Raw genomic sequence first — 72,089 nt, forward strand, 5'->3', positions numbered from 1 at the left:
GGGCATGGCGAGCTAGGCGTCCGAGAGAGCTAGCAAGCTAGGGCAGTTCGTGGTGGTCGAGGGGAGCTCTGGCAGTGCACGTCGAAGGTTTTTCCTCCATCCCTTTACTATTTACTTTCATTTATCTTATTTGAGTTGTATGGAACAGATTAATTTCATGCCTTGTTGTTTAGAATATTTGAACTCCACCATGAACTAGTCTTATTTAGTGGGAGTTCTTTATGGATATTTAAGTTTTATTTTAATGGATGGTTGTTTTTGTATGATGTTATTTATTTTGTTTATGATGTTTAATGCCTTAAGGTTGTAGGAGCTATGAGAGTAGCCATTCCTTAGGAGATTGCTTAGTGTTCAAGAGAATGACTAAGTAGCATATCCTTAGTGTTCGAGAGAAACTAGGGAGGATCCGTATAAACAAGGGGTTCTAGATAATAACTAGGCCTAATCCAACCTTAGACATAAGGCTAGGATTTCAATCGACTAAAAGGAGTAATGCTCGATAGAGAGGTTAGATGCTAGTGTTGCCGATAAGTGGTAATGCCATGACAAATTCTGTTATCTGAATCAATAGGATCTTTGCACTTGATATCGCCAATATGTTTTCCATGGCATCCTGAACCTGTTAAGTCCCTCGACTAGAGATAGCGTAGGGCACCCTTAGTAAACTCTGTCGGGCAAGTAAGACATAGAAGTAACACCATCCTGAGAAGTAGACTTAAGTTTTCTAAGTAACTCCTATCATTCATTCCCGTAGTAGCTTGTTGTGTGAGGATTGTTAAGTCATTTCAAGTCCAGTATTTACATTTTATTTTTCCTTTACATTTTCATTTGATTGTACTAAACACAATTTAATTTACCACGACATTTCCATTTACTTCCATATTCCATTACACCATCATTCCACTCCCACCAACATCCATTTCACTTTTCCACAGTATTCTCATTTATATATACCATCACTAACTATACTTAAGTGAAATAGTAAATTGCTTTGACTGACCTTATAAATTTCCTCCAATCCCTGTGGATACGATACTCACTCACACTGTATTACTTGTTTGATTGTGTATACTTGCACATATTTCACTACCATATTTAGTAGTCACAATTCGCGGACAAGTTTTTGGCGTCGTTGCCGGGGATTGGCAACTGGAAGTTGATTAGTTTTTTCATAGAATTTTATTTTACTTGTTCATTTTTTGCATAGTTTACTTGTTATTTTCTTTGTGTTATTCAGGTTTTTATTTTACGTACTCAATGTGCTCAAGCAAACATGTATCATATCTGAAATCAAGGAATTGGTCAAGAGGAAGATCAAAATGTCGAGGCAATTCTGAATGTTGGGAATGCAACTAGGCCTCGTACTATTCGAGATCATTTAAACCTTATTCTGAATGACCTAAATCCTGGAATTATGGCACCCAAGATTTAGGCAGCCCACTTTGAGCTCAAATTGGTTATGTTCGACGTGTTGGACTTGATTGGACAGTTTGGTGGTGCTCCTCATGAGGATGCAAGATAACATGTTCGGGCATTTTTGGAGGTCTATGACTCCTTTAGACAACAAGGTGTGCATGAAGATGTGCTGAAATTGGAATTATTTCCATATTCTTTGAAAGATCACGTCGGGCATGGCTTAATGGAGTACCTTCTGGCTCGATAAGGTCTTGGGTAGACTTGTGTAAAAAAACTTTGTTATGGCATAATCCACTGAATATGAACAACCATCTTAGGAATGTCATAGCATATTTTCAACAAGTTGATAAAGAGTCTATGTATGAGTGTTGGGACCGATACAAAAGTTTGCTTCTCAAGTACACTAATCATGGATTCCATGATTTGACTCAAGTTAAGATGTTCTACAATGGAGTCAATACACCCATGAGGATGATGCTAGATGCCTCGACAAATGGGACATTGCTTGATAAATCACCTGCAGAGGCATTTGAGATTCTGGATAGGATTGCCAACAATGATTATCAGTTTTCATCTTTAAGGCTTAGAGCCGAGCGAAAAGTGTCTGGGACATTTGAGTTAGATACTACAGATTTCGTGTCTGCCCAACTTTCTGCCATGACCAATATGTTGAAGAATTTGAAACAATCAAGTGAGGTGAAAGAAGTGAAGACAACCAACTCGGTATGTCAATTATGTCATGGAAATCACCATGAGAGTGAGTGTCCGACCAATCCAGAGTCCATCAACTATATAGAGAACTACAATCGAGGCAACAACAACCCCTATTCTAACACCTACAATCTTAGATGGTGTTAGCATCCAAACTTCTCTTAGGGAAATCAAGGAACCAGCAATGCTAGTCAGCCCACTAGGCAACAGAACTTCAGTGACTCCCAGGGTTTTCAAACGAATATGCCATGGCATAATTCTAACAAGGGAGTTCCATCTTCATCCAACACAAGCTCTTTAGAGGGCACAATTCAAGATTTTATAGCAACCACAAAGACCATGTTGCAAGACCATGCTACCTCAATAAAAAATTAATGAGTTTTACTTTAGAGCCAAAACTCATCTTTGAGGGCCTTGGAGGGTCAGGTTGGCCAAATTGCCACGGCATTACATTTTTTCCCACAGGGAAGTCTACCTAGTGATACTGAAGTCACTAAGGCTCAAGATATGGAACATTTTGGTACATTCACCTTAAGGACTAGCATCAAAATCTACAAAGATGTTAAGTTTGGGGGGAGACACTCGGAGAGCCCGGTCATGAGATTGTACACGAAGATCTAAATGTGCAAGAAGATTCATATTCACTGGAAAACAATGATGAGTGTTCGAAGAGTGCAGCCAATGAATACAAGAAAATTTTTGCCACGACAAAAGAAAATACCCCATCGGTAGGGGTTGATGACCAAAGGAAAGCTGAGAATTATGCGCAACAAATTTTATGCACTTATAATTACTTGAAGCTTGATGAAGAAAACGAAGAGGAGTTCGAGGATATTCCAAAGGAGATTAGTCAGTCTAACTTACTCATAGCTAGTTTAGGTACAAAATTTAAACTTTTGGATTTTATTGAATTTACTCACCCTAAACCCCAAGTGATTGTTCATCTGTCTAGGATAGAAATTATAAAAGAATTAAGGAATGAAAGGGAGATCAAGGAAAAATTCCCTAATGAGAAATTATTATTTGCCGCGGCATTTTCAATTTTCTCGTTAGTATTGTTTTGCTTCCTTACTTTAATAGCCTAGGAAAGAACAAGGTCATACACGATAGTGGCTACTGTCATAGGGATGACCTCGACCTTTTCAACGAATTTGCTGCTCAAATGATTACAAGTTGCCACAGTAAGAAAAAGCGAAAAGAGATCTCATTCCACTACCATCCAGCTTCATGGAGAGAGCACTTTGAATGAGATATGACTATTGCAAAGGTCCTACAATTCAGATGTGGACGACATAAAATGCTAGGGAAAAATATTTTAAAGGTGGAACTATTATATGTGTGGGGCATTTTGGTCTACACTAGTACTCCGATCGAACGAGACAAAACTTACATAACAATTTGAAATGTTTCAGAAAGCACAAACTCTCAAACATGTGGACAAGGGTAAAGCCCCTACAATAGTTGCACCCACTTAGAAAGAATACTTAATTTGTGTTGGCACAAATGATGACATTGTTGATGATGTCCACCCATCTGCATATATGCCACAGTAAATTGCAACGCTTCTGGCCAAGCGGACCCAAGATCAAGTGGGTAATCTAACCAACAACCTGATGACCTTCTTTGCTTATATCAAGCGAAAGGATGAGGATGAGGATGTGGAAATAGGCTTCATGGACCTCCTTCCGCATGTAGCTCTTGATCTTCCAGTCTTCACATATACACTTTTACGAACATCTACAAATGCCATGACATCAGCAGATGCTCAACATACTAGATAATGAGGATGAACGAGGAGATGTTGAACCAATCTGCATAGTGCCTACAACTGAGCGACAAGTGACTAAGCCCTAACTACCAACTCTAACAGCACCATCGCAGCTCACGAAGCCACACAATGCAACACAATCGAAATTGTCGTAGCAATTCCCTTTGCACAAGAGTCGACGTCCTTTGAAGAAGGTGTCTGAATGTGAGGAACCTCATTCACCTCAATCTCGAAAGACCTTAAGACCCCTTACTACACCACCATCAAATTCTAAACATTCCAACCCCACCCCCATTGTGTAAGTACGTGCGTCGTACAACAGACATAGCACCACCACCATAAATAGTCAAGGTACCTTGCATAGCATGTAGTCTAGTTTTACCTTAGTTTTTATTTATCATTGAGGACAATACTTCTCTCAAGTTTGGGGGTGGTAGGGTTCTCAATTCATTGCATGATAGTATTAGTATAATGAATATGCCATGACATTAGTAAAAGTTCGAGTTAGTTTTTTTGAGTAAATTAATTATGCCCAATGATGATGAACTCTTTATGGCTAGAATTGAATGTACATGACTGTTGAGGATGATAAAAACAACTCTAGGACTTATTTCTTTGAAACCTTTGGATACCGATTGTATGTTTTCCATGCTTAAGGAACTTAGAAATATTTTATAACAGAACTCTTGCATGCCTTGGCATAAAAATTTGATAATGAATGATGAAAACCCCGCATAAAAATGAATAAAATTACGAATAAATTATTTGGTATATCTGTAGAGGGAAACTCCACTATACCATGGCATTGCCTATAAACTGCATTTAAATAAATGGCAGCCATGGCATATGAGTAAATGAAAGTAGTCATGAGATGACTCTACCTGACTAGTTTGGGGGTGGAAGGTATGCTCCCTTTGACCTAGAGTGTGGGATGGTAGGTGTGATGGGCGAACTCCCTCGTAGTAGTGTTAAAAAAGAAGAAGAAAAAACAATGCGGGAGTAAACTTTTAAATGTCGTGGTAAAACAAAAGAGCTTGCTTAGAAATTTTCTAGATTTGTTAAGCATGGACTTGATACAATCACACGCACACACTCACACACAGGATCTTGTCCTAGGAGACAGTACTTGATTTCTCAAACTAGTCTAGCATGTTGAAGCCAAATGTTCTGAGGGCTGAAATTATATCCCATATAACTATCTTGAACCTGAACTTGCCATGGTATTTTTATTTTGCTTAATACTATCCATTGCTTGAGGACAAGCAATAACTTAAGTTTGGGGGTGTGATAACTCCATAAGGAGTCTATATTTAGGGCCTTTTCACTTAAGTTATTGAGCTCGTATAGGATCATATAGATGCATTTAGGAGCATATAGTTGAATGTAGTGAAAATATATTTTGTCATGGTATTTTATTTTGTAAACGGTGATGCGTTATAGGGAAGGTGTTTTGTTTGATGATTTGCAGGATTTGGGAGCAAGGATAAGCAAAAGGGAATTGTCGTGACATGACGAGACTGCTAATTAGAATACAAATGCCAAATCGAATGACATTTTGGAAGCGGAAAATGAAAGATGATATTTTCAAGAGCCAGTTGTCCTTGGTTTCACGTGCCCTCAACCACCAGTCACCCGATAGGAAACATCTGCCACCTGGGTCATCTGATTCTATCGGGACCACGTCCAGCTACAAGCTGATCCTATCTGGTCCACGTCTAGCTACCCAGGAGGGGACCACTGTTGCATCTGCCTCACCCCTCACATGAAAGAAACTAGCTTGGAGTATCCTAAGAATTTGAACACAAAACCCTAGGTTTATTCACCACTATAAATAGGAGAGGAAACCACAAGATTAAAAGACTTGATTTTGGAGAAAAGTGAAGAGTCGACTAAAAGAAAAAGGTTCCTCTTTTTTGTGTCAATCGTTTTTACCGTGGAATTCCTCCATTAGCAAGCTTAAGGGGTGGTGAGCTAGGCGTCCAAGAGGAGCTAGCGAGCTAGGACAGTTCGTGATGGCCAAGGGGAGCTCCAGCAGCGCGCGTCGAAGACTTTTCCTCCATCCCTTTGTTGTTTACTTTCATTTATCTTATTTGGGTTGTATGGAACGGATTTATTTCATGCCTTATTGCTTGGAATATTTGAACCCCACCATGAACTTGTTTTATTAGGTGGGAGTTCTTTATGGATATTTAAGTTTTATTTTAATGGATGATTGTTTTTGTATATTGTTATTTGTTTTGTTTATGATGTTTAATGCCTTAAGGTTGTAAGAGCTATGAGAGTAGCCATTCCTTGGGAGATTTCTTAGTGTTTGAGAGAATGACTACGTAGCATATCCTTAGTGTTCGAGAGAAACTAGGGAGGATCCACATAAGCAAGGAGTTTTAGATAGTAACTAGGCCTAATCAAACCTTAGACATAAGGCTAGGATTTCAATCGACTAAAAGGAGTAGTGCTCGATCGATAGGTTAGATGCTAGTGTCACCGTTAAGTGGTATTACCGTGACATATTTTGTTATCTGAACCAATAGGATCTCTGCACTTGCTAACGCCAATAGGTTTTCCATGGTATTTTGAACCTGTCGAGCCTCTCGACTAGAGATAGCATAGGGCATCCTTAGTAAACTCTGTCCGACAAGTAAGGCATAAAAGTAAGACCATCCTGAGATGTAGACTTAAGTTTTCTAAGTGAATCCTACCATTCATCACCATAGTAACTTGTTGTGTGAGGCTTGTCAAGTCATTTTATTTAAGTCCAATATTTACATTTTTTCCTTTACATTTTCATTTGATTGCACTAAACACAATTTAATTTACCAAAACATTTCCATTTGCTACAATATTCCATTACACCATTATTCCATTCCCACCAACATCCATTTCATTTTTCCACATCATTCTCATTTGTATATACCATCACTAACTATACTTAGGTGAAATAGTAAATTGCTTTGACTGAACTTATAAATTTCCTCCAATCCCTGTGGATACGATACTCACTCATCATTTATTACTTGTTTGATTGTGTATACTTGCACATATTTCACGACCATATTTAGTAGTCACAATTCGCAGATAATTTGCTCGAGTATCACCTTCTTGAGACAATGCCACGAAAAACACTCACTTTCTTCCTTTAGTTGGATGTGCTCTACTATCCAATTTTCACCTCTACCAATAATCTTCACAAGTTTGCTTTTGAAGGATTGGACTTTCGGAGGTCTGGAATAAATTCTATCCACATGGAGGCTCTCGAAGTAAAATAGAGTTGTATACTCTTCTATTGTTGGCGTCAAATCTTGTCTATTGAATGTGAAATAGTTGTATGTTCCAGAATTGAACCAGAGCTTTAAGAACTGTTCATGTATCTTTACATAGAGGAGATAGGTTATGTCTCCATATTTCTTGTGGAATTTCTCCTTGGTAGCTACTCTCCAGCTCTCCCAAATCTATATCAGCTCTTGTAGATCATTCTACTTAAAAATGACATTGATATCTATGGACATCTGTGATACATGATCATCAGGTAAACTATTTCCTTTTACTTTTTGTGTTTCTTCAGAGCAACCTCAGATAACCATATTAGGTTCTTCCTTGTTATGAAAACTCTTTTCCATCTTAATGATCGCTCTTCGACTCTTATCAACACCTTTCTTTTATTTATGGTGATCATGCAATGCCAAAAAATAAACAATCAAACATAGAAAATGAGTCAGTATAAAAGAATTCAAATATCAAGCAAATATTATTAAAAGGTAATTGCAACACCTTCCCACATGCTTTTTTCCCTTATTAGGTTAAATCCTACCCAAAACACGATTTCTGGCCCCATGCTTTATTCGAAAATAAACCTAACCACATGTTTTTCTAGTTCACATAATTTATTCAGAAAGAAAAATAATACGAATAAAGATGATAGGCATAGTGTTGTTTCTTCTTTCTGTACACTTATTCGGGTACCTAACAACGGACAAAGTTTCGGCATGAATTTTAGTAGGGCGAGTTAATAGGGCTCACTATATACGGTATTGGGTTCTAAGAAAAAAGGTACTCAAAATATCCATATTGGTGCCTCCTTAGGTTGCCAAACCCTCATCCTGGCCCATTACAGGCTCGTGCAGATCGAGTTCAATTCGAGAGGATACATTCCCTTGTGTCCATGCGGAGAAACAATTTATTTCACGTAGACATAAGGTATATGAACCCCAAAGGTTACTTTCTAAAACTCATGCAGTGAAACAAATCAACTCATGTAGGCTAAGTTTTCACCTTAACTTAAAAGGAACAAAGCTCTTAAGTGAACTTATGGTATGTAAATGCACGTGTTGTGTATGAGGAGAAACTCACAAACCTTTAAAAACACGAAAAAAGACAACACTTTCATAAGTTCCAAAAATCTTTCCAAACCTGAAGACCACTAAAATCAAAGATCAATTAGTTAAAAATAGAATAATGCATGATATGTTAAAACTCAAAATAAACAAAAGGATCATAAATTAAATAAAATTTAAGTTTGTAATTCCCAATAATAAAAGCATTGTATAATCATTTACGGCCTGACTCTCTAAGTCCCCAGCGGAGTCACCAAGCTATCATAACGTCTCCCTCGAGGATTCGTTAGACTTAAAAAATTTATTCGGGGAAGGCGATGAAATATAATTTTGAAACAAATTGATTTTGGAGTCGCCACCAACCTTTAAGTTAGGTAGGTTGAAAACCTAAAATATCATTTTAATGAGTTCAAAAAAATCATTAAAACGAAAAATTGGTATGCGTTTTGCCAAAAATTCATTTTAAGAGTTGGGAGTCGATTACATGTGAGAAAGGGTGAGCACCCCCACAACGCCCAATTTTGGTACCTAAACAATCCTTCTATTTATTCGAATTTATTTAAAAATGTCTATTTTCAAAAAAAAACTAAAACAATGTTGCTTTTGTAAATAGGGAAATAAAAATTTGCTGACAAATAATAAATGCAGTGGGTAAAAAAATTAAAGAACCCAAAATATATTTTTATAGAATAAAGCTATTTATTTAACCCCAAAAAAAATATATTATTTTTATAAGAGAAATCACATTATTTTGTATGAACAATCATTGAAAATGAACTTCATTTATAGTTAGGAGACTTTTTAATGGATTCCCCTCACAAAATGATGTATCTTTAATTTTATAGATGACATAGTTTAAAAGAGAATAGTATTATATTAACTTTTTAGAAATGTTCAGATAAAAGAATGTCTTTTTGTGCGAGCAATCCTCGGAAATACACTTCCTTTGTAGTTAGGAGACTTTTCCATAGATTCCCCTCACAAAAAGACATTACCTCACATTTTCCTTATATCAAAGATAAAAATAAAATTAAATAAAATAAAATAAAATTTGAATGAGATAAAAAATTTTAAAAAAAGTAAAACAAAGAAAACTATCGAATAAAAAAATTTTGTGCGAAAAATCTTCGAAAGACACTTTCCCTTGTAGTTGGGAGATGTCTTCATAGATCTCCCCCAAAACAAAAGTTTCTTATTTGCATATACAAAAAATGATGACTTATATAAAAAATAAAGTTTGAATAATAATATAGATGTGTGATAAAAAGGTAGCGCTAATAAAGATAACTAAGTTCGATTTCGAATCTAAAATACAAGTCAAACATCGATAGCCTACTAGCATAAACGAGGGAGCAACAGACAATATTAAAATACCAACCAAGTAAGAGGATAAATAAATAAGGTTGGAACGTAAATAATAAAAAGTATAGGCATTAAATGTAAATATACCACATGCAAAATCAATGACTAAAATAAAATGAAGTGTAAGTTAATATACTTAAATGCAAATATAGAAAATAAAATGCTGGAAATTAAAAAATGACTGAAATAAAATGCAAGAAAATTAAAGGGCGGAAAAATAAAGTACTGGAATTTAAAGTGCTAGAAAATAAACAAAATAAAAAAAAGAAATAAATTGCATAAATTTAAAAGTTAGAGGGTTGTTTTTAACCGTTTAACCCGGACCATAAATAATGTGGATCATCCCCCAGCGCGGGTCACCACAAGGTCATTGAATATTCGAATGTTAGAAAGTTAGCGGGTTAGTTTGTGCAATAAATTAAAATGTTAGTAAGTTAGTAATAACAATAAAAATCAAAAGTTAGTAATGTTAGTATGAACAATAAAATAAAAGTTAGAATATTAATTCGAACGATAAAATAAATGTTAGAATGTTAGTAGATTAGTGACTAAATTAAAAAAACAAAAATAAAATGCAGAAATCGAAATAAATGAACAGGAAATGTAACAAAGTAGTAACTAAATTGCAAAAAATTAAAAATAAGGTGCCAAAATTAACAAAATAAAAAAGTGCATGGATATGGTGATAAGAATGTAAAAACATGGCATAAGGGGAGGGGTATACGTGATTTCACCATTTATTCAGCTTATATATACTTCATTTTAACCATTTTGGGTAAAAAAGCCTAGCCCCTTTAGATATCATTCTCTCTTTTCCTCTCTACTTCTTTCACCGGCCTAAACTTACCCAAGGGCAAAAACCCAATCGGCCACCATACATCTGTGGCCAAACCAGTTCCGATGAACCCCTTGGACTCCCATCCTCTCTACCCTAACCAAGAGCGAACCCAAAAAACCCCCACAAGGAAACGAAACCCTTTTATTTTCCCTTGACCGAAACTAAACAAAACCCTCCACCACCATTCCCGGTGGCCTTTACTCTTCGACCGCCACCACCGATGGCCGACTGACACCGAACTCAACCTAAAAGTCTAAGGGTGTGTTTGGTTCATAGAATGTAAGATTACTAGTGAGAATAAAAGATTACCAGGGAATAGGATTACTGGAATGTTGTATTTTGTGTTTGGTTGGTTTAGCAGGAATGTAAGATTAACGTGTTTGGTTAAAGGAATAAACGATTATTGGAATATATATTTGACCAAATTGTCCTTATTATATATTTGTTTTTTAACAAGTTGAAAAATATTTATATACTTTCTTTAAAAAAATTAAATTCATAAAATTTTATAATTTTTTTACAAAATTAAAATATAAAAGGTTTAATGAAAGAGTAAACTTTTATTTTAACCACTTCATATAAAATTTTAATTATAGATTTTTTTGTAAATATAAAATAGTTTAAGGATAAATTTGTAATTTAACCTTCGTAGAATTTTTATTATTCAATGATAAAAGAATGATATTTTTGAAAATAAAAATTAAGGGCATTTTAGTCTAAAACGCTGGTAATCCAACAATACCTAAGGGAATGGAGGTAATGGCATTCCCGGTAATATACCCAAAAAAATCCACTATTGGTAATAAAACATTACCGGGAATGACATTCCCGGCCAACCAAACGGGGGAATATGGATTCCATTCCCATGGGAATCCACATTCCCCAAACCAGACAACCCCTAAAAGCTTCCACCTTTCCTTGTTTTTTAGCAAATCTACAAAAAAAACAAAATAAGACCCCCTACATGACTAACTACCTGGTTTCCCAGCAGTTTACGACCCTAAAGGTTACATCTTTTTCGATGGGGGCCCTTATTCCGATGAGGAAAACCCACGCTAAGATAAAAACTCTAGCTTTATTAGGCTTTTAGTTGCTTTTTTCGAATGGTAAAAAATAGCACGAAAAAAAAGGAAAATACCTTGGCTGGTTCTTATTTTGAATCTGAATTTTTTTTATTTGTATTGATTTTTCCGAAAGGTTTTTCCGTGATCTTTACACTATTTGGTGGGGTTTTTATAATCCCATTCGGTTTACATGAAAAGGGAAAGGAAATAAACTTCTTTTTGCTTTTTTGTTGTATGGCCGAGAGAGGAAAGGGGTGAAAGGAGCCACCTTTCCCCGTTGATTTGTTCTTCATGCTCATCCGAGGGTCGAGACATGTCGAGGTAGCCACCTGACAACCATATAGGAGCGACTTTTCTGTTGATACTGTCGGGATATGGTGGACGCGCATGCGTGGGCGGATCGAGCTTTTCCTCACAAGCGGTAGTGCTGGTCATTAGGGATGAGAACCCTAATTTTTGGTATGATGTGATTTGGTTCGTTAGATCTAAAGTAGATTCAATGGCTGAGATGAGGCGGCGGCTGACTCTAAGGTTTAGAAATTCTATTTTTTTTTCTTTTCTCACGTGGGCCTCTGCATCCATTGGGCCTTAGTTGGATTTAATTGTGGTCTGATTTGTATTTGTGTTTAGCATTTGTAATGGACCTAAAAAACAAAACAAAACAAGTTTATATTTAGTTTAATTATAATTAATATCTATATATATAGTTATACTCCATGTGTACATATGAAACAAAACAAACTAAAATCCAAACCCGGATAAAATATAGTGTCTACACCGGTGTTTGCTATTGGAAAACTGGCGAAGGGGATGGGTTTTGTTGCTTTGGATTATGGCCATGGCTACCCTTTTCGTTTGGAAATTCATGCAGTACAGAAACAGGGCTGCATTTCAAGTCATGGGGTATTGTTTATGTACCGCAAAAGGTGCTGCCGAGACACTCAAGCTCAACATGGCTTTGGTTCTTCTACCCGTTTGTCGAAACACATTGACTTGGCTTCGATTGACCCAAGCAAGGTCCTTCGTCCCTTTCGACAGCAGCATTATTTTCCACAAGGTAAGAAATGAGATTTACAGTGTACTTGTATGAGCTTTGTAGATTGAAAGTCGAAACTTATTCAGTAATGATTGTTTTTTAGCAGACAATTGCACTCTGTTTTGGACAGACAATTTCGTGTGCAATAGCCATTGGGGTCTTGGTTCATGCAGGAAACCATTTAGCTTGTGATTTCATCAGCCTGACCGATTCCCCTACCGAGAAATTCGCACTCATAGCCTCTGATTTCAGTCAGGACAAGCGACCGACGTATATGGAGCTTTTGATCAGTATTCTAGGCGTGATGGGGATTGCCATGGTGATTCACATGTCCATTTTGTTTATATTAGCAACGAGTCACTTCCGGAAGAACGTTCTGCGATTCCCTGTGCCGTTCAACAGATTGACAGGCTTCAATGCATTCTGGTACTCCCATCACCTTCTCGGTCTTGTGTACAATTTGTTGGTGATCCATGGGACATTCTTGTACTTGGCACACCAGTGGTATCAGAAATCGGTAAGAGCTTCAGCATCGTAGTTCCCTTTAGATTAATAACCAAAAACAAGCATCTCAACTTGACCTAGTACTAACTATGTTGTTGTTTGCAGACATGGATTTTCATGTGTCCATTGCTGCTTTACTTAGGGGAGCGTAGTGTAAAAACAAGTAGAGCAGAGCATTATTCAGTAAAATTATTTAAGGTAAGTTTTAGTTGTTTCTTTACAAATTCTAGTCTTTAGCTAAACTAGGTAACCATTCGAGCTCGATGTGCAGGTTTCGGTACTACCCGGAAATGTCTCAGCATTTTCAAGTCAAAACTGCAAGGATTCAAGTACAAAAGTGGGCAGTACATATTCTTACAGTGTCCATCAATCTCCCCATTTTATATTACCTCGGCACCTCGAGACGAGTATCTTAGTGTTCATATCCGGACAGTCGGAGATTGGACTCAGGAACTGAAACGGGTTTTCACCAAAGTTAACGACTCGCCTTTCGTCATTGGCCGAGCTAGATTCGGTGGCCCTGGATATATTGATCACAACTGGTATAAACTACACTAGTGAGAAAAAACTTCTTATATTCAAATCTTACGAGTATCAACGTAATGTGCTTCACTGGTGCAGCCAACCTAAGTTACTCGTCGCTGGTCCGTACGGAGCTCCGGCACAAGACTACCGGAATTACGATGTTCTCCTCCTCGTGGACTAGGAATCGGAGCTACTCCTTTCATAAGCATCCTTAGAGATCTCTTAAACAACTCAAGACCAGAAGACCAAATGGTACATACATATGTTCATGATTCAAACCACTTCTCTGTTAGGACTATTAAGTACTTATTCCGGCCAATTTGATGGTATATAGGATTCAACAACAGAAATGAGTAGTTCAAATGATAGCTGGAAAGAAGTCTTTAGAAAAATAGCTTCAAAACATCCTCAAGCCACAGTAGGTAAGTACCTTTCTAACCTACTACGAGCTCTTAAAAATACAGCATCAATGGTTGTACGCTACCAACTAATGAAGAGAATATATAGAAATACATATACATAGATGTGTATGTACATCATTTATGACCTTTCAGCTTAACTCACAGGCTCACAGCTGTTATGCTTAGTTGAATTAATGGAAGAGAATCAAAATTGTAATGATAAAAAAATATGGAAGACTTTTGATATGAATCAAGAACATGCTTAGCATCATACTAGAAATTTTCTAATTATGGTTTTAGTCTTTCTAATGGGTTGAAATTAGGGATCGACACGAGACAATATAAGTTATTTATTTTATCATCTCAACCCTATTATGCTTTGTCCTTTGGTGATGCCATGACCCTCTTCCGACCCGATTTGGTATTAATATTTTTTTTTATTTTTATTCAACATGATGGGAAGATAATTGAAAAGAAATATATAGACCTCATTATAATAGTTATCTTAGATTAGATTAGATTAGATTAGATTAGATTAGATCGGAGATTTTTATCTTAAATTCGACTATATCATGACCTTGATTTTGATTCTCTCCTTCATAGAACTTGTCTAGGAATCTAAATATCCAAAAAGTTGATATTATAAGATCGGATCGGGTGGTAACATGCCAGATTCGAGTATTTTGATGAATTTAAGATTCAATGGTCTAATTATGATTTCCATCCCTTAACAATTCGAAAATTGGGATTTGATCCTCTATTTTGATTTAAATAATAATCATCTATTTTTAGAATGTTATCAATAGGTCGAAACTGATTACACCGGTAATTGTTTGTTAAGCGTTAATATTATTACTTGTTAATTGATAAAAATAACGGTTTTATAAAATCCATATCATCATTTTAATCATATTAGTTTGATCTATAAATTACATTATAAAATAAATGTCAAAATAACTTTGTTATATATATATATATATATATATATATATATATATATTATATATATAGCTTGACATTTACGTTAAACACATATTTAAAATATAAATGTAAGTATAAACTTCAATTATTATATGAACTTAACACTCTTTTTGAATTATGAGTAATTGTAAATGTAATACTTATATACAGCATTGAAATATAATCCACGGTAAATTTTAAAATTATATTTTGTGTTCAAAACAATTTGACCCTAGAATAGAATCAAAAAATTAGGGTTAACTACTTCAAATACCACTCACCTTTAAGTGTGGGCTCGAAATACTACTGACGTTTAATTTTGTCAATTTTTAAACCGATGTTAATGTTTAACTCCAATAAAATGCCACCCTGCCGTTAATCCATTATGGGACGATGACATGACATCTCCACGCCGTGACATTCCTGATGTGACTCCCTCACCAAAACGACGTCGTTTTGACACGATTATTTTAATACTCAAAAAGCCAAAATGACTTAGTTTTCCTTAAGAAAAAAAAATAAAGGTTAAACTTCTAAAACCAGTAAATTAACATACCCCAACATATCAAACACGCACGTTATCTCTTCTTCAACATCTCTCTCTCTCTCTCTCTTCTTCTTCTTCTTCTTCATCTTCTTCCTCTACTACCCATTGTCTCTCGCTCTCCTTAATAACCTAGGGATTCAATACAATTTATAAACAATAAATTCATTAATGAAATTTAGCTGATGGAATGAAAGAAATGGTAGAAAACATGATCGATATGTGTTGCTATGGAAACAAGAAATGGTTGACGAGCATTTACAAGGCCTTCATTGTCTCTGCCAATAAATGCAATCTCACTATCCACTTCCAATAAGTGCACAATTCTATAAACCATGAATCAGTAAGTTCACATAAACTCATCAAATGGATTTTCAATCTCAATAAATCTATTTGAAGTAGCAGAAAATAACTCAAATTGGCACTTAAAGGAAAAACTATTTGAAATAGCAGCAAGTGGAATTAAAAACATAACTTCAAATGAATTTCCTTTAAACTTGCTCTGCACCTACCAACAAGAAAAACCTAATGCTTTCATGTTACATCATTTGAAGATTTTGGTAAAACATTAATGGGTGTTTTGTTTTGTTCGTTGGAGATTTTTTAGGTGATTATGTTTCAATGTAAAAGTTTGCAATTTGAGTGTTAAATAGTTGAAGAAGAGAGAGAAAGGGAGAGATGTTATTAAGGAAGACCGAGAGATAATGGGTATGCAGAGGAGGAAGAAGGAGGAGGAGAAGAAGGAGAAGAAGGAGAGAGAGAGAGATGTTGAAGAAAAGACGTGGGTGTTAGATATGTTGGGGTATATTAATTTACTGGTTTTAGTAGCTTACCCCTTATTTTTTAAGCAAAACTATGTCACTTTGGGCTTATTTTAGTATTAAAATAATAGTGACAAAACAACATCGTTTTGGTGAGGGAGTCACGTCAGCAACGTCACGGCACGAAGATGCCATGTCATCGTCCTGTTAACGGATTAACGGTGGGGTGACATAATTGGAGTTAAATATTAACGTCGGTGTTAAAATTAATAAAATTGAAACATCAGTTTTCGAACTCGTGCTTAAAGGTGAGTGGTATTTGAAATAGTTAACCCAAAAATTAATTTAACTTATATATCATGTCATCTATCACATCAGGAGCTATCATGATTGTCACATCAATGTCGTGAACTATCACAACAACATCGTGAATTGTAATGTCAGTACCATCACGATCAATGACAAAAAACGTTAGTCGGTATTTCACATTACATTTTATTTTCCAAGTTAAAAGATCACATTAGATAAAACTTTATTCGATGAACATATTAATTTTTTTGGGTAAATTATACCATTGTTCACTCAACTATTTAGTATGTTTACTTTTATCATCGATCTTTCAATTTTGTCAATCAGACTACTTAACAATTTAATTGTATTCAATCAAACCACGAGCTGTTAACATTTAACAGACATGGTGACTTGGCTATTAAAACATTTGATATTATTACATATTTAGTCATCAAATCAGATGAGTCACGTGTTATCTTCCAATTGACTGATTAATTATATTATTTATTTTTTCAATATACTTTTCACCAATCAAAGGGTGTCACCCTATGATGGAAAGAAAATAAAGTGCACATATACATTCATAAGAGGATCAAACCTGGAGCCCTTGGTTGCAAGTTGGACCGCTAACCGCTTAGCTAATTTGAGTTTTAGTCTAAGGTGTATATATATAGTATATTTCCTATAATATTGTAATTTATATTTTAAATATTTTAATTAAATTCAAATATTAAATTAAATTCTCATCTTAACACTTATTAAATATATTTTACTTTTATTTTAAATTAAAAATATTTTTTAATCTTATTTTAATTTAAAAATATATTTTATTCTTATCTTAATTTTTACAAATATATTTAATTAAATCCACATATTAAAATTAAAAAAAACATTCTATCTTAAAATTAAATATTTTTATTTTAATTTTAATTTAAAAATATATTTTAATCTTATTTTAGCTTAAAATGTATTTTTATTTTTATGTTAATTTATGAAATATATTTGACTTTTATTTTAATTTAAGATATATTTTTAAAAGTTAATATAAGAATAATATATATATATATATATAAAGTTAAAATAAGATTAAAATATATTTTAAATAAATTAAAATAAATATATTTTTTAATGTTAAGATATTTTTTAATGTTAAGATGTGAATTTAATTTTATAATGTGAATCTAAACTAAATATATATATTAATAAAAGTTACACTGTAATATGTAATATATACGATATATTGTTAACCTTGAACCCAAAAAGCAATTTGGCTCAACGGTTGAGCACACCTTTAAGAAATAATAGTTCTAATGTTTGAACCCTCGTTGTGTTCGTTTGTTGCGCATTATATTTTCTTTCTACGGTAGAGTAACACGTGTCACTCAGTTGATTGGTGAAAAATATATTAAATTAAAAATAATTATAATATAATTCATCTTTCAATTGGATATTGTCACTTTTTTCTATCATAGGGTGACATGTGTCATCCTGTGATTAGTGGAAATTATATTAAATTAAAAATAAATTAATATAATTAATCTTTTAATTAGATAATGACATATAGATTCATATGATTTGATGATTAAATTTATTTTAATTTATTAAAATACTTAATATAAAAATAAGCGACTAAACTTTTCTTGAAATACGTTTTAGTATCTAAAGATTTTTGACTAAATATGTGTTCCTAACGTTTTCTCAATTGTACTTTTAAATGTCTACCATTTATTTTTTTTTAATTTTTAATAATACAAATATTATTTTTAATTAAAAAATAAAAAAGGTTTAATTTATTTATAAAAACCCCAAATTTTCATTGAAATTATAAAAAAGACCCTAAAAACTAAAATCTCTTATTTCAACCCCATTGTCAAATGTCGCTGACTATATCTGGCCACCACCATCATCATTGAACAATCACCCACTTGTCGCCACCTATCCATTGATCAATTGTCGTCCTTACCGTCACCCAAAATTCCTAAATCTATAATCCCCAATATACAAATCCCTAATTCCCAATTTCAATTTTTAACACAAAACGGTAGTCGGCCATCTCCCATCATCGTCACTAAACAATTGAGTTTTGATTGAAATAGAACGATTTTCGAATGGTGGCAGCGGTGTGGCTAATGGACATCAAAATTGGCCTGAATCGACGAAGAATGACAATGGAGGCTTAAAATTCGACAAACCTTGAACGCTCATCCACAACAAAAGGTGTCATACGATAAGAGATCAATAGGGGTTTGATTGGGGTCGATACCGGTGAAGATGATGGTGACAATGAAGATCACCGCTAGCTGGCCGATGACTTTTAGAAGGGAGAATAGGGAGGGAGATGCACCAGGGGTTCTGTTTGAATTTGTTTTTTTTTACAAAAAAATTATTTTTATTTTATTTTTATTTTTTCAAATAAATTCTAAAAATTCCAGAATGTGACACGTGACACTTAAAGGGGATATTTAATTGCGGTTAACGTTCAAGTACCTAAAAAATAACGTTTGAAACTTTAGTCACCTAATTTAAGCGAAAAAAATCTTTAGCACTAAAACGTTTCAATGCAAAGTTGGGGCACTTATTTTTGTATTAATCCTTATTACAATTAGGACCAAATTTAATACAATATGTAAGTAATAGTGACTAGATGTGTAATTATACCAATGTTTTAACTGTCACAACACCATGTCTATTAAATTTTAACGGCAAATGGTTTGATTGAATACAATTAAATCGTTAAGTGGTCTGATTTATAAAATCAAAAATCGATGATAAAGTGAAAGGGCTAAATAATTAAATGGTCATGATATAGTTTACCCTAATTGTTTTAAGAAATACAAAAGATTCATATACCTTTATAATTTTTTATATTAAAAAAAACGACAGTTCGAACGGATAGTCCAAGTCTCTTTTAAACCCTAAACTATATATATAAAAAATTCGTACTCTTATTTCCCTCCGCGCATACCTGCCACTCAGTCTCCTTTAAACCCTATACTTTTTTTTTCGGGTTTAGAGGCGACAGACGGCGACGCCGTTACACCACCGAAACTTCGGGAAAAAGCGACGCTAAACGGGCATCGCCTTTTAGTCATGGAAGGCATCAGAATGGAAGGCTTAGACATCTTTTCGGACTCATCCACGGCCGATTTCTGCGAATCAATACTCCATCACTTCTCCAATTCCGATCAAGAAGACAGCCAACGCCTCTGCGCCATCGTCGGTGCAATGGCTCAAGAATTGAAGGAGAAAGATCTGCCTCTACACCGATCGCCTACTTCGGTGCCACGTGTTCTTCCTCGACCGGCTAGTCTCCGAGCCGGACTCGCCTCCTCACGTCGTCCAGTCTCTCACCACTATCCTCTCTCTCCTTCTCCCCCTCTTATCCCCGTCGCCATTTTGAGAAAGAAAGGGGACTTCGTTTTGAAAATCATCGTACCATCTTAAGTTTAAATTCCGTTACGGAGGTTACGCTGACGTCATTCTGAAATGGTTGGCTCAGTTATTGGTTGCCGGTGATAAAGTTAATTGGTCTGATTTATCACAAAATTACGGTATTTTAATTGGATACTTAACCTATTCCCGCTCTAATGTAAAATATTTTTCTTCCTTTTGTTGAATCCGAAAAAAGAAAAGATTTGATGCCAATCAAATTTTTAATTACGTTTGAATTAAATTTCAAAATAGGTGAGAAGACGATCACATTTGTCTATCCGTGATGTTTTTCAAAGCATGCGCGGAACGCCAGTGCTGTCACCTGCGAGCGAAGCTATATCAAACTTATTCGAGAGGTTCTTTTGCTTGCTGGTGGTTCAAATGTGAATCCGAGCGAAGGGGTGAAAGGAGGTCAAGAATTGTCTATGTTTTAGACGTTCTTAAAGAATCTTCCTCTTATGTCGACAAAACACATGACTACAATTCTCAAGTACTATAAAACTTTATTGGAACTTAGGCAACCTCTTGTTACTAGGCTTGTAACAGATAATTTCAACTCAGTTTGTACTTATCCTAATGTAGAGGTTTCAGCTGAGGCATTGCTGGATTCATTATCATTCTTGGCTCTTTCTGTCTCTGCAAACGAAACTTCTCCAGTTAGCATGACATTTAACGCCCGTTTGTTGAGTTCTGGAATCATGAAAATATATTTTCTTAATCGACAACTTTGTGTGATTAAACTTCCTATTGTGTTCAGTGCACTCAAAGGCTCAAACTTTGTTGTTGTTGTTGTTGTTGTTGTTGTTCCTATATGATTATTGAGTTTTTTTTTTTTTACTTGTGATAGATATTCTGGGATCAGAACACGAAGAGGCTAATTTTCTGCTAAGGAGGCTTTCAAGACCCTGATAAATGGCTGCATTGATGAGGTTTGATCAAACGGGGTGGATCAGATTATTAATTCTAAATCAGATGACATAAAGTCAGGTCCAACTATAATTGAAAAGGTGTCTGCAATCGTTGAGAGTCTACTTGATTATCATTATAGTGCAGTGTGTGACATGGCATTTCAGATTGTTTCAATAATGTTCGATGAACTAGGTATTGTCAATTCCTCTTCTTGCTTTCTTTATCTTGGTTGTATTTCAACGTGTGTGCTCTTTTTAATGAATTCTAATCTGGTTTCTGTTCTACACGGTATTACTCATGGATATTTTATATTAAAAACCCCAAATAAATAATTATTTAAAGAAATATGGCCCTCCAGAAATTATTTGAAAGAATAATTACCAAATCGTCCACATCGGACGACCTCGCGGCTTGCAAACACGTGTTAAATCCTCGCACCCTCCAACACGTGAGATACATCCGACGTGGGCACACTTTTCAGGTAAGCCAATAAAACAATTAGATAAAATGACCTCGCGCATTGCGAAACATGGGGTAGCCTTTACAATCCTATCGCGAGATTTATGAGGGACCTCGCGGCCTGTAAAGTGCGAGGACAATAGATTCCCTACCCTCCCTTTAGTATCCACAACCTTGTTCGGATACTATTTTTGGGTGGGAAACTAATTTTTTTAAAACTTTTAATTATAAACGCGCAGTGTTACAATTTATCTTTAAGGTGACTATAATATCAACATATATAAGACATTTATGTTGGGTAAAAATGACGTTAAAGATGGTTAGAAATCATGGTTTTGTGAAGGAAAAGAAAAATGGTTTGATAGACATATGTAGTTATTTCTAGCTTGTAAATATGAGAAATATGTGTTGTTAATTAAAAAAAAGAAATAATACAAAAACCCATTTAATTGATATGTGAACCTGAGCGATTGAGACATTTGTTCTTCGATGTCAGAGATTCCTACATATAGAGCATAATTTGGTTGTATGGTTCTTCTTGATGTTCGACCAAATCCTCGTCACAAAAAATTTGGTTGACCGTGGATGACCATTTTTTTGGCCGTAGTGCATAATCTGGTCGTATTATAGGTTCATCACCAGCTTCATCCGGATCCAATTCATTTCCAATGGGAGGGAACTCATATTCATAAACCTTGAATATAGTTTTAAGTAAGTAAACGTGATCAACGAATCTCATGTAGTGTATTTGAACAAAAAAGCATCAACAATGGTGTTTGTACATGGTTATTTGAAAGTTTGGAAGATCCGCACTAGCATGTTTTTTCTTGTAATTAACCATGTATGTATTGTGTTGCATGCCTTCCAACGGCCTTGCAAATTATGATACATAGAATAATAACATTTCGCGAGAGAAGCATATGACACTCATCGCGTTTGAATTGTGCTGGAATGTTTGTAATTTTTTGAGGATGTATGGGTGGATTTGGTGGTCATCTACCATCCATTCAGCTGCTTGCCTTCCCAAGGTTGCGAAAAGGGTTGTCAGTCAATAATATGTGGCTTTGACAACGGACATGATAGACAAATGACTCACTCCATTTAGTGATGAATTTATTGCCTCAGCTAAGTTCGTTATCATGTGACCATACCGTCTACCCCATCAAATGATCAAAGCCATTTCTCCTTTGGGATTCTAGCAAGGTAGTTGAATCCATCAAAATTCATGTGTGTCAGTTCTTTCATTAGGTCCTCAAACTCACGTACGAACTGTGTGTAACCTATCAATAAAAAGTGGAACAATTAATTTGAAATATTTTTTGTAAAGATATGGTAAACAAAAAAGGGGTAAAAGACGTACACATTTGAAGCACCGTTAGACACTCATTTTGACTCTTGAACTTATGTAAATAGTTTACGGCAATATGTCGTAAATAGTACTGGTAATAAATATTGGGGAGTTGGCAAGACGGGACCATACGCTGGAGTGCGTATTTGATACTAGCGCCTCTGTCAGAAATAAGACAAATCCCATCATCTCTATCATGCTTCACATGTGATAGAACATATGTTTGTAAGTTTGTAAGGAAGAATTTCTAAGAGTCGATATCTTTCTTTTCTACAATTACGAAGGCGATGGGAATAGTTTTTCTGTTGCCATCTTGTGCAACTGTCAATAACATTATTTGAGTGTATCAGCCATATAACCAAGTGTCATCAATTTGAAAAATCAGCTTGCAGTGCAGAATGCATTAATGCATTGCGAAAAAGTCAAAAAGAGCCGATAGAATTAGTAGACACTTTGTATAACACGATCATTTTCGTACAACAGGATTGTTTCCAATTTCACAAATGTTCCTAGAATGTGTTTCTGCTTCAGTTTAAGTCATGCCGCAATTCATTGTATGATTCCTCCCATTGGTCGAACAATTTTTGTTGTGCCCGATACCTTGCATACCATGCTTTGTGGTAGTCAAATGTGTACCCTTATAGTGATGTAACTGAAGCAATACAAATTGTAACCATAACACGTGGATTTGATTTAAGCAGCCGAATGTAGGCTTCAGAAAGTACGTGCACATGGAAGTTACGATGATCTTCAGGATATTGGCGGTGCATGTATATGGGTTGGTCGTTTTATGAGTTTCCAATGTTGTTCATCATCTTCAATCGTGACACACTAAACCCTCCAATTACATCCCTGCTTCTTGTGGAGACATTCAGTGATGTACTTATCCGTTTTAGTTTTTTTCATAGTTAACGTGACAGAGTGATGTATGTTATAGTTCTTGATTGCAACCACAACTTGTTCTTTTATTATAAAACTCATTCATAAAAAGAGTAAATAAAATTGTCAACTTACCAATAAACAAATCCAAATAAATAATGAAAAATTAAACATTATATTAACCTAAAAGCATTCCAACATAGAGACCATCATTACGTTGATTGTATTGCTCAATGTGTGGGAATTGGGAAAATTCTGGAGCGTTGAATGCTTCCATCAATTGTTTTAAAGTGTGATGATGGTTGATAATAAGAAATAGCCGTTGCATCATGTGGAACCGTTGTAGCTACGTCATATTCTTCGTTGTCTTCTACTTCTGGTGATATGTCAAGGTCTTCAGGTTCATCATAGAAGGGGCCTAACTCATCACCATTGGGTCCGGGCTCCCTTATTGGTTCTTCGTCAAAATGATTACCCTCAAAGAGGAATAATTCAACCTTGTTTAAATCAAAGTTAGTAGCTTCTGCAGGTGTTTGTTGATCAAAAGACCGCTCATGAACCGGTTCCCCAATATCAACACCACATATACCAGTAAAAGAATGTCTCCCCATATGTGTTGAGACGTTATCTGCAGAAGGGATATACGTTGAATATCATCCATATGAGAAATTATCAAACATGTTAAACGTGGATTATTTTGTTGGTGGCATGTTCAAGTCAAATTCCAATCTAGAAATACAAGAATGCCTTATCATCGAAGAAGATTATGCACCCAAATTGTTCTGTGTACTGTGTGCTTAACAAATTGAAGTCATTCTCAAATTGTCGTCAGACTGTTAGATCAAAGTCAAACTTCACTCGTCTCCAACTTGACACATTGGTACCATCATCAGCATCAGAAAGTAATGCATACAACTACATTGGCCCTCCAAATGAATATTGCAAGTGAGCGTTGACCATCATATGCACATCACCATTGTCCTCAATGATGTATATCGTGTACGTTAATGGTTCTAACGGCATCGGTAGTCAATACTTCAAGGGTAACAATTTTTTACTATGAGCATGTGAGATATTTTTCTTCACTTCCTTCATCAATTTGTTATACGTTAACTCCGTTGGTAGCTTATTGTCACAGTGTGTGCTAACTGAGACACGACACCAAGAGATACATCACCGATCATTTCGCCATTATAATATAACAAAGCAGTAAGGCTTTCTCTCCTCAATATTTTAGCCGAGTTGTTGCCCAATAATACTGAATTGTTGTTGTTTTATTTCAAGAACCTCGCAGGTTGGAAGACACAATTTCCAAATAACGCGGGTTGCAATGTGCAAGATCTTGGTATCTAGCATTTTGCAAGATGCGTGATTATGCTAACGTACTATAGATATCGCGGGATGCAGGGTGCGATTTTCGCTAAAAACATTTTGATTAACTCAAAATAAAATAGTATAGTAAAATTATTTCAGTTTTTAGTTTAGTAGAAATATTTCACTTTTGAAGAACAAAATAAATAACAGCTAATAATATCTATATCCACCAGTTTCGTATCGTGGTGGACGACGACTCCGACGTGGATGTAATTGCGGTTCTTATTCCTCTTCAACAACATCAACATTATTAGGACCATCAACTATATATGGAATCGTTCCACCACTGGCACTGGATCCGGGACCGATGTAGAATATGCTTTGCGGCGACGTATGATCAACAATATCGGATCCAAAGTTAGCCTCCATTTGTGTTGGTGGTGAATTCAACTGATCAAATACATCGATGAGGAAACCTTTCATCAACTGCCCCATTTACTGAAATGATGATTGAGTCGAGTGGGTGAAGTCATGGTCAGGGTGTGTTAGTGGTGTCTAAGGAGGTCCTTGTGTTGTTGTCGATGAGAATGATGCACCTTGTTGTTTTCTTCTCTACATGACTCTCCCCACGTTGTTCCAGTCTGTGGACGATTCTGTGGATGAACATATAATTTTCGCGCTCGCTCCTCATCGATCAATATATGTGGCATCCCATATCTTGGTACCAACACATATAATCGTATAACACACTGTGGTCGAATATGGGTTGAGTCATGGGTGTCCTCTCGAATCTTCAGACCCCCTCGTTCATATACACCGCATTATGGTCTGCCCAATTAATTTCTACTTTCCCTTTTTGCATCAATCGATGCAACTCATCCAAGCAAGGTGGATGTGGTGAAATTGATTAGACATAGTTAAATTGTCGAAGGACGCGTTTGGTAGGATGTCACTCGACTATCTCATACAAGATCAGCGGGATTAACATGATGTACATGGGCACATTAGTCACCCGAATCCATGCGGTATACAGTCGACAATAGCAACATCGTACTAAGTCATTCACAGGAATTTAAAATAAAATTACAAAACTTTGTTAGCTAAAAACCTCAAATAAATTAATTATTCTAAAATTATAAGATAAAAGTCGAAGAAAATATTTTATTACCTGATGTCAACTTATCGATCAAGAGTCTGAAGTCTCGGTGATGTGTTGGTAAGTGGGTGTGAGAGGTTTCATCAATCCACCTACATTAATACAATAGAATTGTATTATTTGTTAGTAATATTATAAAAAATAGATAAAAATTATTTTTTACCTCTTAAGTAACAAAAATTCATATGGGACATGTGTTTTAAGAATCATACATAAAAATGGTATTTGGATCTAGGCCCACGACTACAACAACAATAAACACTCTCTAATGACATTTTTCGTTGGATATACGACTCTACAAAGCTGTCGGAACAAAAATGCCAAAACTGTCGACTCTCAACTTATATTTCTTGAATCACTCAATTTTTGCAATGATTTAACCACATTAGATTCACCTCATTTTGGGATTTGTCTGGCATTAAAAATCCCCCCAATAACTCGTAGTATATGCGCACGAGCAAATCACTTCAAAAAATTAATAAAATAATATAACTATTTAATTTTCAAAAATTTAAATAAATTAATTAAAATATTAATAAATATTCATAGATAAAAACATTTATATTTACCTCTTTCATTTTATGCTCCGCATTCTGGTGTAGGTCGTAAAATTTCATCCCAAAATTTAATTTTTATTTTCCACCATCGTATGCATCATCAAGAAGATCAATTCCAAGCAATACCTCACATACGTTTCTAGGGGCGCCGGCAACACCAGTAATATCTACTCCATCAATAGGCAGTCCCAAATGAAATACAACATCTTGCAGGGTAATAGTTGCCTCCCCACACGGTAATGAAACGTGTGTCTTTGGTCTCCATCTTTCTACCAACGCATTTATAAGTGGAGGACAACTTGACACCATCACCAGTTATGATATTGATATATCCCAAACACGTTAAATGTAAATAGTTAATATCCGCATCGGGCAGTGTCACGCGATTATATGACACTCTAATACACGTTCATATCCCTACAAAATATAAATATTAAAAATTATTTAAATACCAAAATAAATAAACTAAATAAATAATAAAAATAGTAAAAAATACAAAATAATATAATTAATTTAGCTCATCATTTCGCTTCCAGTAATCGAATACGTGACTTCGATCATGTTTTATAGACTCGCCGCAATGATGTGAAATATTTGAATCTTTGAATATATGAAAGGGATGGGTGTGGTGATGAATATGAGAGGAGGGACGTATTTATAGACCTTCTCGCACCCGGGGTGCAATTTTAAATGCAACTCGGGTCATACAAGATGCGAGTTACGCGAAATTTATTCCATTCCCAGTACCTCACGGTTTGCAAGATGTGAGATTGATACAAGATTTATCTTTTAAATTTCAAAATATATTATTACAATATTATTAACTATTTATTATATTTAATATTTTACACATAATTTTTCATTATTTCAAAATTTACAAAATATATTATAATTATTTTTATAAAATATCTATTTAATTACTATATTTATATATATATATTTTAATTATTATTATATTTAATAATTAATATTATTAGTTATTATTAAATTTTTGATTATATTTAATTTCTACGTTTCAAATTAGGCTGCTATATGGAATTCGAAAGAACCTCGCGCTTTGCAAGCCACGAGGTCCCCATAAATCTCGTGATATTTTGAATCATAAAGGCTACCTCGCTCTTCATAATGTGTGAGGTCATTTTATCCAATTGTTTTATTTTCTTACCTAGAAAGTGCGTCCACGTTGGATGTATCTCGCGTGTTGGAGGGTGCGAGGATTTAACATGCGGTTTGTATGCCGCGAGGCCGTTTGATGTGGACGATTTGTGGGTTATTCTTCCAAATAATTTATGAAGGGCCTTATTTCTTTAAATAATTATTTATTTGGGGTTTTTAATAGAAAATTGTCATTACTCGTCATATTTTATGAATGGAACCATTATGAACTTGGCTGACATGCAAAGGTTGACCGATAAGGATTTTCCTTGCAGAAAATAGGCATTCTTTCATCTGGAGAAATTTTGTCTTGGGTAGGGTTTTTCCCATCTTTTTCTTGTGATAATATATTTGTTAGAATTAGACTTATCTTTTGTCATATTATATATAATATGGTAGTTAATGTTGACAACTATGCTTATTATAAATTTTCAAAGGCCAATAAGAGTAAAAAACTAAAATGAATAAGGTATATATTTCTCATATTTTAGTTATCTTGCTATTATCTATTTTCACAGTTTCATGATTGATATGTTTTAAACTTCGATTTTTTAATTTCTGGCCTATTTTATTTTTGGTTTTTATATGTCATGACATTGGAACTAACTTGTGGATATGCTAACTAATAGTTTTTCTTTGCAGTTGCGTGAATGTGTTGGATTTGCTCTTGGTGTGATGGGCCCTGAGATATTTTTAGGGATTTTGTCGTTGAATTTTGAGGCTAATGACCTTTCAGATGTTAATGTTTGGTTATTCCCAATTCTGAAGCAGCATATTGTAGGTGCACATTTGAGCTTCTTTAGTGAGATACTTTTGGGTTTGGCTAGATAACTGAAGTAGAGATCCCGGAAGGTAAAAATCTTGTTCTTGACACGTTCTTTTAATTTTTAAGCCTCTCTAACTTACTTTTAACTTTTGAAAACTTTAACTAGAAGGAAATGTTTCCTCATCAAGACAAGCAAATAGTATTGTACATGCAGTTTGGGCCATGTTACCCCTTTTTGTAATTATCCTTTGGATACTGCCAAAAGCTTCAAGGAACTTCTAGTTCCTATATGCAGTACTGATCACGTGTAATTATATAGTGATGTGGCATGCAAACCTATTCAAGTATACACAATCGGTGAAAGTAATAGAGTAGGGAGTGTGTATCGTCTCCACAAGGATTAGAGAGGCTTTTAAAAGATTGCTATAGCTAGGAATATGTGTCACTATCTAATCCTAAGTAACTATGTCTAATGATATAAACAAGGAAAACATGCATTTTCAAATGGTATGAACAAATAGAAAAAGTTTGCAGAGGCAATAAAAGTGTGAAGTGAAGTAAGTAGATAATTTTTATCGTGGCAAGAAAAATATGCAATAGAAAACAAACAAAAGTTGGTAAGGCTAAAATTTTGTCAAAAAAAAATTGGAAATAGACTGACAACCTCACACAATCAGACTTCTAATGGAGCACTTGGGTGGGATTTGCTACGGCGAGAAATTATTCTATGGCTATGATGATCTAAGTACAATATGCACATGTTGCCCGACAGGATTTACTAAAGTGTTCCAAGAGTATCTCTAGCACGAAACCTGATAAACTATTACTATGACAATACTAATCAGCGTGAACTGCAACCCTTCGTTTGTCAACTATTGCTACGGCAATGCCCCTCAATGTAAACTGCAACGCTAGCCTATCTACTTAAGCATTTATTCTTCTTAGTCGAATAAAACCCTCTCCTTGTCTCTAAGGAGAATTAGAACTTCACCATACCAGATTAGTTCCCTTGTACACGTAGATCTAACCTAACACTCCCGATATTAGGTATCAACTCCTAGAAAAATGACTATCTTTCAAAAGCTCTTACAAAGAATAGGAATATTTTGCAAAGTCACTAGACAATCTTTCAAAAGCTCTTATAGTGCTAAGGCAAAAGATTAAAACAATGAAAAAAAATTTAACAAAAACATACTTAATCATCTATTAACCATAAAATAAAATATCATCCAAGCATTTCTAAAACCAAATAAAACAGTTTATGGTGTGGCTAAAATCATCCCAAAAATATTCTTTAAGTACAAGCCCTAAAAAATAAGAAATAAAGAACAAGGGGAAGAACAACTCCCATATCAGAGCTCTGTCGTGACGTCAGACCACTACCAAGACTGCTCTAGCGCGCTAGCTTCTCTCGAGGGAATAGCCGCTGCTCTGGTGATGCCTGGCTATGGAGGGCACCAAGGAGGGACAAGAGGGGGAACAGTGGAAAAGAGGACGCTGCAACCTCTTTTATCCAAGCTTTTTGGGTAGGTGGTATAGTGTGTCTCAAATGGTGGGCATCATGTCGTATTTATAATGGGGAATTTTTAGGGTTTAGTACTCTTAAAATTCCCCAAATTGCCCTTGAATTCATGCCCAATTTGTGAAAACAAGATAACTAGCAGTGGTCCAAAATTAGTAGCAGGGTTAATGTGAGGTGCATTGGACAGCTTGCTACGTGATTTCAGTAATTTTGTCTAGTACTGCATCATGCTTGCAAGATAAAATTGTCCCTGGAAACGTTATTCATCACAACCATCGTCTTCAGTTCCTTTGGCCCTAGCACAGAATTTGTCTTGGCAAATAAATTTTTCCTTGGTCATTTCTTATCACCTATATCATCACAACTTACACACAACCCTTCTCATCAGTAGCATCAGTTTAATCAAATAAATTTTTTCGAGGCAAAACTTATCCACCACATGAAGAAATGTCCTAAATGCAACTATATGCAACTAAAATACTATGTCAATGGCTTTTAGACAATCAATAACTTGAGTAAAAAGACCTAAAATATAGTATTTTTAGGGAGTTATCACACCCCTAAACTTAAGATATTGCTTGTCCTCAAGCAATGGATAATGAGAAATAGAAAATGAAATGCTATGGCAAAGTCTAAATCAGAACAGTCAAGTGGTTTAAAATTTCAGCCGTCAACAACAAGTTTGGCCTCAACATGATAGAGTAACCGAGAAGTCAAGTACCTTTCCCTAGGCTAGGATCTTTTGTCAGCGTGTGTCGTGATTTTATCTAGTATATGCTTAACGAATTTAAAAAGCTCCTAAGTAAGTTTTTTTTGTTTTACCAAGACATAAAATTATTAATTAAGCATAGTGTCACTCCTATTTATTCAACACTTAATTTCAGAGATATTTTTTCTTTTTTTTAACACTGCTATAAGGGGAGTCGACCTATCACACCTACCATCCTACAATCTAAGTGAAAGGGAGCATACCTTCTACCCCGAGCTAGTTAGGTAGAGTCATCCTGTGACTAATTTCATTCACTCATGTGATAAGGCTACCATTTATTCAAGAGGGTTTCTAGGTAATGTCATCGTAGAGAGGAGAATCCCTCTACAGTTATGCCGAGGCATTTATTCACAAGTCACCACAATTCAAAACATTAAGGAGTTTAACTTAGCCTTTCAAACATTGATATAGCAGTTTAGTTCATTACCAGAATTTTATGCCACGACATAAAAGTGTTTTCATAAAATTTTCTTAAATTCCTTAAGCATAGAAAATACAATCGTGTTCAAAGAATCAAGTCCTAGGGTTGGTTCTATCCTCTTCAATAGTCATGTACAATTTCTAGCCATGACAAATTTTTTCATCATCGGGCATCAACTTATTCCAAACTAAACCTGATCATAACTAATGCCATAACAAAAAAATCTACTAAACATTACCAATGCAAATGACTAAGTATGAACAATACCTCCCCCAAACTTGAGGGATACATTATCCTCAATGCATGAAGACTAACCCAAAGATGAAATGCAATGCAAGGTACCATGACTAACATCCGTTTGATGGCGGGGGGTTATTTTGCTTAGATTCCTCAGGTGGAGAAGTCTAAAAATGATTGGTTGTCCTTTTCAAGCGATGCTTGGCCAGAAGTGTTGCAATTTGCCATGGAATTTGTGCAGATGAGTGGACATCATCAGCAATGTCATCGTTTGTGCCAATACCAATTGAGTATTTTTGCTAAGTGTGTGCAACTACCATAGGGGCTTTACCATTGTCCACATGTCTAAGAGTCGGTTCTTTCCCAAAAAAACATCTTGAATTGTTATGGCAGTTTTTTGTGTTCGATCGGAGAACCAATATAGACCAAAATACCCCACACATATAACGGTTCCACCTTCAAAATATTTTTCCTTGACATTTTGTGTCTTTCACATATGAATTATATGACCTTTACAGTAGTCATATCTCATTCAAAGTACTCTCCACATGAAGCTGAATGGTAGTGGAATGAGATCTCTTTTCGTTCCTTTTTGCTGTGGCAACTTTTAATCATTTGGGTAACAAATTCTTTGAACAGGTAGAGTCATCCCAATGACAGTAGCCACCATCGTGTATGACCTTTTTTTCTTTCCATGGCTATTCAAGTAAGGAAGCAAAACACAACTAACGAGAAAATTGACAATGTTACATACCACAAAATTGACGTGACAAATAATTTCTCATTAGGAATATTTTCCTTAATCTCCACTTCATTCTTTAATTCTTTCAGAATTTCTAGCCTAGACATACGGGAGTTACTTGGGGTTTAGGATGAGTAAATTCAATGAAATCCAAATGTTCAAATTTTGTACATGGTCTAGCTATGAGTAAGCTAGACTGAATCATCTCCATTGGAATATCCTTGATCTCCTTTTCGTATTCTTCATCGAGCTTCAAGTGATTATTAGTGCATAAAAATTTGTTGCAGCAAAATTCTGCAGCTTTCTTTTGGTCATCAACTTCTGTTGATGGGGGCTTTTCTTTTGTCGTTGTAAAATTTTTCTTGTCTTTATTAGTTGCGCTTTTGAACCCTCATCCTTGTTTTCATCGAATTGAATCTTCTTGTATCCTCGGATATTCATACACAATCTCATGACCGGTCTCTCCGAGTGTCTCCCCCCAACTTAGTATTTTTATAGATTTTGGTGCCACTCCTTAAGGTGAATGCACCACAATGTTCCATTTCTTGAGCCTTAGTGACTTTAGTATCACTAGGTAGACTGCCCTGTGGGCCATAATGTAATGCCATGGAAATTTGACCCACTTGGTTCTCCAACGCTCTCAAAGATGAGCTATGACTTTGCAATAAAGTTGCTTGCCTTTACAACAGAGTGCCTTGGTTCTTGCTTGTTGATGAGTGTTCATGCAATAGGGCCTTTTTTAAGCCATGAATTTTTTTGAGGCCATAAATTCTTGCAGTGAAGCTTCGATGGAGTTAGAATTGAGAAAGATGCTGCACCCTTGTTAATATTTTAACAGGGCATTTGTTGATGCTGAAATTTAGAGTTTAGAAATATTTTGATATGGTCTATTAAGGTTGCCTGCATGGCTATTGTTGGTCCTTTGATTACCCTAAGAAAAATTTGGATGCTGGTGCTATCCATTGTTGTAGGTATTAGAGTACGGGTTGTTGTTGCTTTTATTGAAATTGCCCACGAAATTGATAGACTCTTGATTTTATAGGCATTCACTTTCATGATGGTTGACGTGGAAAAAAATGCATGCTAAGCTGGTTACCTTAACTTTCTTTACCTCGCTGGAACACTGTAAATTTTTCAACATATTTGTTATGGTAGAAAGTTGGGCAGACACTGAATCCTTGGCGTCAAGTTCAAATGTCCCAGACACTTTCCTTCCGACCTTGTAGACGGGGATTGATAATTATTGTTGGTTATCCTATCAAGGATATCAAAGGCTTCTTCGGGTGATTTGTCAAGGAGAGTATCATTCACCGAGGCATCCAACATCATGCGAGTGGGTGCGTTGACTCCATTGTAGAACATCAACTTGATTCTAGTCATGAAATCCATGATTGGTGCACTTACGAATCAAACTTTTGTATCGGTCTAAACACTCATACATAGACTCTTCACCGCCTTGGAAAAAAATGTTATGGCATTCTTAAGATGGTTGTTCATATTGGGTGGATTATAACTCAGCAAAAGTTTTTTGCACAAGTCTACCCAGTACCTTATTGAGTCAGAAGTTACTCCATTAAGCCATTCTCTAGCGTGATCTTTCAAAGAATATGGAAATAACTTCAATTTCAACACATCTTAATGCACACCCTGCTGTCGAAAGGAGTCACAGACCTCAAAAAATGCTCGAATGTTGCCTTGCATCCTCATGAGGAGAACCACCAAACTGTCCAATCAAGTCCAACATGTCGAAATAACTAGTTTGATCTCAAAGTGGGCTGCCTAAATCTTGGGAGCTACAATAGCAGTTTTAGGTCATCCAAGGTAGAAGCTAAGTGATCTAATAGTTCGTGGTCTTGTAACATTCTTTGCATTTATTTTCCGTGACATTTAATCTTCAGGTTCCTTATCTTCATTTTGAACTTCATATATAGTTCTTTGAGCTCATTGAACACATCTTCTTTGACATAATTTTTTTTCGATCTCAGGTTCAAAATGAGATAATGGTTACTTGGGACTTGTATAAGTAATGCAGCAACACAATACTTGAAAAGGGTAAACAAAAATAGTGAATAAATCCATAAATAAATAATAAAGAAACAAGATAATTCTATAATAAAACTTTTAAAAACACCAATTGTCAATCCCCGACAACGACACTAAAAACTTGATCGCGTGTAAATATATAGTGTTGTGACAAGTAAACCTGTGCAAGTATACACAATCGATGCAAATAATATAGTAATGAGTGAGTATTATTTCCACAGGGATTAGAGGGGCTTTTAAAAGATTGCTACATCTAGGAATATGTGTCACTAACTAATCCTAAGTATCTAAGTCTAATGATATAAAAATGAAAATATGCAGTGGCAAATGATATGAACAGATGGAAAAGTTTTGCCGATGCAAGAAAAGTGTGAAGTGAAGTAAGTAGATAATTTTTGTCGTGTCATGAAAAATATGCAATAGTAAACAAACAAAGTTGCTAAGGCTAAATTTGTCCAAAAAAACTGGAAATACATTCAGACTTCTAACGGAGTACTTGGGTTGGATTTGCTACGGTGAGAAATTATTATATGGATAGGACACTATGTCTATGTTGTCCGACAGGGTTTACTAAAGTGTTCCAAGAGTATCTCTAGCATGGAACCTACTAAACTATGGCTACGACAATACTGCTCAGTGTGAACTACAACCCTTGATTTGTCAAACTGCTGTTGCGGCAATGCTACTCAGCGTAAACTGTAGCACTAGCTTATCTACTCAACCATTTATCCTTCTTAGTCGAATAAAACCCTCTCCTTATCTCTAAGGCATATTATAACCTCATCATCTCAGATTAGTTCCCTTGTTCACGTAGATCTAACCTAACTTTCTCGATATTAGGTATCAACTCCTAGAAAAGTGGCTATCTTTCAAAAGCTCTTATAAAGACTAGGAATATTTTGCCAAGACACCAAACAAACTTTCAAAAGCTCTTACAGTGATAAGGAAAAAGATTAAAACAATAAACAAAACAACATTTAACCAAAACATAATTAATAATCCATTAACCGTAAAATAAAATATCATCCAAGCATTTCCAACACCAAATAAAACAGTTTATGGTGTGGTTAACATCATCCAAGCCCTAAAAAAAGAAATAAAGAATAAGGGAAAAAACTCCCAGATCAGAGCTCTATCGTGACATTAAGACTACTCTAGTGTGCTAGCCTCTCTCGAGGGCCTAGCCACTGCTCTGGCGAAGCCTAGCTATGGAAGGCACCAAGGACGGACGAGATGAGGAACAGTGGAAAAGAGGAAGTTGCGACTGCCTTTATCCAAGCTTTTTGGGTAGGTGGTATAGAGTGTCCCAAATGATGGACATCATGTCTTATTTATAGTGGGGAATTTTTAGGGTTTAGTGCCCTTGAAATTCCCCAAATTGCCCTTTAATTCATGTCCAATTCGTGAAAACAAGATAGTTAGCAGTGGTCCCAAATTAGCAGCAAGGGCAGGGGTTCACGTGAGGTGCATTAGACAGCTGGCTACGCGACGTCAGCAATTTTGTCTAGTACTGCATCAAGCTTGCAAGATAAAAAATTACTGCGAAAAAAGTTATTCCTCACGATCATCATCTTCAATTCCTTTGGTATGGGCATAAAATTTGTCTTGGCAAATAAATTCTTCCTTGGTCGTTTCCTATCACCTACATTATCACAGCCAACACACAACCCTTCTCTTCAGCAACATCAGTTTTATCAAATAAACTTTTTCGAGGCAAAACTTATCCACCACATGAAGAAATGTCTTAAATACAACTATATGCAACTAAAATGATATGTCAATGGCTTTTATACAATCACTTGAGTAAAAAGATGTAAAATATAGTCTTTTACGGAGTTATCAAGTGCTCTTCATGAAGAATGATATATATGGAAGAATATGCTCTAATTTGTAGATTCTAATTCAACAAAATAAGAAAAATATAGAAGGAAAAATATGATATGGATGGTGCTAAGTTAAATCACGCCAAACAACGAACTGTGTCTCATTATACTCCAGAGATTGCTAGGGAAATTTGACTGAGCTAACTGCATCTGCTCACAGCTATTGCCACTTTTGTCAGGGATCTTCGTGTGGAATCTACAATAGATGAGGGTGGTTCTTTACAGGTACTTGTATTATCCTATCAATAAAGTGCACCATCCTAATTTTCATTTGTTTTTACCTAAGCTTTGCCAAGTTGAGAGGATGAGAGATAGGATGGTAGCAAACTTTTTTCTTCAAATGGTTAAGCCATTAGAAGGGAACTGAATATAAACAAAACCATTACATAAAAATTTCTCTTCTTTCATACCTACCAAGTGAAGCCTTCGTTACTTGTACTTTAATGTTCCCAATTTCACAAATTTTTTCTTTGTTTCAATTACAGTTGGGGATTTTTTTCCATAGAACATGTGAATGTTGTCTGAACCTTATTTAAAAAGACAATGAAGAGGCTTTTAAAAGTCACACAAGAGGCTGGAATGGCTAAGGCATCAAAGAATAACTCATGCAGGTTGACGAGTCATATTCTAAAGTTCATTCTCTCCAAAGATAACTCTAGAATGCTTAATATTTTTACATTTATAGGCTTGATGGCTAGAAGCACGGAGATGATAAAGGATGCCCGTTTCAAGTATGCGATACGTTCTAGCACGGGGACAATTCGAGGATGGTTGGGGTACGTACCAGGGACATGGCATGGTGGCATGGTACAATTGACTGAATTTGAGGACGATCAAAGCTTATCCGAGGACATTTCGGGGATGTCTCGAGGGGTAATTTTGACTGCAACACGACCCAAGATAGCGATAGATGAGAGCCAATCGACAGTAAGAGTTGGGTCACAACATGGAAGCTTTTGGACGATGATCGATGACCTTCTTACCATAGATTAGTAAGAACGACGGCGGAGCGACGATTGTGGACGAGCGTTCGTGAAACAAAAAGGAAAAAGGGAAATCGAAGGAAGAAAAGGAAAAGAAATAGGGAGGTGCATCTGAATGTTAGAATAAAGCTAGGGATTTGTGATTATAGAATAAAGCTAGGGATTTGTGATTATAATAAAAATGGCATAATCGTAGAGTTAGTCCTCAAATACTCTAGGTTTACTAAAAGGGTTACATAATTTACAATAATTACAATTTGATCACAAAAATAATTTTGGGATTTAGGACAAAATTCCCAAGTCTTAGGGTTTTAAATTTTATAAAGTAGTGATTTTATGAATTTTATTTTCAAATATTATAATTTAGTTATGGATTTTATTTTCTAATTTTCTGTGAATATTGATTTTATTTAATATTTTACATCTATATTTAATTTTTTATATGCCGTACCGTGCCATCCCGTAACCTGTAATTTTAGGAATTGTCGTTTTTCATCCCGTCCCCCGTAATTTCAAGAATTGTCGTTTTTCGTCCCCGTCCTCGTATCCGTATCAGTGCAACGTAGCTTGACGGATCTATGGTGCTTAATGATTACATGCTTTACCATTGATATTAATTGCAGGGTGCGGTTATTTGACCTGGCAGTTTCACTATTGCCTGGTTTAGATGACCCGGCATTAGATGCCCTATTCAGTGCAATGAAACCTGCATTGAAGGTTAGCTTTCCAATTCCTCTTTATCTTGTTTTTTTGGAGTGTTTAAGTTATTAAAAAAATGTTATTATTAATCTGTAGGATGTGGATGGCTGGATTCAGAAGAAGGCTTACAAAGTTCTTTCAATAATTCTCAGGGTATCTCCTTTTCATGCTAATGCTTTTAATTTTTATTCTTCTTTTGTGTCTGAATTTAGATGTATATTTTCATTTGTGTCTGAATTCCCTATCTCTCGCTCCATCGATTACACTATATTTTTGTTCTGTGCAGAACTGAAAAGGGTTCTATCTGCTAAACTGGAGGAATTGCTTAAACTTATGATTGAAGTGTTGCCATCACTCCACTTTTCTGCCAAACGTCACAGACTCGACTGTTTGTATCATCTGATAACTTATGCCTCAAAGGTTAACAAACTAAATTGAATTTCATTTCCCTTTGGATTGGCATGCAACTTCTAGGTGATTAGATCAATCATTCTGATAATCCTTTTTAGAAGATTAACTCATGCTTCTTGTGCAGGAGGATTCAAACCTGCAGAGGCATAAGATTCTTAGTTCATTCATGACCGAAATAATCCTTGCTTTGAAAGAGGTATTTCATTGATATATATAATCGTTCTGTGTAATATTTTAGATCTGCCGGAAGTGAAAATGACAGTATTTCATGTTATTTTTGTATGGGCACTCTCGTATGTTTATGGGATTAATTCCCAGTTTCCCACACATGCTTTCTGATTCCTTTTTATGATACAACTTCTATGTAGGCTAATAAGAAAAACTAGAGATAGAGCTTATGAGATCCTTGTCCAAATTGGACATGAATATGGAGATCAAGACGATAGTGGACAAACAGAACACCTGTTTGATATGGTATTAAACCTTTTGCAATCTCTCTAACTTCAATGGTTTTTGTATGTCTTACATGTACTTCCGGTCTGTTCCTTATTCTAAAGAAATTTAACTTGTTTCTTATTCATGGTCACAAGTTGCTAGAGGTTTGGCTGGAGAGACTTATCATATGATTAGTGCTGCTGTGAAAGGCTTGCTCGGTAGGCTTATGAGTTCTCTGATCTTGTTTCTTCTGCTTACAAGTTGCTTCCTTCCACATTTGTTTTTCTTCGAAGAAACAACAAAGAAATTGTTAAAGTTTGTTCTCTCTCTCTCTCTTGCACCCGTAATTTTGCCAATGGTTCTGTTCCTTATTTTGTACTTTTTGTATTGCATCACTTACGTCTGTGACCATTTATGGTGCAGGCAAATTTGGGTTATTGAAAGTGTTGGTGGCCAAATCAAAAACTGAAGGCTTGGAAGCACACCTGGCCAGCTTGGTGGAAGGTTTGTTGAAGTGGCAAGATGATACCAAGAATCATTTTAAAGCTAAGGGTTCTGTTCCTCTTCACTTACCATTGATTTTGGCCATTGTTACCTTTCTGAACTTTTTGATCATTAGTTCTTTGAAAACAATACAAGCTCAATCGGCTTTGATTCTTGATAGCGGGATGACATACTTACCATTGATTTGGCCATTGTTACCTTTCTGAACTTTTTGATCATTAGTTCTTTGAAAACAAGACAAGCTCAATCGGCTTTGATTCTTGATAGCCGGATGACATACTTACAGAACCTCTATTTTTTCCTATAAAATATTTTCAACTTGTTATAGGAGCTTAAATTTTGCACAAAGATGTTTTATACAACCGAATCGTATATAGTGACAATATTATTAGATTTACTGTGTTTATGTATTTGTCAACTTATTAATGCATCTATCTTTTTTGAGGTAAAGCTTCTTCTGGAAATGCTTGCCAGGAAATGTGGTATTGATGCTGTAAAGGCTGTGACGCCTGAAGAACACATGAAGCTTCTCACTAACATACGAAATGTTCGTTGATGAATGTTATTCCGAATATAATGTGTGCGTATGTGTTTGTGTGTATTATTTATGTAAAGGCTTCATTTTGAAGATGTTGCCCAACTTGTAAATACAGATCAATGAGAGGAAAGAGAAGAAACTGGCTGCTAGCTCTGTGGAAAGTAAATCTCATCTGTCAAAGGCAACTACATCCAGGTTTCTTACCTTGATTCACTGCTTCGATATGGTCGAATAGCAACCATGTATGCAAACAAAAGTATACATGCTATGCATGCCCAAATTTTTATGAGCATTCGGCTTTATGCTTTTGCATTGACGTGATTTTTGTTATAACGGTGATGCAGGGGGATCCGAGACAGATGATGCTGAGCTGTCAGATTGTATCTTGATGGGGCTGAGACACCATGAATTGACAGATCAGCGCAAAGGCGGGAATTGATTGTGACATGTTTCTCATTGGGATCGTTTTGAGTATGTTTCAGTCTTTCGGCCATAACTTAGCTACAGGTGTCAGAATCGCGCATAAGACCTCAATCCGGAAAGCTCTTTTCGACGCGCATGCTCTCCACATGAGCTACGCTCCATGTGGCCTTTTTTTCAACCTTAAATTCTGTCGTTTTCCCCTCCGAATCACTAGAATTAGATATTTTTTACTATTTATGGTAATATTTCGATTGTCAATTAGGAAGTCAATTTAAATCCGATTTAAGTCGGATTTTTTGGAGATTGCTTATTTATTTCGAATTTCAATTTAGAGTGATTTTCGGGATTTTGCTATTTTTGACAAATTCGAATAAAACGATTTTTGGCTATAAGAGTCCGGCTTGTGGACTGATTTTGGTATTGTTTGATTTGATAATATTTATTAAACCCTAGAGACTTTTTTCTCTGGATTTTTTTGGGCGAATTTTCTCTTGTGAATCATCTGTTGGAGCGCTTGCAGGATAATCATTATTCTGTCTGACGTCAAACGGGAACGACCACATTAACATGGTGTACATTTCTGGATAGCATTCATTCATGGAAATTTACGATAGATGATTTAGTGTCGTGAATGAGGCCAATTTTGTTTACTGTGGCATTTTGATCGGCTTGGATTTGCTTGTGTCTGAAAACTGCACACCCTTGATTTTTCGTACTTTTTTTCAACCTTAAATTCTGTCGTTTTCCCCTCCGAATCACTAGAATTAGATATTTTTTACTATTTATGGTAATATTTCGATTGTCAATTAGGAAGTCAATTTAAATCCGATTTAAGTCGGATTTTTTGGAGATTGCTTATTTTATTTCGAATTTCAATTTAGAGTGATTTTCGGGATTTTGCTATTTTTGACAAAATTCGAATAAAAACGATTTTTGGCTATAAGAGTCCGGCTTGTGGACTGATTTTGGTATTGTTTGATTTGATAATATTTTATTAAACCCTAGAGACTTTTTTTTCTCTGGATTTTTTTGGGCGAATTTTCTCTTGTGAATCATCTGTTGGAGCGCTTGCAGGATAATCATTATTCTGTCTGACGTCAAACGGGAACGACCACATTAACATGGTGTACATTTCTGGATAGCATTCATTCATGGAAATTTACGATAGATGATTTAGTGTCGTGAATGAGGCCAATTTTGTTTACTGTGGCATTTTGATCGGCTTGGATTTGCTTGTGTCTGAAAACTGCACACCCTTGATTTTTCGTACTTATTTGAATGTGCAGGCTTAGCAGATGGGATCATACAAAAATATTCTCCGGTTTTGGTGATGATGATAGTGATGTGGACATGGCTTCTGGCCACAAGAGCAAAGCTTCGTCAAGTTGAAATCAAAAGCAGCTTCACTGCGGTTAGTAGACACCCGATCCTGTTATGAATATTAATTGCATATCGAGAATCATCTGATGTATAGAACATACGTTCATTGTCTAGGCTCCTTATCCTTCATGTTTTCTTTCTGGTTATTTTTAAGCCGATACATACCGTTTGATTTTAGGTCCAAGAAAACACGGAGAGCAGAGATGAGCATGCCCGAGGACTTGCTTGACCAGTCAGAAGATGAGCCGCTAGACTTACCCGATTGTCACAAAACAAGATCTGCACTTCGATCATCTTTGAATCTCAAGAGGAGGCAAGACTCCGATGACGAACCGGAGTTCGACCCTGATGGGTGCTTGATAATTCATGAGGGTAAGAAGTCAAAGAAGGCTGCAGTATCACACCCTGATTCAGATGCGAGAAGTGAAGCACAAACTCATTTTTCGGTTGGCTCTTTGAGGAACAACCAGAAGCGAAGGAGAACCCCGGAGTCTGGTGGATGGGCATACACCGGAAGTGAGTATGCTAGCAAGAAGGCTGGCGGTGATGTGAAGAGGAAGGATAAACTCGAACCGTACGCTTACTGGCCTCTCGATCGCAAGATGATGAGTTGTACGCCGGAACATCGGGCAGCTGTAAGGAAAGGAATGTCGAGCGTGGTCAAAATGACGAAGAAACTCGAAGGTAAGAGTGCCTCAACTGCACTCTCTGCTAAATTCATGAAGTTCAAAAAGATTCAAGAGAAGAGTGGCAAGAAGAAAAGGTGAAAAGAATAGAGATACAAAAAACAGAGCCAAATCAATCATTTTTTTAGGTTTGCTCTTCGATTTTTTTGTTAAAAATTTTAACATCATATTTATTTATTTAACTTGGTAAATGAATCGACATTGACTGTTTATCTTATGTTTTGTTCATCGAAAATTGTAGTTACTCGACTAAAGAAAAGGGTAAACTACTTGGTTTAGTATCTAAATTATAAGTTTTGGTTTGTTTTAGTACCCAAACTTTTAATATTTTTTAAAATCATACTCAACATTTAGTTTTTATTTCATTTTAGTAATCTGTTAAAATTTAACGTTAAATTTGATTTTTTTAATAAAAATTTAGGTATTAAAATAGATGAAAATTGATAGTTTAGGTACACTAAGTTTTTAATGGCGAGTATTAAAATGAAATAATAACTAAATGTTTGGAATGATTTTGAAATAAATGAAAGTTTAGGTACTAAAAAAACCAAAATTAATAGTTTAGGTATTAAATTTATAATCAATCCTAAAGAAAATATAAAGTTGTCACTCGAATTGGTAGTTAATTTGTAAACGAGAAGATGATGTCGTAGTTAATTAGATTTGATATAAAATAATAAATTTAATTTTTAGTTTTTAAAGCATATTAACAAAAAAAAACATTATGTCAACATTGAAAATTAAATTTGTTATTATACTAAATTTTATTATTTGTTACATTTTTTACAAATTAAAGACAAGTGGTAATTTTATAATTTTTGTTGAAATGAGTTTGCTTTCGGTGCATGCATCGAAATTATTGAAAAACAAAAGGGATATCGAATTAGGCTAGTAAAAAATAACTTGATTTTGTTGAACAATTAAATGAGATAATTGCATATTTAGTCCCTGAACTTTAGGGTATTTATAAGATTAGTCCTTAAACTTCAACTATAAATACCATAACCCATTTAGCTTCAAAATCATCCCAAATCATTCTAGCTTTCTCCTAATACTAGAGAATTTAGAGAGTTTTCTTGGGAGTTGCTTTCTTCTTTTTATCAAGAGAAAATTATTATTGTTTTCTCCTTGTTAGATCGAGAGAAGTTGTAATTCTTATTTTCTTACGGTAAAATTCTTTTACCGTTGCCCGTGCTTTTACGGTATATTATTTAGGGGTTTTCCATGTAAAATTTTTGTCTTATTTATCTTCATTTTTATTTTTCTCAAATTATCAGTTGCGATTTCACTCAATCCGATAGTCGTATTCCGCAACAATTGGCATCAGAGCCAGATTAGAGTGTGTAATATCTACTTATTGTGTTTGTGGTTGCTACCAAAAGGTGGATCCTCTAACATAAGAAAGTAAGAAGGTATTACCCATTCTTTGAAGGTTTCAGAGAACTATTCATGATAGTGAAATAGTGGGAGCTATCCGAAATTGAAGCTATGACAATGAAATTTGATATTGAAAAGTTCAATGGGAGAAATTTCTCATTGTAAAAGTTGAAGATGAAGGTCATCCTGAGGAAAGACGGTTGTCTAGCAGTTATTAGTGAAAGGCCGGTGGATTTCATAGATGACAGCAAATGGAACGAGATGGACGGGAATGCTGTGGCAAACTTTCATCTAGCATTAGCAGATGAAGTATTGTCAAGCATCGAGGAGAAAAAGATAGCTAAGGAGATATGAGATCATCTTACCAAATTGTACGAGGCCATATCGTTGCACAATAAAATTTTCTTTAAAAGGAAATTGTACACTCTTCGGATGCTATAATCTACTTTAGTGACGGACCACTTAAACACACTGAACACTTTATCTTCTCAGCTTACATCCCTAAGATGTACAATAAGAGAACAAAAACATGCTGAACTTATACCTCAAAGTCTATCAGATTCGTATGATCAACTCATCATCAACTTGACAAACAGTAATTTCATGAGTCTAGTCTTCGATGACGTTGCAACTGTTGTTCTACAAGAAGAAAATCGGTGTAAGAACAAGGAAGATAGACAAGTAAATATGCAACAAGCAGAAGCGTTGACAACGATGAGAGGGAGATCAACAAAATGTGGCCAAAGCAGCAGTCATAAACATGGTAGATCGAAGTCGAGAAGCAAGAAGAATTTAATGTGCTACAAATGTGGAAAGAATAGTCACTTGAAGAAGGATTGTTGGAGTCTAAATAAAAACTCCAATCCACAAGGCAATATCGCAAACACTTCAGATGATGGAGATGCTCTATGTTGTAAAGCGTCAACCACCGTGGAAGGTAGAAAAAAGATTTGCAGATATATGGCTAATTGATTCGGGAACAACATATCCCATGACCTCAAAAAGAGAATGATTTCATCATTATGAACCTCTCTCAGGAGGATCTGTGTATAGTTGGAATGATCATACCTTAGATATCGTTGCCGTGGGAACCATCAAATTGAAGATGTATGACGGAACAATTAAAGTTGTTTGAGATGCGCGGCAAGTGAAAGTCCTGAAGAAAAATTTATTATCCTACGGATTGTTGGATAATAATGCAAGCAAGATTGAAACACGGAAAAGAATCATGAAGGTGTTCCGTGGAGCGCTTGTGGTGATGAAAGGGAAAAAAGATGGCTTCAAACTTGTACATGATGAAGGGAGAAACTTTGCTAGAAGCAAAAGCCTCTGTTGCCTCATGTAGTTCAGATTCTACAGTGTTATGGCATTAGAAACTTGGACACATCTCAGAACAAGGAATAAAAGTCCTTATGGAGCAAAAGCTACTTCTAGGCTTAACAAATGTATTACTTACTTTGTGTGAGCATTGCATAACAAGTAAGCAACACCGGTTGAAATTCAACACATTAAATTCTATAGGCAAAAGTGTTCCAGAATTGGTTCACTCTGACGTATGGCAAGCGCTAGTTACATCCCTAGGCGGAGAAAATTACTTTGTCTCATTTATTGATGACTAGTCCAGTAGATATTGGGTGTACCCTATTAAGAAGAAGTCAGACGTGTTTTCCACTTTCAAAAACTTCAAAGCGCGGGTGGAACTTGATTCTGGAAATAAGATCAAGTGTTTCAGAACAGATAATGGAGGAGAATACACAAGTGAAGAATTTGATGACTTTTACAGGAAAGAAGGCATCAAAAGACAGTTCACAGTGGTGAACACTCCTCAACAAAATGGAGTGGCAGAGAGGATGAACAGAACCTTGTTAGAAAGAACAAGAGAAATGTTGAGGGCTGCAGGCCTAGAAAAATCATTTTGGGCAGAAGCAGTCAATACCGCCTGTTATTTTATTTGGTGAATCGAGCTCCATCAACTGCAATAAAGCTGAAGACACCAATGGATACGTGGACTGGTAAACCAGCCGATTATTCAAACCTCCATGTATTTGGAAGTATTGTGTACGTGATGTAAAACTCCCAAGAAATTTCAAAGTTGGATCCAAAACCCAAGAAATGCAAATTCTTGGGGTATGATGATGGAGTAAAGGGGTATCACTTGTGGGATACCACTATCCGTAAAGTGATCATCAGCAAGGATGTTATCTTTATAGAGGATAAACTACAAAGAAAAGAAAAAGATAGTAGCACTGAAAAGTCAGAGACTACACAGATACTTGTGGAAAAGGAGTTTGAACAAGGAGATTCTTCTGAAGCAGAACCAACACATGATGAACAAAAAACAGAGAGTTATGAAGCTCCAACAACTCGTCAATCAGATCATGTGAGAAGACGTCCTAATTGGCACTCAGATTATGTTATAGAAAGAAATATTGCATACTGCCTTTTAACAGAGGACGGTGAGCCATCAACATACGAGGAGGCAATAAATAGCTCAGATGCTTCACTGTGGATGATGACGATGCAAAAAGAAATTGAAGCCCTTTATAAAAATAATACATGAGACCTTGTGCCACTACCACAAGGAAGGAAGCCAATTGGAAACAAACGGGTCTTCAAAATCAAGCGAAATGGTGACGATTAAGTTGAGAGGTATCGTGCAAGACTGGTGGTCAAAGGATATGCTCAAAAAGAAGGTATTGATTTCAATGAAATCTGTTCTCCTGTGGTTCGACTAATAATAGTTCGACTAGTCTTGGCAATGTGTGCTACATTGAATTTACATCTATAGAAACTAGATGTTAAAAAAACTTTTCTTCTTGGAAATCTTGAAGAAGAGATTTATATGCTCTAGCCTGATGGTTTTGAAGATGAGAAAAAGAACTTGGTTTGAAGGTTGAACAAATCTTTGTATGGTCTAAAGCAGGTGCCGAGGTGTTGGTATAAGAGATTTGATTCCTTCATTATGTTCCTTGGATACAACAGACTTAGTGCAGACCCTTGTGCTTATTTCAAGAGATTTGGTGATAACGATTTTGTTATATTGTTGTTGTATGTGGATGACATGTTGGTTGCATGACCCAACAAAGATCATATTGAAGAATTGAAGGAACAACTGGCTAGGGAATTTGAAATGAAGGACTTGGGATCAACAAACAATATTCTAGGGATGCAAATTCACTGAGACAGAAGTAATAGGAAGATTTGGCTTTCAAAAAAGAATTACTTGAAGAAGATCTTGTCACGATTCAACATGCAAGATTGTAAGCCCATTTCTACCCCTCTTCCTTTTAACTTCAAATTATCCTCCAGTATGAGTCTTAGCAGCGAAAAAGAGAGGATGAAGATGTCTCAAGTGCCGTATGCATCGGCAGTGGAAAGTTTAATATTCGCTATGATATGCACAAGACCAGATATTACACAATCAGTGAGAGTAGTTAGTCGTTACATGGAAAATATAGGCAAAGAGCATTGGAATACAATAAAAAGGATCCTGAGATACATCAAAGGGACCTCAAAAGTTGCATTATATTACGGAGGATCAAATTTACTTATCAATGGGTATGTCGATTCTGACTATGCAGGGGATTTGGATAAAAGCAAACCTACTACTGGATATGTGTTTAAAATTACTGGTGGAGCTGTAAGCTGGGTTTCAAAATTGCAATCAGTTGTGGCTACATCCACAACAGGCAGAATATGTAGCAGCTACACATGCCAATAAAGAAGCAATTTGGTTGAAGATGCTATTGGAGGAGCTTGGGCATAATCAAGAGTATGTATCTTTGTTTTGTGACAGTCAAAGCGCCTTGCATCTAGTAAGGAATCTAGCATTTCATTCAAGGACAAAACACATACGAGTCATCTTCTTTAAGGAATTCAATCCATTTCCTTTATTTTCACTCATTCGAGTCAACATATACTTTTAACTTTTGAGATTTGTATAAATAGAGCGTCACTCACCATGTAGATAGTAGTGTTATATCAAAGTAAACACAACTATTACTAACCCTAGGTCATGAGTTAGATTATTTCTTTCATGATTTTCTAGTTTCTTTGAAGCATAAACCAAAAATTTCCTCTTGTACGAACACGCATCCCAAACCATTATGAGATGCATTACTATAATTCACATAATCTTTTTCAGATTCTAATTATACTAACCTTGGAGGTTATGTCAGCATTTTTTAACATCTCAAAGTTTTCTTGTCACTTATCAATCCAATTGAATAACATATCTTTCCTCAATAGCTTGATCAGATGGAAGACTATCATTGCAATGTTCTTCATGAACCTTCGTTAATAACCAACAAGTCCAGAGAAACTTTAAAATTCAAAAACATTCCTTGGTCTTACAATATATCAAAATAACATCAATGAACACTACCACCAATTAATCCAAGTATAACTAAAATACTCGATTTATCAAATCCATAAGTGTCGCAGGAACATTCGTTAAACCAAATGACATTATCACAAACTTGTAGTGTCCATATCGAATTTTGAAAATTGTCTTAGGAAGATCCAACTTGGGAGACACCAACACACTCTTTTAACTTATCAAAAGATTATCAATCCTGGTAAGAAAATACTTGTTCTTCTTTATTACCTTATTTAGCGGACGATAATCCATACATAATTTCATAGACTCGTCTTTCTTTTTCACAATAACACTAGTGCGTCCCATATGATACACTTAGTCTTGTAAATTTACATTCTTAATAATTCTACTAACCATGCCTTTAATTTTCTGAGCTCAGTTGAAGTCATTCAATACCGGTTATAGAAATAAATGCAATACTGGGAAGCATCTCTATTTTACTTTCTACATCTTAATCTAGAGGTAATTGAGGTAACTCTTACAGATACATAATTAGATACTCTCAAACAATTGAAATATCTTCCAACTTAATTATGAAAGTTTGAGTATCAACCTCATCCACTAGGAAGACTTAACAACCATATAGCAATAACTTTCGAATAGTTACTTCCAAAATCCCAATAAGGAACATGTGTACTCTCTTTCCCTACCATTAATATCTCGAAACATTTCTATTATTTTAAAATCAATCACTTTAATCGATAATTCATCATGACATGGTAGGGGAAATCAATCCATTTTTCCCCTACAAATTTAACTTTGAAAGGTAATTCTATAAAGTCCATTAAAACTCAACACTTTGAATCTTTACTATAAAGTTACTGTCTACAAATACTACTCACCCTCGCCTTCAAGTCTAAAGGGTTAGGCGCACTCGACACTTAAGATAAATTACATCAGAATGTTTTATTCTTTAATATATACCATACTTATGCATGAACGAGGGGTTTTCTTAAACTTACATTGACACTTCTTATTGTGCCAAAGAATAAACTAATTTAGACTAAACATGAGAATGATTGTTAACATCATCATGTTCTTCAACCCTCAAATACACACATTTTTTTATACATTATATTTATTGACCTTTATAAGTAAGGAGTGGCATCAACCGGACCTTATAATCACCAAACTAGTAACAATGACATTCTAGTGGTATGTATACACTTTTTTAACTCAAAACAAAATCGATTTAGTTCTAGAATTAGCTAAACTTGTAGCTCTGATACCTATAAATGTAACACCCATACTCAGATACGCGAATCAATACGAGTTACAAATATCACATCAAAAATTGAAAACATAAAAAATATCACATCAAACTTGGAATTTATCATTTGACTATATCTTGATCCCTAAACTTTTTCTAATTTTATACTTTAACCACTAAACTTTCAAAATTTACATCTTGGTCACTAACCAAAATTTTGGGGTACTACAAGAAATGTTAAAAAGATGATGAGCATACAAAATTTTTAAATTTCATGGAAGGCTTAATAGATTGGATAGAGAATTAGAAGTACAAATTGCTCAAGCATTACTTGAATAGGGTCCTCTAATAGATGAGGGAGGACCATAGGTTGAACTAACAAAGCTAGATATATTTCAGAGGTTGTTAAAAGGACGATCATGTAAGGGATCTGTTAAATAAAAAGAAAAGTTAACAAGAGAATGAAATATCACGATGAGTACTGGTGAGGAATTTGTAACACAAGCCTCATTAAAATATGTGCAATTAAAGAAAAAGGAAGCTATGAAAAAATTGTATATTTTTTTTTGACCTGATTGAGGGTACATTTCACATATCGTAGACTACAAGTCCATGTGTCTCTGACTATGTAATCGCTTGTAGCAGGCTTCAAAAATTACAAGTTGTTATGATAGATAACAAAATTCAAATTGCAACTATATAGCAAAGATTTGATAGCAATATGCATGCATTCAATGGAAACCTAGATGAAGAATGATGAACCTAAGCTTAAATAAAGATCAAAAGGAATAGCTAAATGAGCATACCAAGGTATGGGAACACGAAAATTTTGAATTTATCATAAAATGATATAGTAGACTTCAAGAAACAAGTTGGATGGTTTTGGAACATGAAAATTGCAGAATACGAAGTATAAGAGAGACATACCTGTTGGTGATCGAAAATCGATGACGGCGATGTGATGTTACAGTTGTGGTGATGGTTGAATGGTGATGGCTGGGTGTTAGAGTAAAATACGAAAAATGGGAATGAAACAATTAGGGATTTGGAACCTGGCGGGTTAAAAGGATTATACAGTTGTGCCATTTATTACAAAAACATCGGTAAGGTGCATGACTATAGCGACGTTTATTACAAAAGCGCTGCTAAAGTGCATGATTATTGCGGTGTTTATTACAAAAATACCGCTAAAGTGCATGATTATTGCAGCGTTTATCAAAAACACCGCTAAGGTGCATGACTATTGTGGCGTTTACTGCAAAAACATCACTAAAGTGCATGACTATTGCGGTGTTTATTACAAAACACCACTAAATGCATGATTATTGCGGTATTTATAAAAAATACCGCTAAAGTGCATAACTATTGCGGCATTTATTACAAAAATACTGCCTTATAAGATTCAATCACGGTGATTTTACTAAAAACGCCGCTAATGTCTTTGTTTTGTGGCTTTTTACCCGTAAACGCCGCTTTTTATTCAAATTTTATGGCATTTTATTTAAAAACCCCATAGAAAACATCACTACAGAATAATTTTGTTGTAGTGTAAGAATCTTCCTATTATACAAATACTTTGGTAATCTTGGGAGCCGGATTGAAGCGAAAACTGTGGTCGTATACAGTTGGGATAAACTAAATCGAGTGTCCACGATTGTACTATTAGATATTAGTTGAACTCTATCCAGGGACCTTCTGCCAACACCTTGATATAATCTTCATCTGATTGAAAGCAGGCAAGAAAATATCCATTTTTTAGATCCATGAAAGTGAAAGGACAGGACGGTCGCCATAAGGAGTAAACCTTAAAATTCAGAACGTTCAACCATATATTTCTTCCCGATGGTTTAAGAACCACTATTTTCACCATGTTCGCTTCTATTAACTTATACGTACGGTCGAAAAACTGGATGGATGAGAGGCTAAACCTAGTTCCAGTCGTGATGTCCTCATCATATATGTCGGCCTCCTCCTCGATAATATTATTTGGTTTATCAATCTTAGTTTCTTTCCGGCCATTTCTAGCCAAAATTGCAGTGTATGAGGGAAATGGCGGAGCCTGTTCCTCTATTTCGATGGGCGGAACCTGGTATTCCAGAGTCATTTAGACATCATTCAAGGATTTATCTTTCGAGTCTTAAAATCTCACCTTCTTGGTGGCATCTCCTTCTTCCTGATCATCCCTACCAACGGCTATGGTTTCACTATCTCATTGAAGTTTCACTGTGCCTCTTATTGGTTGTAGTCACTCATTTTCGCATGGGGGTCTATTTAATATATATATATATATATATAATATAAAGTTTTTGAATATATATATATAATATAGTTTTGAAAAAAATTGGAAAAATATATATAATATATAGCTTTTGAAAACATTTTGAAAACCTATATATAATATATAATATATAGTTTTTGAAATTTTTTGAAAATATATATAATATATAGTTTTTGAAAACATTTTGAAAAAAATATATATAATATATAATTTTTGAAAACATTTTGAAAACATATATAATATATAGTTTTCGAAAACATTTTGAAAACGTATATATTATATAGATTTTGAAAAGATTTAAATGTATTTTATATATTATATTGTACATATATTATATTATAGTATAGTATTATATTATATATATTATTTATTATGGTTTATTATTTATTATTTATATTTTCTTTCCTTTTGTGTTATTCGGTCCACAGGAAGTCCAAGTCTAAGTCTAGAATGAGGGTAGGTTGGGGCCTAAAGCACAGGATCCCAACAAGCAAACCCACCCACATGTTTAGGGTTTTACCTTTTTGATACTTGTGTCACGTCATCAGATCCGTTGGATCTAAACTAATCCAACGATCTGTATATGTAAGATCTTAGGGTTTTACCCTTTTGATATCAGAGCTGCATCAATAGATTTGTTGGATCTGAACCAATCTAACGACTTACATTTTTCAGATGTTAGGGTTTCAGCGCCGCATGTTCAACGGTGAACCGTCTGTCAGCCTGAGGACTCTTGGAGATTCCTCATTCCAGCAACAACAACACACGTCTCAAATATTTTGAGGCCACCATGGAAATAAAAAACAGAATCACATTTCAGTCAAAATAGGACTCTAAACTAACCAAAAATTATGCATATTCTAAGGCTATAAATGCATGTAAATCTAAAACAATACACAAGTTAGAAAAAGAAAAAAAACACTTGTAATTTTTGAAAGAAAAAAACGCAAATAAAAGAGGTATTTCCCTTGCACTTCTCGGCTTACTTGCATGTGCTTTTGTTTTGGGTTTATTCTGTTTTTATTTTTGATTCGAAAAAGAGAAGTCGAGGATCGAAGAGGAGGTTTTTTGAAAGATTTTTCTCAGATCTAGCCCTCCCGAGGTTTTTTTTGTAAAAACAAATGGTTTTCTCGAAGAAAGAAGATCGAGAGCTTTCGAAAAATATTTTTTTGGTTTCAACGTCGATTAATGGAAGCCGGTCGAAATCTGTGTTTTTTGTTGAGTGTTCTTTGTGTCATGAAGAACTCGAAGAACATCCCAGAGAATTTTAAGGAGGTGGTTTTGATCGGTTTTAGGGGGAAGGGGGAAATGAAAAATTGTTTGTGAATTGTGGGCTTTATAGCCGACCCGAAAACCCAACCGAATCCCCTAGGATCTGCGTGTTTTCATGTGGTTATTGTCAAATTGCGACGTTAGTCCCTAAATTGTTTTTAAAATCAATTTCATTCTTTAAATTTAATTTTAATTACATTTTTTCTTTTAAATTTACCATTCATTTTATTTATTTATTTATTTGGTCTTTTTTTCATTTAATACATGTTTTATTTAATTATATTTTTAAGGTCATTGTATTTTTGAGTTCTTGATCCGACATTTTCATTTTATTTTTTTATTTTTTATTTTATATTAATCGATTTCAGGGAACTCGAGGCTGAAAGATTCCAGTGGAAGTTAGATGATGATACTTAGATGGATCGGGAAGACAAGTTAGAAAGAGAAGAGAAGAATATCTGCTTCGAGCTAGAAGATTTTAGAAAAGGATATCAAGAACAAGTCCAGAGCAATTCCAATCTGAAGAGGTCTTCTGAGTACTGGAAAAGTGCAGCTAGCAGCCTGAAAAGGAAGTTCGAGAGACATGATGAAAGAGAGACCCTGAAAGAACAACTAAAGACTCCCCAAAGACATTTGTTAGATAACCAGCACCAGAACAAGCGTTTGAGGATCCATGTAACTGATTTAGAAAAGTATCTTCAGAAATAACAAGACCGGGATGGCTAAACCATAGCTGAGTTGGAGGCTATTATGGACGGGTTCAAGAAACAAGCAAGTGAGCTTCAGATAGTTCCTTTTGATGGAGGATTTCAATGGTGTTTTTGTTGGGAACAGGCTCAACAAAGGGTGAAAGCTACAGATGCAGTCATCCGAGATTTCTTGGAACAAGTACAAAAGCAGCTCGTCACTTGCACGGTTTAGTAAGAGAAGCCGAAGTGGTCCGGTAGGGTATTAAACTAGGGACATATGAAGGAAGAAGACTCGTCAACATATTAGAAGTTGTTTGGGGTTTAGAGGACCTTGTTAAAATGTACCTTTAAGATATTTTTGTCTCTTAAAAATAAAACACTTTTGTCTCAATAAAGATTATTTATAATAACAAACATGTTTCTCGATCAATGCCTGTAATTCTCATGCATCATGCTTTTTTTTCATACCTTGTATTTTATTTTTATTTTCAATGTTTTTAATTCCACATTAACTAACAGAAAATGTCTCATCAGAAGAGGGAACAAACACTGGGTATACCTCTACAAGCTTTAGACACGCATCATTCTCACAACACCTGCACAAAGAAGACAAATTGAAGCCAAAATTGCTCAACTCGAAGAGAACATGTTGAGGTTGCAAAGGGAGTTAGAAGAAAATATAAGCCAAAATAATCAAAGTACTCTGGAAACGATCACTAAGAGCTAAGAGTCTTTGGTCAACTCCTGGGGTAGATTTGTATGATGGGGTAGCTATGGAATTAACCCAGCAGGTGGTTATCTCACCTGGAATCTTACCATGACTTCAAGGGGGCTCATCTGCTATAAAAGAAAAGGCCTCGTCTTCTATAATGGTTCAAACTTCTATATCTAACCCTGAGAATAATCCATATGACTACCATATACGGAATTTTGATGAATAAGACAAGGCAAACAAAATGGAAGAAAAAATCAAGTTGTTGGAAGACCAAATAAAGGTGGTTAAGGGGGACCATGATTACTATGGAGTCGATGCCTTAGAACTAAGCTTGGTCCCGGATTTAGTACTTCCACCAAAATTCAAAGTCCTCGAATTTAAGAAATTTTATGGGAATAATTGCCTTTCAGCTTATATTACCATGTTTTGTCGAAAGATGACAGGGTATATAGGAAATGATCAACTCCTGATTCATTGCTTCCAGAGAGTATGTCTGGTTCAGCCATCCAGTGGTACAACTAGCTAAACCGATCTCATATCAAGACTTGGAAAGATCTACCCAAGTCATTCTTGGAACAATAAAAGTAAAAGATATGACACCAGATCGAGTTATGCTGCAAAGCATGGAAAAGAAGAATAACGAAAGTTTCAGACAATATGCACAGAGATGGAGGGATTTAGCTGTGCAAGTTCATACACCCTTGAATGAGAAGAAAACCAGTAAGCTCTTCGTGCAAACCGTTAAGGCTCCTTACTTCAGGCACCTGGTTGCGATCACTTCTGGATATTTTTCTAACTTAGTTATGGTCGGGAGATGATAGAAATGGCCATAAAACAAGGTAAGCTTGAAAGAGGGGAGTCAAGCAAGAAACCTCATATGAAGAAGAGGGATGAAGATATTAACAACATCAAAACCTACAATACCAATAAAGGTGTTACAATCTCTAACTCAAAAATAACTACAGCTGTACCGTCAGGTACTTCTAGACAAAATCTGAGGGAACCTAGGAAAGAAAGAGAGAAAGATAATTTCTATCCTATTGCCATGACTTACAAGGAACTGTATCAATAACTTTTTGACACTCATGTAGTGTCACCATACCCGGCGGAGCTTGTGAAGCCCTCATACCCTAGGTGTATGATGATAATGCTCACTGTGAATATCTTGGTGGAGTCCCAGTAAACACTATTAATATTTGCCTCGCATTCAAGAGAATCGTGCAAAAAATGTGTAACAAGAATTGGATTCACTTCAACTCATGAGCATCAAATGTTAAAAAAATCATTTGCCTAATCATCAAGAGAATAGGATTAATGCAGTCACTACAGAGAAAGGTAGGAAAATTAAAACTGGTGTTTCTGAAATAAAGTCTCCTTTGGCTTGGGTATGGAGACAGATGGTGAAAGCAAGATTTCTTGCACCATTTTCTGATACATCAAGGTTTGAAGATGGTAACAATTATTGTTACCTCAATGAAGAAGGGCATGGTGTACAAGATTGTGCAGAGTTTAAAGCTTTGATCCAACTCATGATGGATAGGAATGAGCTGGAATTCTATGAAGAAGTCCAAGACTCTCTAGAAGAAGATGTTTGTGCGATTGGAGAATCATCCGAAAATGGATATGACAGGGGTCGTCCTTTGATAATTACCCCCAAAGTAATGATAGCAGATAAAACACAAGAAAAGGTGGTGATCATAGCACCCCGAACTTTTTCCTACAAGGACAACAAGCAAGTGACATGGAAGTATGAATACCAAGTAAGCACACTGAAGGAAGATGACAACAAAATGGGGCATGCTATGGGGAAACACTACTCCCAACATGCTAAGTCCCCCTAGAGACCACTTGAACCCTTCAAAGGGGACGTGTTGGTGATAAACGAACCAATAAAAGAGGAAGAAGCTATAGAGTTTTTGAAAATTTTAAAGTACATCGACTACAACATCATGTAACAATTACATAGCCTACCGACATGTATTTCAATGTTGGCACTGCTGTTAAGTTTGGAGGCACACAGGGAGGCACTTTTGAATGTCCTAAATCAGACGTTTGTTCCATAAGACATACCGATCTGAAAGATGGATCGACTGGTTAACAACATTCAAGTTGACAATCTCATCTCATTTTCTGATGATGAGATTCTATTTGGAGGAAGAGGTCGAGCTAAGGCATTACAATCACCATTCATTGTAAGGGGCACACCTTACCGAGTGTATTAATTGATAATGGTTCAGCCCTTAATGTGATGCCTTTGGTTACGTTGAAAAGGCTACCAATGGATACTTCTCACATGAGAACATGCCAGAGTGTAGTTTGAGCATTTGAAGGGACCAAGAGGGAGGTAATTGGCATGATTGAGGTGCCTTTAACCATTGCACCTACTACTTATAATATTGAATTTTTTATAATGGACATCATGCCTTCCTGCAAATACCTTTTGGGAAGGACTTGGATTTATCAAGCTGGAGCAGTACCATATACGCTGCACTAGAAAGTCAAGTTTGTCATTGACGGGGCCCTTGTAATTGTTAATGCTGAAGAAGATATCGTGGAGAGTGTGACCACTAATACCCCGTACATAGAAGTAAATGATGAAGTGTTAGAATGCTCGTTCCACTCTTTAGAGTTTGTGAATGCCACCTTTTTGGCTGAATGAGGAAAGATTTCCAAACTCATTCTCTCTGAATGCACTAAACTGGAGATCAAACAGACCTTGGGAAGAGGTGCCAAGGTTGGAAGAGGATTTGGGAATATGTTGCAATGAAGGATCAATCTTGTCCTTCTGATAACAAAGTTAGACCAGTTCGGGCTTGGTTTTCAGCCCAACCAATAACAGAGGAGGAAGGAAATTCAGAAAAGATGAGAAAGAATGTCGGTCAAATTAACCAGGAATGAATTTCAATGGGAACCCATGGTTTTCCCACCTATTTACAACATATTTAAATCTGGTGGTTATGTGTTTAAGACCACCTTACTAGATTGGGAAGCTGCTTTGAAAGACTTGAGTATCAATGCCATAATCACAAAAATGATGAAGATGCAGATAAATCCAGAATCCGCCCATTGCCACCCGGGTTTGTGCTTAGGAACTGGACGGCTGAAGAACTACATGTGATTTTCAAATATCTTTCAAAGTAAAACTCAAACTCTCCCTATTTGCCTATACCCATGGCAATAGATGATCTTTTGTAAGGGATAATAAATGGTTTTTATTCAATAAAAGATGCAATATCTTTCATGGCAAATATTTCTTCTTACTTCATTTTATTCCCTTGTGAATTTAATTTTCTTTCATCTCAAACTTCGTTTCATCTACTTTTGAATTTAATTTTCTGTGTGAGATGTTTACCCCTCGCATATACACATTTTTTTCTCTTTCTCCTTTCAGGTCCCAAGATATTAATGATGCGGTCATTGATGATCCTGACCCGAAGGTGGATTTTGAACAGTTCAATTGTCTCGGGGAAATCGACAAATGTGACAATAAAGAAGAGTGCAACTTACCTTCCAAATTATTAAGGATGGTAGAAAGATAAGACAAACAAATATTGACACATGAGGAGAAAATTGAAGTCTTGAATATGGGTACAGAAGAAGAAAGAAATGAAGTCAAAATTAGTACAACTCTCTCGACTGAAGCAAGAAAAAACTTGATATACTTACTTCAAAAATACATAGATGTGTTTTCATGGTCGTATCAAGACATGTCGGGGCTAGATACAAATATGATAGTCCACAAACTACCTATCAGACTAGAATACAAACTTGTGCAACAAAAGCTAAGGAGAATGAGACCTGAAATGCTCCTTAAAATAAAAGAAGAAGTCAAGAAGTAGTTCGATGCTGGCTTCCTTCAAGTGGCCAAGTATCTGGAATAGGTGGCTAACATAGTGCCCATTCCAAAGAAGGATGGGAAGGTGCATATGTGTGTCGACTACCAAGACCTTAACAAAGTAAGTCCTAAAGATAACTTTTCCCTGCCACACATAGACACTTTGGTGGATAATATTGTCGGGAACGCTTTCTTCTCATTTATGGACGGATTCTCAGGATATAACCAGATTAATATGTATCCTGATGACATGGAAAAGACCACGTTCATCACAATATGGGGAACTTTTGCTACAAGGTGGTGCCCTTCGGATTAAATAATATCGGGGCAACATACCAAATAGCTATGGTGACCTTGTTTCATGATATAATGCACAAGGAAATTAAAGTTTATGTAGACGACATGATTGTCAAGGCACAAACCGAAAACGAACATGTCGAGAATCTAAGAAAGATCTTCCAGAGATTAAGAAAGTTCCAGTTGAGACTGAACCCCAACAAGTGTACCTTCAGAGTAATATCTGGAAAGTTATTGGGCTTTGTAGTCAGTAGGAAAGACATCGAAGTTGATCCTGATAAAGTTAAAGCCATCCAGAATCTACCTCCCCCACAAACACAAAAAGAATTTCAAAGTTTTCTAGGCAGATTGAATTATGTAGAATAATTCATATCTCAGCTAACCGATAAGTGTGACCCGATCTTTTGCCTTGTTCGAAAGAACAACTCTCGAGCATGGGATAAGGACTGCCAGTCTGCATTTGAGAAAATGAAGGAGTATTTATCTCACACTCCTATCTTGATGTCCCCCATCTTGGGGAAAACCTCTATTCTTGTATTTGTCCATATTTGAGAATTCAATGGGATATGTCCTGGGCCAACATGATGAATCCGGGAAGAAAGAGAGAGTCAATTACTACCTGAGCAAGAAGTTCACTAATTGAGAAGTTAGATATTCACCCATTGACAAAGTTTGCTACGCTTTAGTCTGGGCTACGCGTAGACTCAGACAACACATGTTGTACCACACCAGTTGGATAATTTCCAAGTTAGATCCACTAAAGTATATGATGGGTGTGCCTACTCTCTTTGGAATGTTAACCCGATGGCAGATGATGTTATTCAAATTTGACATCGGGTACGTGAGCCAAAAAACTATAAAGGGAAGTGCCATTTTGGATTTCTTCGGCAAGAAGAACTGTTGAAAATTATGAGCCACTGGACTTCGACTTCCCAGACGAAGACTTGATGGCCATATCCTTAGAAGAAGCAATTACTTCTGCATGCGATTCCTAGAAAATGCATTTTGATGGTGCATCAAATGCATTAGGACATGACATTGGGGTAATACTAGTCTCCCCTGAAGGAAATCATTACCCATTCACTAGCAGACTAAATTTCGATTGCACCAACAACATGGCAGAGAATGAGGCTTGTGTGTTGAGTCAATGATCGAATGAAATAGCCAAGGGAGGGTGAATTGGAAAATAAAATTTTGGTGGAAGCTTGACAGAAAATAAAAATATTTGCACAGCGATTTAGAGTGGTTTGACTTTCTCAACCAAAGTCTACGTCCACTACCTTAGCTATCCACACTAAGGATTTTCCACAAATTCACTAATTTGTATTTCTTTTGAGGACAAAGAGTAACGTTACAACTCCCTCAAGAATTATACTCCAAATTCTTAAGACACTCTCTCTCAAAGAGAAAATTACAAATTTCACAAACTTAGAAGAAAAACCTCAAAAGGTAAGATTGTTTTCACAATTCTAGAACAAAAAAAGAACATTAAAAAATGAATACGATTGAGCACAAATTGTGTTCTTGAAAGCAAAATGAATATTGAATGGATGTTGGTTTGAATTGCTCAAACTTGATGTTTAAGGCTTTTTCTTTTGTTTCTCTAGCTTCTCTTAATCATCAAGGGCTTCAAGACTTGTTTAAATAAACCTCTGATCAATTCTGGACGTTGGGGATGATTATGGAGTCAATAGAGCCGTTGTAGTGTGAAATCCATTTGAAAAGTCTACTAGGAGCTTATCGGGTTCGGTACTCCTTAATAGGGGTATCGATACTACCTGTATAAAATTCAAATATTTCGACCATTGCAAATTCAATGGTATCGATACCTCTCATGGTATCGGTACCCATTTTGCTTTCGATGTTTGTTTTGGAGTCAAAATCAAAGAAGTCGCATCGGTACCCAAAATCATGGTATCAGTACTACTATATATAAGGGTATCGATACCTTGTAGGGTATCGATACCTCTTTTTCATTCGCTGTTTGGGATGTATCGATACTGTTTAAGGAGGTATCGATACTACCCTATTTAAAACTCAATTTTGACTTGATTATGGTTCGAAATACTTTGTAAAAATTGTTTCAAAAATATTTTAAGAGTGAAACACAATTTTTATTTTAAGTAATGAGTAAAATTGAAATTGCATGACTTGGAGTAATATTTATAATATTGGAATAACTAAATTAAATATTATATTTTAAATCGAATATAAAATCTTAAAATTCATTAACACTTTATTTGTTATATTGAAACATCAAAATGTTTTCAACAATCTCCCCCTTTTTGATATAACAAAACATTTTATAAATTTTAAGATTTTCTTTTGAAAAATCACTTTGAAAAATTATTATTACTCCCCCCTTACTATATTCTCCCCCATTTTGTTAAATAAAAAAAGTCTCTATAAATTTTAAACCAAAATAGCCAAATTCATTTATAGTTTAAGCTGCTAAGATCAAGCCAAGATAAATATTAACCATTAGTTCACATAATCAGTATTCATAAACAATATGCAATTTGGATTGTTCATATTTTTACTAAGATGAAAAAGCTAAGAAATCAACATAGATATTCACTTAAGATCAAAATACTAATCATTCAAAGTCAAACATTCAACACACAAAATATCCAAACAATAAAATATCCAAAACACATAAATCCATCAAAATATTAAGACAATATTTAGGTTCAAAATATAAATCAACTAAAATAAAACTAGCAAGAGTGGTCAATTATCCATAGGAGGATAGGGAGTAGATAGATGTGTTCATATCGCAGCCACATCTCGTGCAAGATCATCGATCCTAGCGTTAAGAGATTGATTTTCCCATTGTTGCTCTAGATGTTGAGAAGTGATTTGGGACTCTAGGGATGCAAACCTCAAGTCAAATGTCTACATGAATGATCAAAAATATGAAGGCATTGAACTCTCTTGCCTGGCTGGCTCGTCGGGCTGGTTTATAAGATCGTCGGCATCCCGTAAAAGGTTTTCAAGCTCTTGAGCCGGATCCGGAGCAGCTCGTGATGAGCTAGCATCAGGTGTTTTGTTCGTTGAGTGAACCCAATTGTCTTTGTCAACCATCCATCCCGATTATCGAAGAGATATAAAGTTGATTTCAGAGGTTAGTGGGATGACTACATCTAGGTCTACCTTAAGACCGTCTTTCATAAACATATTACTAAGTAGGCAACCATAAACTAAAGTTTCTACTCATTTTGAAGGAATGTTGTTTACAGTGTCTACTAGTTCCCCAAAGATAATTTGAGGGAGATTTCTTTTCTTTTTATGTTGGATACAATGGATCCACCATAAGTCAAGAGCTCTAAAAGTGGATTGTTTTCCTCCGGATGTTCTAAACCACCAAGAGATTATAAGGTGAAGGAAACGTTCTTGGTACTCTAAAATACTAACACTCGACTTGACTTCATAAGGAGAATGCACTAAATCTCGCTCATTATCTAACCCTTGATTATCTAATCCAAAGGCTGCAACTATGTAATCTGAGTCTATATAATGTATTGGACCAAGAGATAGGACCAAATATTATCAGTGGCAGTTTGGGACTCGTTTTGTATGTAAATGGCATTGGGTAGAAAATGCGTACAAGTTGTTGATAGATAACGGGTTTAACTTTGAATAAGTTATCAAACTTCCACGCTTTAAGGGTAGGGAGATATTTGAATTTCATTTCTACCACAACCTTAAGAGATGGGATACACTATTGTCTAATGTTGTATAACTCAAAATGTTTAACTTACCTTTTTTAGAGACCCCTATAATTAGGTTCGTTAAAGTATGAATTGAGAATAGTCATTTGAGTTCATTTAGGATTAGATTTGAAGGTGAATAGGAGGTGGGTTTTGTGGTTGGTTTGATCGACTAGATAAAGACCTAGCTCGTTTAGACATGCTTTAAATCGGAACAAAAATAGGATACTTGCAATTAAACAACATATGTATGCAACACAATTAATCCCAAAACTCAATATGAGTCCTCAATATTCAAGGTTCTCTAAACTAGTGTCTAATGGGCAAATTTGAAAACTATTTTGAAAACTAAGTTTGAAAATTTTTAATATGTATAGTTTTTATTAAAACAATATAATGAAATCAAAAACACTAATTAAAACAAAAACATTTTTTATTTCAAAATTTATGAAACATTTCTGAAAAACATGTGTTTTTAATCAAATTAGTTGTAGATTCTAGTGAAGAACTATAATCTAAAAAATGCTCGATCACTAATTTGAACTAGAACTAGTCCTATGTTCAAAAATCAATAAAACATTTATTTAGAAAAATTACCTTGAAAATTTTGAGATTGAGATAAAATGTGGTGTTGTTTGCACGATTTTGATGATACTAGCATGATTATAAGTTGAAGAAGATTGAATACCGATTAGAAATTGTTGGAATGAAGCAATGTTATGATTTGAGTAGGGAGAAGGGAGGAACGGTGGAGTATTGAGTTTTAGGGTTTTTGCAAAAATATGATATTTTAGGGATTTTAAAGCCTAAACCCGATAGGGGGTATAAGTACCCCTCGAGGGGTATCAATACACATTCAAGGAGTATCGGTACTATTAAGAACAATATCGATACATATTGAATAAGTATCGATACCTAGAAAGAGTAGTATCGGTACTGGCTAACCAATATCAATACTAGTGCACAAAATGGTAAAAAATCTACATTTAAACACTTTGCATACAAAATTAATCATCTCTAGTGGTATTGGCAACCCATATCACGAAACTTAATTATGTTCAATCAATCAATTCTACACTTAAGGCTAATTTGAACATGCTATTAATTTTCACTAAGGATCACAAACTCCCCCTAACTATTAGCATAGAAGGTATTCAAAAATTTCATTTTTTACATGCATTTTTCCTTAATCATTAAAAGTTATAAAATTATTTTAAACACTAAATCTAGGTTTGTAAGACCTAATTCTCTCCTAAGTGTCCAAAATCTTTCTTTGTCTAAAGGTTTTGTACAAATATCCGCTAATGATGCAAAGTATCTACAAATTCTAGAACTACATCTTCCTTTGTGACATGATCTCTAATGAAATGATGTCTAATTTCAATGTGTTTAGTTCTAGAGTGTTGGATGGGATTTCTAGTGAGACAAATAGAACTAGTATTGTCACACTTGATAGGTATGATACCAACTTCAATTCCATAGTCTAAAAGTTGTTGTTTCATCCATAAAACTTGTACGCAACAACTACCGAAAGAAATGTATTCCACTTCAGTGGTAGATAATGCAACACTATTTTACTTATTTGAAAACCAAGAAATTAGCATATTTCCTAGGAATTGACAAGTACCAGAGGTGCTATTCCTATCTATTTTGCATCCTCCATAACCCGCATCCGAGAAGGCATGCAAGCTAAAACTAGAGTCTCTAGAAAACCAAAGTCCTAAACTAGGAGTGTCCTTAAGGTATCTAAAGATTCTCTTAATGGCTTGTAGATGTGATTCCTTAGGGCATGATTGAAATCTAGCACATAAGCAAACACTAAACATAATGTCCGATCTACTTGCGGTTAGATAAAGTAAAGAGCCAATCATAGACCTATAAAGTTTAACATTTACACCTTTACCTTCTTCATCTTTGTCAAGCTTTGTAGATGAGCTCATAGGAGTGGCTTGAGGTTTGACATTTTCCAATCCGAACTTCTGAGAATATCCTTGACATACTTTGCTTGATTGATGAAGATGACATCTTTCCTTTGATTGATTTGGATCCCCAAGAAAAATGAAAGCTCCCCCATCATGCTCATCTCAAATTCACTTTGCATTAGCTTAGAAAATTCTTGGCAAAGAGCATTATTAGTATAACCAAATATTATATCATCAACATAAATTTGAACTATTAATAAATCCTCACCTTTTCGTTTTAAAAACAATATTGTGTCAACCTTCCCTTTTGAAAAACCTTTTTCAATTAAAAAATTTGACAATCTTTCATACCAAGCTCTAGGAGCTTGTTTTAAACCATATAGTGTTTTTGTCAATTTAAAAACATGATTTTGGAAATTTTGAATCTTTAAAACCAGGAGGTTGTTCCACATACAATTCTTGTTTTATAAAACCATTTAAAAAATGCACTTTTAACATCATTTGATATAATTTAAATTCAATGAAACATGCAAATGGAAATAACATTCTAATAGCTTCCATCCTAGCTACAGGAGCATATGTTTCATCAAAATCTATTCCTTCTTCTTGAGTATATCCTTGAGCAACAAGTCTAGCCTTGTTCCTCACTATGTTACCACTTTCATCAAGCTTATTCCTAAACACCCATTTAATACCTACAGTATTTATTACTGGCCTTTCAACTAATGTCCATACTTTACTTCTCTCAAATTGATTTAACTCTTCTTGCATATCCATAATCCAATTTTCATCGTCTAATGCTTCTTTAATATTCTTAGGCTCTATGCATGAGATAAATGCAACATAATTACAAATATTCCTAAGAGAAGATCGAGTAGTTACCCCTTTAGATGGATCACCTAAAATCTCACCATCCTTGACATAGTTGTACTCTCTTGGGTATGAGATTTACCTTTCTTCAATGGTTAGATTCTTGAAAGCATCTTGAGTTTCCTCATCTTTCATTTCTTCCTTTGATGATGGTTCTCCCACATCATTTGCATTTATAATACCTATGTCATCATCAACACAAGAATCCTTCCTCATAAGGGATTATCATTGAAACAACATGGATAGACTCTTCTACCACTAAAGTTCTTTTATTAAATACTCGATAAGCTTTAGAATTTCAAGAATAACCTAGAAAATTTCTTCATCACTTTTAGCATCAATTTTTCCAAGATTGTCTTTACCGTTGTTTAAAACAAAACATTTTCATCCAAAAGGATGAAAATAACTAATGTTAGGCTTTTTATTTTTGAAAATTTCATATGGAGTTTTCTTCAAAATAAGCCTAATCATTACTTGGTTAATTACATAACAAGCGGTATTTGTGGCTTTCACCCAAAATTTTTTGGCAAATTGTTTTCACAAAGTATGGTTCTAGCCATTTCCTCTAAGGTTATATTTTTCCTCTCAACAACTCCATTTTGTTGATGGGTTCTAGGTGTTGAAAAATTATGGCTAATACCATTTGAGTTACAAAAATCAGTAAATCCAATATTTTCAAACTCAGTTCCATGATCACTCCTAATACTTGAAATGAGTAATCTTTTTCATTTTGGATTACTTTTGAAAAAGTGATAAAATTTTCTAAAACTTGATCTTTAGTACTTAAGAATAGAACCCAAGTATACCTAGAATAGTGATCTACCAATACAAACTATATTGTTTTCCTCCAAGCTAGTAGTTCTAATGTGCCCAAAAAGATCTATGTGGATCAATTGTAATACTCTACTAGTTGATACATCATTAATGGACTTAAAGGAAGCTTTCTTATGTTTTCCTTTTGCACATGCATCACAGATTTTATCTTTATCAAATTTTAGCTTTGGCAAACCACTTACTAAATTGCATTGATAAGTCTTTGTAAAACACTCATGTTTGTATGTCCTAGTCTCCTATGCCATAACCAACTATCATGTTCATCCTTGGCAACTAGGCAAAAATTAGTCATATTAATTGAATCTAAATGCACCATGTAAATGTTTTCTATTCTTGACCAATAAGCATCATCCTATTAGATGCAATGTCAATAACTTTACAACCGTTTGATTCAAACAAGACATTGTATCATTTATCACATAATTGAATACTTAATAGATTATGCTTTAACCATTTACATATAAAACATTTTCTATTTGTATGGAAGAGTTATTACCTATAGTACCTATACTTTCTATGTAACCTTTTGAATTGTCACCAAAGGTTACCACTCCTCCAATTTTGTCGTTAAGCTCAATAAACCGGCTCTTGTCTCCGGTCATATGTCTTGAGCATCCCTATCAAGGTACCATGAGTTTGAGTTTGAATTTCGTGCCGTGAAGTAATGCTCCTTTTCCTACAACATAGATTAATTTTTTATTTTGGTACCCAAATTCTTTTGGGTCAATATTCATTAGTCCTTAAAAACCTAGTCCCCTTGGGTATCCATTTATTTAGGATATCCTTATCTTTAGTAGTATTGAGATCTTTAGGAACCCATATACTCATAATGATTTTACAATTAGAGGTTCTTTGGGGACCTATATGATTTTAAGGTTTAAAATTCTTTCTAATATAGTTGGATTTTGAATTTTCTCCTTTTTCAAAATGTTTGATCCAACTCTATCGAAAGAAGCTTTAAGATCATCAATTTTCTTTTGATGATGTTCATTAACTCTTGAAAATAGTTTGCAAATCAGAATTTGTTTTTCAAAATTTATTTTGACTTGCAATTCTTTAACCTTACTTTCGAGTTCGCCATTGGTATTGGATATGAGATCTTTTTCATTTATCAATTTTGAAAAATATTTCTTATATGTTGTAAATAACTTCTCATAATCCAAAGCCAATTCATTACACTCCTTTAATAACTCATCAAATGAATAATCTTTATATTAGATGAGTTAGAGGTTACCTGAGAATCCTCCTCAGTGGCCATCAAACAAGTTAACTACTTCTTGTTCCTCTTCATCGGATGTTTCATCATCGCTCCAAGTAGCTACATGTGCATTGTGCTTCTTTTTTGAAAGATCCTACTTCTTCAATTGTGGTCAATCATATTTCATGCCCATGCTTTTTGCATTCATAGCATATGATTGGGTTTTCTCATTTGACTCATTTTTGAAGCCTTCATTTCGTTTGAATTTTCTTTCTCTATTAGAATTCATTAATTTTATGAATTGTATGCAAATAATGTCATTTCTTCATTCTTGTCATCATCAGAGTCACTCTCATCTTGTGTGGATTTGAGAGCAATACCAATGTTCTTCTTCTTCTCTATCTCTTTCCTTGTGTCATCCTTCTTATAGTGATCTACCTCATCTTGAATCATTATTTCATGAGTGAGGAGAGAACAATAAGCTCATCGAGAGTTAAAGACTTTAGGTCTTTAGCTTCGATAATTACAGTCTTCTTTATTGCCAAGCTTTTTTGGAAGAGAATAAATTATCTTCCTGACAAGTTTCTCATTAGGGATTAATTCTCCGAATGCCTTGAGACCATTGACAATTATGGAGAATCTATCATCATAGCTTTGATAACTTCATCCTGAAATTTTTATAGCTATGAGTAAGAAGAATAATTTTGGTTTCTTTTTCCTCGTCAATTCCTTCATGTGTGACTTGAAGTTTTTGTCCCATATCTCCTTGGTGGTTGAACAAGATGAAATTCTCCCGTATTCATCTGGTACAAGTGCACAAATATAATATGGATTGCTTTGAGTTGAGCTGGAATTAATCTCGTCTCTTCTTCACTCCACATGTATGGTTCTGTGGATGGTTCGGAGTATCCTCTCATCAAGTTTTCTATGCTCCCATGTCACTAGCTTGAATGAAGAACTTCATCATATTCTTCCAATAGGCATAGTTATCTCCATTGAATAAAGGAGGCTTGTTGACGGGTTGAGAATCAAGACGAAGTTGAAATTTTATGTAGAGGCCATGGATGACTTAGATAACGATTGAACACTTCCTGGATCTTCTCAAGAGGTGGTAAAACCTTCAAGTGAGTGTAGCTCTAATACCAATTATTAAGTCAATCGATCGAATGAAATAGCCAATAGGGGTGAATTGGCAAATAAATTTGGTGGAAGTTGACAGAAATAAAAATATTTGCACCGATTTAGACTGTTCGACTTTCTCAACCAAAGTCTACGTCCACTACCTTAGCTACCCACACTAAGGATTTTTCACAAATTTACTAATTTGTCTTTCTTTGAGGATAAAAAGTAACCTTACACTCCCTCAAGAATTATACCCCAAATTCTTGAGACTCTCTCTCTCAAAGAGAAAATTATAAATTTTGCAAACTTAGAAAGAAAAACCTCACAATGTAAGATTGTTTGCACAATTCTAGATCAAAGAAAGAACACTAAAAATGAATACGATTGAGCACAAATTGTGTTCTTGAAAGCAAAATGAATATGAATGGATGTTAGCCTGATTGCTCAAACTTGATGTTTAAGGCCTTCTCTTTTGTTTCTCTAGCTTCTCTTAATCACCACGGGCTTCAAGACTTGTTTTAATACATCTCTGATCAATTCTAGACGTTGGGGATGATCATGGAGTCAATAGAGTCGTTGTAGTGTGAAATCCATTTGAAAGTCTACTGGAGCGTATATCGATACTCCTTAATAGGGGTATCGATACAACCTCTATGAAATTCAAAGATTTCGACTGTTGTAAATTCAATGGTATCAATACCTCTCATGGTATCGGTACCCATTTTGCATTTGATGTTTATCTTGGAGTCAAAATCAAAGATGTAATCGGTACCCATAATCATGGTATTAGTACTACTATATATAAGGGTATTGATACCTTGTAGGGTATCAGTACCACTTTTGTATTCGATGTTTAGGGGTATCAATATTGTTTAAGGAGGTATCGATACTAAACTACTTAAAACTCAATTTTAACTTGATTATGGTTCGAAATACTTTGTAAAAATTGTTTCAAAAATATTTTAAGTGTGAAACACAATTTTTCATTTAAGTAAGGAGGAAAATTGAAATTTGAAGACTTGGACTAATATTTATAATATTCGAATAACTAAATTAAATATTCTATTTGAAATCGAATATAAAATCTTAAAATTTATTAACACTTTTTTGTTATATCGAAACATCAAAATATTTTCAACATTGTGTTTTGGGGATTCGAGCTGCTATCAAACAAAATATAAAGACCTTATGGGTATATGGAGATTCGACTTTAGTGATCTATCAGCTCTGCAGAGAATGGGAGATGAACAATTTAAAGCTGATGCAGTACCAAAAGCTAATATTGGATCTACTCAAAGAATTGATGAAGTCGCCTTCCATTATGTGCCTAGAGAATAAACCAAATGGTTGATGCTTTAGCTACCTTGGCAGCCGCATTCAAGGCTGGCGAGGAGTCTGATATGATGTCAATTGACATGCAGTCGTATGAGTACCCGACTCATTGTTTCCAAATCGAGAAAGTAAATGACACTAAGCCCTGGTACCACAACATTCTGTAATACATCAAAAACTAAAGTTTCCAGAGAAAGCCATCAAAACTGATAAAATAACTATTAGAAGGATGACTGACTATGTTCTTAATGGGGAAGTCTTATACAAGAAAATCCATGATCAAATCCTGTTGAGATATGTAGATGTAGAAGAGGTAAAGATGATATTAGAAGATGTACATGATGGAGTTTGCGGAACGCATGCGAATGGACATATGATGTCGAGGCAAATTATAAGTTGCGGATATTTCTGGTCTAGATTGGAAGGTGAAGCATCAACTATGCTAGAATATGTCATAAATGTCAAATCTACGGGGATAAATAAATGTTCCACCTTAACCTCTTCATGTGATGACGGTGTTATGGCCCTTCTCTATGTGAGGCATGGATGTTATCGGGCAAGTCCATCCGAAGGCTTCAATGGTCATCGGTTCATTCTTATGGTAATTAACTATTTTACAAAATGGGTAGAGGCTGCGTCATATGTCATGTCACCCAGACCACTATTTGTAAGTTCTTGAAAAAAGAGATCATATGTCGGTATGGTTTACCCAAAAGAATCATTATCGATAATGATACGAACCTGAAAATAAGATGATAGACGCTGCTTGTGAACAATTTAACATAAAGCATCATAACTCTACTGCCTATAGACCCAAGATGAATAGAGCAGTAGAAGCATCTAACAAAAATATTAGAGAATAGTGGAGAAAACGACTGAGACAAACAAGGATTGGCACGAGAAATTGGCCTTTTGCCTTGTTTGCTTATCGAACTTTGGTATGAACTTTGACTAGGCAACCCCATTTTCATTAGCATATGAGATGGAGGCAATACTGCCCATTGAGGTAGAGATTCTGTCAGTCTGAGTTTTGTCAGAAGTTAAACTAGATATGCATAATGGGTACAAACTCGATATGATCAGTTGAACCTAATAGAGAAAAGAGGTTGAAAGCCATTCATTATGGTCAACACAACCAAAAATGAATGATTCGAGAACATAATAAAAAAGTGCGCCCAAGAGTATTCCACGAAGGAGATCTTGTCCTAAAGAGGATTTGGCCATTTCAAAATGATTTTATAGGAAAATAGATGCCAAATTGGGAGGGACCTTATGTCTTGAAAGGCCTTCTCCGGAAAGCACTTATCCTGACTGAAATGGATAGGCTGGAACTAACTAATCCCATTAATTCGGATGCAGTCAAAAAATATTACTTAGGATAAAACCTGAGAGTGCACCCTAAGTGAAGCAAAGAAAAAGTAAAAAAATTTAAGGTGAAAACGAGAAAGGGCACCCTAAATTAAAAAAAAAGAAATAAGGTGGGTCCAATGAAAACCCACAGGGCATCTTGAAACCAAGGATGGATCCAAGTTGAAAATTCATAAGGGCATTTTGGATAATGATTCAGGAAAGGTCCCGGATTAAGATAGTAAAGCATCGTGGAATCCAAATATTCCGTAAATTTAATGATTTAGAAAAATGTTGCACTCTCTCGAACATTGTTGCATTCTTGAAGTTCCCTTGAAAAAGGCTATACTCAAAAGTCATCTAAATGTATCAGTTCAAAAGTGCCCGCATTATTGAGATCTAAGGCATCTACTTATATTTCTTTATTGACTTTCCAGAATGTTTTCATGTACTATTGATTCCCTTTTTCCCTTATAAATATATATGGCTATTTCTCTAAGTCAATTTTCTTCAGACATCTTAGATTGAATCTAAATAGTGATTTATTCACTTTTAAAAAGATAATCATGTATTATTGTGCAAGATTTGTCAGAAAGTACAGGTGGGAAGAAGCCGACCAAGGTTGTTATACTACACTCGTGACAATGGGTTACAACTAATTGAGGCGACATGGATTAAGTCAGACTAGAGATAAAAATTTCATGAAACTCCCAGAGTATATGTCAAATCAAAGATCAGAGATCAGAAATTCAAGATTTCAGAATCAAGAGTCATCAAGACTGACAACCAGATATTGATAGTTCTCTCTCAATCCTAAAATAACAGATTCACATGTACATTTAGGCACACATGAGAGTGTTACATCCATAGCATCGCATATATGCATAATTTTGTAGATTCTTGCTAGAGTCAATTTTAACTTCACAGCGAAAGATATTGAACTCGAAGCGATGCAATATACAAGATTACAAAGGATATGTAACTCAGCTCAACTTCACAACGAAGGAGCCACCCATGATTTCAACTTCGCGAAGAAGGATATAGTGCCCAATGGATCGAGTTAATTTCACAGCAAAGTTATCTGCAACAACATGGGTCTATCTCCCAGCCCAGTACAACATAGCTCAATGCAAGAAGGGTTATCTGTCAACGAGAACATTCGAGTTCATTCCATTCAGCTCGAGCGTATTTACCGCAAGGTAGCAACAAGGAACTAATTTTCGGTCAAATTTTTATACCAAGGTCTTTAAATCAATAAGGATCATTGTTCAAAGATTGACAACAAGGAGCCACTGATTCAAATTTTGAATTACGATTTCAAATTCACAATAAAGGATATCATCAAAGACAACTCTTGATCATCCATATATGGCTCAACAATAGGAAGTCGTCCCCCTCTATTTTTTCGAATCTCAATTCATAGTGGAGGGTAATTGATAAGAATTCAACGGAAACCATAAGTTGAATTTCAAGCTCAGAAGTTAACCATTCTCACAGAAGCAAAAACCCATATGCACCGAACGAAAATTTGTGCCTTTTT

General features: G+C 35.2%; 1 long non-coding RNA gene and 1 pseudogene across 1 annotated transcript; both read left to right on the forward strand.

Annotated features, from left to right (window-relative positions):
• The first annotated feature begins 13,413 nt into the window (after positions 1-13,413).
• LOC120173553 lies at positions 13,414-13,929 on the forward strand. Its single transcript, XR_005521078.1, has 3 exons — positions 13,414-13,572; positions 13,652-13,807; positions 13,890-13,929. It is a non-coding gene; the product is annotated as an uncharacterized LOC120173553 (long non-coding RNA).
• Positions 13,930-16,164: 2,235 nt separating this feature from the next.
• Positions 16,165-42,260, forward strand: LOC120173562 (annotated as a pseudogene).
• Positions 42,261-72,089: the final 29,829 nt, after the last annotated feature.

The sequence above is a fragment of the Hibiscus syriacus genome, unplaced genomic scaffold (genome assembly GCF_006381635.1).
Source record: "Hibiscus syriacus cultivar Baekdansim isolate YM2019G1 unplaced genomic scaffold, ASM638163v2 tig00111957_pilon, whole genome shotgun sequence".
Taxonomy (NCBI): Eukaryota; Viridiplantae; Streptophyta; class Magnoliopsida; order Malvales; family Malvaceae; genus Hibiscus; species Hibiscus syriacus.